Source organism: Bufo bufo, chromosome 3 (genome assembly GCF_905171765.1).
Source record: "Bufo bufo chromosome 3, aBufBuf1.1, whole genome shotgun sequence".
NCBI lineage: Eukaryota > Metazoa > Chordata > Amphibia > Anura > Bufonidae > Bufo > Bufo bufo.
The window spans coordinates 3,449,270-3,521,358 of record NC_053391.1 but is presented as its reverse complement, the minus strand read 5'-3'; the positions used below and the strand labels follow the sequence as shown (position 1 = coordinate 3,521,358).

At 50.8% G+C, this 72,089-nt stretch overlaps 2 protein-coding genes across 2 annotated transcripts in view; both read right to left on the bottom strand.

The window, feature by feature from the left end:
* The window catches only part of PTGFRN (prostaglandin F2 receptor inhibitor), a 26,062-nt gene extending 25,382 nt beyond the window's left edge, over positions 1-680 (bottom strand). The window contains exon 1 of the mRNA XM_040422775.1: positions 523-680. Coding sequence (XP_040278709.1) covers positions 523-580 — 58 coding nt within the window. The 5' untranslated portion in view covers positions 581-680. The remainder of the gene's footprint in view (positions 1-522) is intronic.
* A 16,606-nt stretch (positions 681-17,286) lies between these two features.
* LOC120993162 (immunoglobulin superfamily member 3-like) lies at positions 17,287-58,073 on the bottom strand. Its single transcript, XM_040421729.1, has 4 exons — positions 58,006-58,073; positions 19,333-19,698; positions 17,573-17,983; positions 17,287-17,398 (listed from the first exon to the last, which is right to left on the bottom strand). Exons 1-4 carry the CDS (start codon positions 58,070-58,072, stop codon positions 17,295-17,297), a joined length of 948 nt encoding a protein of 315 aa, XP_040277663.1. The 5' UTR covers position 58,073; the 3' UTR covers positions 17,287-17,294.
* Between the last annotated feature and the right edge of the window lie 14,016 nt (positions 58,074-72,089).

Here is a 72,089-nt window from a genome sequence, read left to right as displayed (position 1 = left end):
TTCCATCTCCAAGTTACTCCGGTACTCTCCCCCATTACTCTGGTACTCCCATCCCTCTCCATGTTACCCCTGTATCCCTTCCATCTCCAAGTTACTCCGGTACTCTCCCCCATTACTCCTGTACTCCCGTCCCTCTCCATGTTACCCCTGTATCCCCTCCGTCTCCATGTTACTCCGGTACTCTCCCCCAGTTACTCCGGTACTCCCGTCCCTCTTCATGTTACCCCTCCTTCTCCATGTTACTCCCGTACCCCCCTCCATTACTCCCGCCCCTCTCCATGTTACCCCTGTATCCCCTCCGTCTCCATGTTACTCCTGTACTCCCGCCCCTCTCCATGTTACCCCTGTATCCCCTCCGTCTCCATGTTACTCCCTTACTCCCGCCCCTCTCCATGTGACCCCTGTAGTTACTCTGGTACTCCCCGCCTCGGTGGCTCCGGAGTTTCTCCTCCGGTCAGGCAGAGTTGGCCCGGGGCTGAGCTGACTGGGACCCGGCGTCACCGGGAGGGGCTGCGCACTCACCGGACAGGAGGAGGAGGAGCAGGGCCGGTAGAGGTGGGCGGCTCCGCGGGGACCTCATGCTGCTCCCGGGCTCCACGGTCCTGAAGAACGCGAGGACAATCTCACACAACCAGGGGAGGAGCTACCGACACCACGCCCACACCACGCCTGTCAGACGAACCGCCCCTATGACGTCATAGCTAGGTGAGCTTTACACCTGCTCCAGAGACGGCCAGTCCCAGTCCTCCCCGGCTTACCTGATCTGCTTTGTTATTGGCTGTCAAGTGAGGAGGGCGGAGTCAAGGCGGAGCTTATACTTCAATCAGGTGAAATCGAGGCGAAGGAATCGCGAATGGAAACTTGGCTTACCGTAATTACCATAAAAAGCGTCCACATCACCGAGCTGCCGTAATCACTGTAGTAGTGGTGCGTTACCAGGCGGGATGTTCACACAGTGGATTGTGCACTCAGAAACCGCACTAAAAACTCTATTGGACCATGACCTCATATCCTCAGCTGTGTATCTAATCCTATCCTGTGTGATACTGTCTGCTGAGCTGTGTATCTAATCCTATCCTGTGTGATACTGTCTGCTGAGCTGTGTATCTAATCCTATCCTGTGTGATATTGTCTGCTGAGCTGTGTATCTAATCCTATCCTGTGTGATACTGTCTGCTGAGCTGTGTATCTAATCCTATCCTGTGTGATACTGTCTGCTGAGCTGTGTATCTAATCCTATCCTGTGTGATACTGTCTGCTGAGCTGTGTATCTAATCCTATCCTGTGTGATACTGTCTGCTGAGCTGTGTATCTAATCCTATGTGATACTGTCTGCTGAGCTGTGTATCTAATCCTATCCTGTGTGATACTGCCTGCTGAGCTGTGTATCTAATCCTATCCTGTGTGATACTGTCTGCTGAGCTGTGTATCTAATCCTATCCTGTGTGATACTGTCTGCTGAGCTGTGTATCTAATCCTATCCTGTGTGATACTGTCTGCTGAGCTGTGTATCTAATCCTATCCTGTGTGATACTGTCTGCTGAGCTGTGTATCTAATCCTATCCTGTGTGATATTGTCTGCTGAGCCGTGTATCTAATCCTATCCTGTGTGATACTGTCTGCTGAGCTGTGTATCTAATCCTATCCTGTGTGATACTGTCTGCTGAGCTGTGTATCTAATCCTGTGTGATACTGTCTGCTGAGCTGTGTATCTAATCCTATCCTGTGTGATACTGTCTGCTGAGCTGTGTATCTAATCCTATCCTGTGTGATACAGTCTGCTGAGCTGTGTATCTAATCCTATCCTGTGTGATACTGTCTGCTAAGCTGTGTATCTAATCCTATCCTGTGTGATACTGTCTGCTGAGCTGTGTATCTAATCCTATCCTGTGTGATACTGCCTGCTGAGCCGTGTATCTAATCCTACAATATGTGATACTGTCTGCTGAGCTGTGTATCTAATCCTATCCTGTGTGATACTGTCTGCTGAGCTGTGTATCTAATCCTATCCTGTGTGATACTGTCTGCTGAGCTGTGTATCTAATCCTATCCTGTGTGATACTGTCTGCTGAGCTGTGTATCTAATCCTATCCTGTGTGATACTGCCTGCTGAGCTGTGTATCTAATCCTATCCTGTGTGATACTGTCTGCTGAGCTGTGTATCTAATCCTATCCTGTGTGATACTGCCTGCTGAGCTGTGTATCTAATCCTATCCTGTGTGATACTGCCTGCTGAGCTGTGTATCTAATCCTATCCTGTGTGATACTGTCTGCTGAGCTGTGTATCTAATCCTATCCTGTGTGATACTGCCTGCTGAGCTGTGTATCTAATCCTATCCTGTGTGATACTGTCTGCTGAGCTGTGTATCTAATCCTATCCTGTGTGATACTGTCTGCTGAGCTGTGTATCTAATCCTATCCTGTGTGATACTGTCTGCTGAGCTGTGTATCTAATCCTATCCTGTGTGATACTGTCTGCTGAGCTGTGTATCTAATCCTATCCTGTGTGATACTGTCTGCTAAGCTGTGTATCTAATCCTATCCTGTGTGATACTGTCTGCTGAGCTGTGTATCTAATCCTATCCTGTGTGATACTGCCTGCTGAGCCGTGTATCTAATCCTACAATATGTGATACTGTCTGCTGAGCTGTGTATCTAATCCTATCCTGTGTGATACTGTCTGCTGAGCTGTGTATCTAATCCTATCCTGTGTGATACTGTCTGCTGAGCTGTGTATCTAATCCTATCCTGTGTGATACTGCCTGCTGAGCTGTGTATCTAATCCTATCCTGTGTGATACTGTCTGCTGAGCTGTGTATCTAATCCTATCCTGTGTGATACTGCCTGCTGAGCTGTGTATCTAATCCTATCCTGTGTGATACTGTCTGCTGAGCTGTGTATCTAATCCTATCCTGTGTGATACTGTCTGCTGAGCTGTGTATCTAATCCTCCCCTGTGTGATACTGCCTGCTGAGCCGTGTATCTAATCCTATCCTGTGTGATACTGCCTGCTGAGCTGTGTATCTAATCCTATCCTGTGTGATACTGCCTGCTGAGCTGTGTATCTAATCCTATCCTGTGTGATACAGTCTGCGGAGCTGTGTATCTAATCCTATCCTGTGTGATACTGTCTGCTGAGCTGTGTATCTAATCCTATCCTGTGTGATACAGCCTGCTGAGCTGTGTATCTAATCCTATCCTGTGTGATACTGTCTGCTGAGCCGTGTATCTAATCCTATCCTGTGTGATACTGCCTGCTGAGCTGTGTATCTAATCCTATCCTGTGTGATACTGCCTGCTGAGCTGTGTATCTAATCCTATCCTGTGTGATACTGTCTGCTGAGCTGTGTATCTAATCCTATCCTGTGTGATACAGTCTGCTGAGCTGTGTATCTAATCCTGTCCTGTGTGATACAGTCTGCTGAGCTGTGTATCTAATCCTATCCTGTGTGATACTGTCTGCTGAGCAGTGTATCTAATCCAATCCTGTGTGATACTGTCTGCTGAGCTGTGTATCTAATCCTATCCTGTGTGATACTGCCTGCTGAGCTGTGTATCTAATCCTATCCTGTGTGATACTGCCTGCTGAGCTGTGTATCTAATCCTATCCTGTGTGATACTGTCTGCTGAGCTGTGTATCTAATCCTATCCTGTGTGATAGTCTGCTGAGCTGTGTATCTAATCCTGTCCTGTGTGATACAGTCTGCTGAGCTGTGTATCTAATCCTATCCTGTGTGATACTGTCTGCTGAGCAGTGTATCTAATCCAATCCTGTGTGATACTGTCTGCTGAGCTGTGTATCTAATCCTATCCTGTGTGATACTGTCTGCTGAGCTGTGTATCTAATCCTATCCTGTGTGATACTGTCTGCTGAGCTGTGTATCTAATCCTATCCTGTGTGATACAGTCTGCTGAGCTGTGTATCTAATCCTATCCTGTGTGATACTGTCTGCTAAGCTGTGTATCTAATCCTATCCTGTGTGATACTGTCTGCTGAGCTGTGTATCTAATCCTATCCTGTGTGATACTGCCTGCTGAGCCGTGTATCTAATCCTACAATATGTGATACTGTCTGCTGAGCTGTGTATCTAATCCTATCCTGTGTGATACTGTCTGCTGAGCTGTGTATCTAATCCTATCCTGTGTGATACTGTCTGCTGAGCTGTGTATCTAATCCTATCGTGTGTGATACAGTCTGCTGAGCTGTGTATCTAATCCTATCCTGTGTGATACTGCCTGCTGAGCTGTGTATCTAATCCTATCCTGTGTGATACTGTCTGCTGAGCTGTGTATCTAATCCTATCCTGTGTGATACTGCCTGCTGAGCTGTGTATCTAATCCTATCCTGTGTGATACTGTCTGCTGAGCTGTGAATCTAATCCTATCCTGTGTGATACAATCTGCTGAGTTGTGTATCTAATCCTATCCTGTGTGATACTGCCTGCTGAGCTGTGTATCTAATCCTATCCTGTGTGATACCGTCTGCTGAGCTGTGTATCTAATCCTATCGTGTGTGATACAGTCTGCTGAGCTGTGTATCTAATCCTATCCTGTGTGATACTGTCTGCTGAGCTGTGTATCTAATCCTATCCTGTGTGATACTGTCTGCTGAGCTGTGTATCTAATCCTATCCTGTGTGATACTGTCTGCTGAGCTGTGTATCTAATCCTATCCTGTGTGATACTGCCTGCTGAGCTGTGTATCTAACCCTATCCTGTGTGATACCGACTGCTGAGCTGTGTATCTAATCCTATCCTGTGTGATACCGTCTGCTGAGCTGTGTATCTAATCCTATCCTGTGTGATACTGTCTGCTGAGCTGTGTATCTAATCCTATCCTGTGTGATACTGTCTGCTGAGCTGTGTATCTAATCCTATCCTGTGTGATACTGTCTGCTGAGCTGTGTATCTAATCCTATCCTGTGTGATACCGTCTGCTGAGCTGTGTATCTAATCCTATCCTGTGTGATACTGTCTGCTGAGCTGTGTATCTAATCCTATCCTGTGTGATACTGTCTGCTGAGCTGTGTATCTAATCCTATCCTGTGTGATACCGTCTGCTAAGCTGTGTATCTAATCCTATCCTGTGTGATACTGTCTGCTGAGCTGTGTATCTAATCCAATCAGGTGTGATACTGTCTGCTGAGCTGTGTATCTAATCCTACCCTGTGTGATACTGTCTGCTGAGCTGTGTATCTAATCCTACCCTGTGTGATACTGTCTGCTGAGCTGTGTATCTAATCCTATGTGATACTGTCTGCTGAGCTGTGTATCTAATCCAATCAGGTGTGATACTGTCTGCTGAGCTGTGTATCTAATCCTACCCTGTGTGATACTGTCTGCTGAGCTGTGTATCTAATCCTATCCTGTGTGATACTGTCTGCTGAGCTGTGTATCTAATCCTACCCTGTGTGATACTGTCTGCTGTGCTGTGTATCTAATCCTATCCTATGTGATACTGTCTGCTGAGCTCTGTTTCTAATCCTATCCTGTGTGATACTGTCTGCTGTGCTGTGTATCTAATTATATCCTGTGTGATACAGTCTGCTGAGCTGTGTATCTAATCCTATGTGGTACTGTCTGCTGAGCTGTGTATCTAATCCCATCATGTGTGATACTGTCTGCTGAGCTGTGTATCTAATCCTATCCTGTGTGATACAGTCTGCTGAGCTGTGTATCTAATCCTATGTGATACTGTCTGCTGAGCTGTGTATCTAATCCTATCCTGTGTGATACTGTCTGCTGAGCTGTGTATCTAATCCTATCCTGTGTGATAGTCTGCTGAGCTGTGTATCTAATCCTATCCTGTGTGATACTGTCTGCTGAGCTGTGTATCTAATCCTATCCTGTGTGATACTGCCTGCTGAGCTGTGTATCTAATCCTATCCTGTGTGATACTGTCTGCTGAGCTGTGTATCTAATCCTATCCTGTGTGATACTGTCTGCTGAGCTGTGTATCTAATCCTGTCCTGTGTGATACTGTCTGCTGAGCTGTGTATCTAATCCTATCCTGTGTGGTACTGTCTGCTGAGCTGTGTATCTAATCCCATCATGTGTGATACTGTCTGCTGAGCTGTGTATCTAATCCTCTCCTCTGTGATACTGTCTGCTGAGCTGTGTATCTAATCCTATCCTGTGTGATACTGTCTGCTGAGCTGTGTATCTAATCCTATCCTGTGTGATACTGTCTGCTGAGCTGTGTATCTAATCCTATACTGTGTGATACTGTCTGCTGAGCCGTGTATCTAACCTCATCCATTCTGGAAGATGATGGGGGTGATGGTTGGGATGAGGTGGGTGCCGCTCGTCGGTGTGATACGGCTCCGCTGGTTGCTAGGATACGGCTATTAGCGGACACGCTTCCCTGGTGATAACGGCTCCCCTGGCCGCCATTGTGCGCCGTGCCATCGCTCTGGAGTTAATAGGATGCGTATTGAGGTGACGGGCCCCGCGGTCCCAGGGACCCAGGAGAAACGTTCCATTAAGTGTAGCTGAATGTAGTATGAGGAGCGGAGGGGGGTGGTAGTAGTCCGGAGCAGCACTTCTCCAATATTCTGTATGTTAGATCAGTCGCTATAGACACTGCGCACGTCATCCAGCGGGAAAGAGCTGCACCTCTGACCAGGACATCACTGACCAGGCGGCTATCCTTCCACATAGAGCTGCACCTCTGACCAGGAGGTCACTGAGCAGGCGGCTATCCTTCCACATAGAGCTGCACCTCTGACCAGGAGGTCACTGAGCAGGCGGCTATCCTTCCACATAGAGCTGCACCTCTGACCAGGACATCACTGAGCAGGCGGCTATCCTTTCACATAGAGCTGCACCTCTGACCAGGACATCACTGAGCAGGCCGCTATCCTTCCACATAGAGCTGCACCTCTGACCAGGAGGTCACTGAGCAGACGGCTATCCTTCCACATAGAGCTGCACCTCTGACCAGGAGGTCACTGAGCAGGCGGCTATCCTTCCACATAGAGCTGCACCTCTGACCAGGACATCACTGAGCAGGCGGCTATCCTTCCACATAGAGCTGCACCTCTGACCAGGAGGTCACTGAGCAGGCGGCTATCCTTCCACATAGAGCTGCACCTCTGACCAGGACATCACTGAGCAGGCGGCTATCCTTCCACATAGAGCTGCACCTCTGACCAGGACATCAATGAACAGGCGGCTATCCTTCCACATAGAGCTGCACCTCTGACCAGGACATCACTGAGCAGGCGGCTATCCTTCCACATAGAGCTGCACCTCTGACCAGGAGATCACTGAGCATGCGACTATCCTTCCACATAGAGCTGCACCTCTGACCAGGACATAACTGAGCAGGCGACTATCCTTCCACATAGAGCTGCACCTCTGACCAGGTTGTCACTGAGCAGGCGGCTGGCTATCCTTCCACATAGAGATGCACCTCTAACCAGGAGGTCACTGAGCAGGCGGCTATCCTTCCTCATAGAGCTGCACCTCTGACCAGGACATCACTGAGCAGGCGGCTATCCTTCCACATAGAGCTGCACCTCTGACCAGGACTTCAATGAACAGGCGGCTATCCTTCCACATAGAGCTGCACCACTGACCAGGACATCACTGAGCAGGCGGCTATCCTTCCACATAGAGCTGCACCTCTGACCAGGACATCACTGAGCAGGCGGCTATCCTTCCACATAGAGCTGCACCTCTGACCAGGAGATCACTGAGCATGCGACTATCCTTCCACATAGAGCTGCACCTCTGACCAGGACATCACTGAACAGGCGGCTATCCTTCCACATAGAGCTGCACCTCTGACCAGGTTGTTACTGAGCAGGCGGCTATCCTTCCACATTGAGCTGCACCTCTGACCAGGACATCACTGAGCAGGCGGCTATCCTTCCACATAGAGCTGCACCTCTGACCAGGAGGTCACTGAGCAGGTGGCTATCCTTCCACATAGAGCTGCACCTCTGACCAGGACATCACTGAACAGGCGGCTATCCTTCCACATAGAGCTGCACCTCTGACCAGGACATCACTGAGCAGGCGGCTATCTTTCCACATAGAGCTGCACCTCTGACCAGGAGATCACTGAGCATGCGACTATCCTTCCACATAGAGCTGCACCTCTGACCAGGAGGTCACTGAGCAGGCGGCTAACCTTCCACATAGAGCTGCACCTCTAACCAGTACATCACTAAGCAGGCGGCTATCCTTCCACATAGAGATGCACCTCTAACCAGGACATCACTGAGCAGGTGGTTATCCTTCCACATAGAGCTGCACCTCTGACCAGGACATCACTAAGCAGGTGGTTATCCTTTCACATAGAGCTGCACCACTGACCAGGACATCACTGAGCAGGCGGCTATCCTTCCACATAGAGCTGCACCTCTGACCAGGACATCACTGAGCACGCGGCTATCCTTCCACATAGAGCTGCACCTCTGACCAGGACATCACTGAGAAGGCGGCTATCCTTCCACATAGAGCTGCACCTCTGACCAGGACATCACTAAGCAGGCGGCTATCCTTCCACATAGAGCTGCACCTCTGACCAGGACATCACTGAGCAGGCGACTATCCTTCCACCTAGAGCTGCACCTCTGACCAGGACATCACTGAGTAGGTGGCTATCCTTCCACATAGAGCTGCACCTCTGACCAGGACATCACTTAGCTGGTGGCTATCCTTCCACATAGAGCTGCACCTCTAACCAGTACATCACTGAGCAGGTGGCTATCCTTCCACATAGAGCTGCACCTCTGACCAGGTTGTCACTGAGCAGGTGGCTATCCTTCCACATAGAGATGCACCTCTAACCAGGAGGTCACTGAGCAGGCGGCTATCCTTCCTCATAGAGCTGCACCTCTGACCAGGACATCACTGAGCAGGCGGCTATCCTTCCACATAGAGCTGCACCTCTGACCTGGAAATCACTGACAAGGCGGCTATCCTACCACATAGAGCTGCACCTCTGACCAGGAGGTCACTGAGCAGGCGGCTATCCTTCCACATAGAGCTGCACCTCTGACCAGGACATCAATGAACAGGCGGCTATCCTTCCACATAGAGCTGCACCACTGACCAGGACATCACTGACCAGGCGGCTATCCTTCCACATAGAGCTGCACCTCTGACCAGGACGTCACTGAGCAGGCGGTTATCCTTCCACATAGAGCTGCACCTCTGACCAGGACATCACTGAGCATTCGGCTACCCTTCCACATAGAGCTGCACCTCTGACCAGGAGATCACTGAGCATGCGGCTATCCTTCCACATAGAGCTGCACCTCTGACCAGGACATCACTGAGCAGGCGGCTATCCTTCCACATAGAGCTGCACCTCTGACCAGGTTGTCACTGAGCAGGCGGTTATCCTTCCACATAGAGCTGCACCTCTGACCAGGACATCACTGAACAGGCGGCTATCCTTCCACATAGAGCTGCACTTTTGACCAGGACATCACTGAGCAGGTGGCTATCCTTCCACATAGAGCTGCACCTCTGACCAGGAGGTCACTGAGCATGCGGCTACCCTTCCACATAGAGCTGCACCTCTGACCAGGACATCACTGAGCAGGCGGCTATCCTTCCACATGTACTGGTTAGAGGTGCAGCTCTGACCACTGAGCAGGCGGCTATCCTGCAAGATCTATTTTTAGGTGAATGGTATCCAAAGCCCCTGTTAATTTTCATCTTTACAATATTCTTGCAATGTCTTTCTGAGGGCGCTAGAGGGGGCATTATAACTATTGGGGCACTAGAGGGGGAATTATAACTATTGGGGCACTAGAGGGGGCATTATAACTATTGGGGCACTAGAGGGGGCATTATAACCATTGGGGCACTAGAGGGGGCATTATAACTATTGAGGCACTAGAGGGGGCCGTATAACTATTGGGGCACTAGAGGGGGCATTATAACTATTGAGGCACTAGAGGGGGCATTATAACTATTGGGGCACTAAAGGGGGCATTATATCTACTGGGGGTACTTGCTTTAACACCTGCTTGACAGTTCCTCAGTCGCTGTTCACTCTGTAGTTGGGTTGTTGACGCACATTCTGCTGATTTCTGCTCCACAGTTCCTCAGTCACTGTTCACACTGTAGTTGGGTTGTTGATGCTCGGTGTGCTGATTTCTGCTCCACAGTTCCTCAGTCACTGTTCACTCTGTAGTTGGTTTGTTGACGCACGTTCTGCTGATTTCTGCTCCACAGTTCCTCAGTCACTGTTTACACTGTACAGTAGTTGGGTTTTTCAGGCTCATTGTGTTGATTTCTGCTCCACAGTTCCTCAGTCGCTGTTCACACTGTAGTTGGTTTGTTGATGCTCGTTGTGCTGATTTCTGCTCCACAGTTCCTCAGTCACTGTTCACACTGTGGTTGGTTTGTTGACGCACGTTCTGCTGATTTCTGCTCCACAGTTCCTCAGTCACTGTTTACACTGTACAGTAGTTGGGTTTTTCAGGCTCATTGTGTTGATTTCTGCTCCACAGTTCCTCAGTCGCTGTTCACACTGTAGTTGGTTTGTTGATGCTCGTTGTGCTGATTTCTGCTCCACAGTTCCTCAGTCACTGTTCACACTGTAGTTGGTTTGTTGATGCTCGTTGTGCTATTTTCTGCTCCACAGTTCCTCAGTCACTGTTCACACTGTAGTTGGGTTGTTGATGCTCGGTGTGCTTTCTGTTCCACAGTTCCTCAGTCACTGTTCACACTGTAGTTGGGTTGTTGATGCTCGGTGTGCTTTCTGTTCCACAGTTCCTCAGTCACTGTTCACACTGTAGTTGGGTTGTTGATGCTCGGTGTGCTTTCTGCTCCACAGTTCCTCAGTCGCTGTTCACACTGTACAGTAGTTGGGTTGTTGATGCTCGGTGTGCTTTCTGCTCCACAGTTCCTCAGTCACTGTTCACACTGTAGTTGGGTTGTTGATGCTCGTTGTGCTGATTTCTGCTCCACAGTTCCTCAGTCGCTGTTCACTCTGTAGTTGGGTTGTTGACGCACGTTCTGCTGATTTCTGCTCCACAGTTCCTCAGTCGCTGTTCACACTGTAGTTGGGTTGTTGATGCTCGTTGTGCTTTCTGCTCCACAGTTCCTCAGTCGCTGTTCACACTGTAGTTGGGTTGTTGATGCTCGGTGTGATTTCTGCTCCACAGTTCCTCAGTCGCTGTTCACACTGTAGTTGGGTTGTTGATGCTTGGTGTGATTTCTGCTCCACAGTTCCTCAGTCACTGTTCACACTGTAGTTGGTTTGTTGATGCTCGTTGTGCTGATTTCTGCTCCACAGTTCCTCAGTCGCTGTTCACACTGTAGTTTGGTTGTTGATGCTCGTTGTGCTTTCTGCTCCACAGTTCCTCAGTCGCTGTTCACTCTGTAGTTGGTTTGTTGATGCTTGTTCTGCTGATTTCTGCTCCACAGTTCCTCAGTCGCTGTTCACACTGTAGTTGGTTTGTTGATGCTCGTTGTGCTGATTTCTGCTCCACAGTTCCTTAGTCGCTGTTCACACTGTAGTTGGTTTGTTGATGCTCGTTGTGCTGATTTCTGCTCCACGGTTCCTCAGTCACTGTTCACACTGTAGTTGGTTTGTTGATGCTCGTTGTGCTATTTTCTGCTCCACAGTTCCTCAGTCGCTGTTCACACTGTGCTGATTCCTACCCCACAGTCTCTTGGTCTTCCTTCCTCCCTCTACAATCTTCTGCTCTGCATCTAACCATTTGTATCTGAAGAAGGAGGCAGATGGCGCCTGAAACACGTCACCCCTGGAGGCTATTGTGTATTACTGTAATAACAGTCATTATCCGTGGCCCTCATATCTACGTCTACACGTGATCTATGGAGCCAGTGAGGGGCACCGCAGTCCACAAGTGTCTCACTGAGCTGTGCCGCTCCATGCTCAGCTCTATCTGGTGAGTGGACCTCACTATGAATGGAGCGCCCCCTGTGTTACTATTTCTCTCATATATACAATCTATGGCATTGTTATGTGGATTCATACGTGGCACTGCTATGTTTACTCGGCACTGCTATGCGAACACTACGTGGTACTTCTACGCGGACACTATGTGGCACTAATATGTGGACTCTACGTGGTACTTCTATGCAGACACTATGTAGCTCTGCTATGTGGATACTACGTGGCACTGCTATCTGGACACTATGTGGCACTGCTATGTTGATACTATGTGGCACTGCTTTGTGGACACTATGTGGCACTGCCATGGAACACTACGTGAACACTACGTGGCATTGCCATGGAACACTACGTGGCACTGCTATGTGGACACTACGTGGCACTGTTGGGAGGTTTTGCTGTGATCGCAATGTGCTGGTGACGTTCTCCGGGTGGTTATGTTGTGGGCTCTGTAGAACTGGCTCATGTTCGTCCTCCTTCCCCTGCCCCACAGGTGGTGTGACCAAGTGCAGAGATCCTGGGGGTGGGGGTCTCATCCTGTAATTGCCCCCCTATCTCATCTGTGTACCCCTCGGTGTACCGCTCCTGGGCTCTGACATCTGCCAGGATCTTCTCTCCTCCAGGCACTGAGCAGCGTTACCTGGAGGAGACCGGATCAGCACCCCCCTCGTCTCCGGATGATGAGCTTCTTATAATCAGCTTTCTCAGCTCAGCTGCCGCATGTCACATGTCTGCGGGAAACTGTGATAGAACCAGGTCACTGACGTGCAGCCTGTTCTCACAGCCGGCCCAACACTAGGGAGGTCTTCTACAGGAACAGACACTGGACCAGAACATCTAATATTGTAGGTTCTACTCTAATAGCTGCAGCTGGGGCCCCTCAGTGTATGATGAGGTCACACTGTATATGATGACATCACAAAGTGTACGATAGGGTCACACTGTACAGGATAGGGTCACACTGTACAGGATAGGGTCACACTGTATAGGATGAGGTCACACTGTACAGGATGAGGTCACACTGTACAGGATGAGGTCACACTGTATAGGATGAGGTCACACTGTACAGGATGAGGTCACACTGTACAGGATGAGGTCACACTGTACAGGATGAGGTCACACTGTACAGGATGAGGTCACACTGTACAGGATGAGGTCACACTGTACAGGATGAGGTCACACTGTACAGGATGAGGTCACACTGTAGAGGATGAGGTCACACTGTAGAGGATGAGGTCACACTGTAGAGGATGAGGTCACACTGTAGAGGATGAGGTCACACTGTAGAGGATGAGGTCACACTGTAGAGGATGAGGTCACTCTGTACAGGATGAGGTCACACTGTACAGGATGAGGTCACACTGTAGAGGATGAGGTCACTCTGTACAGGATGAGGTCACACTGTACAGGATGAGGTCACACTGTATAGGATGAGGTCACTCTGTACAGGATGAGGTCACTCTGTACAGGATGAGGTCACTCTGTACAGGATGAGGTCACACTGTACAGGATGAGGTCACTCTGTACAGGATGAGGTCACACTGTACAGGATGAGGTCACACTATACAGGATGAGGTCACACTGTACAGGATGAGATCACACTATACAGGATGAGGTCACACTGTACAGGATGAGGTCACACTGTACAGGATGAGGTCACTCTGTACAGGATGAGGTCACTCTGTACAGGATGAGGTCACACTGTACAGGATGAGGTCACACTGTAGAGGATGAGGTCACACTGTACAGGATGAGGTCACACTGTAGAGGATGAGGTCACTCTGTACAGGATGAGGTCACACTGTACAGGATGAGGTCACACTGTAGAGGATGAGGTCACTCTGTACAGGATGAGGTCACACTGTACAGGATGAGGTCACACTGTATAGGATGAGGTCACTCTGTACAGGATGAGGTCACTCTGTACAGGATGAGGTCACACTGTACAGGATGAGGTCACTCTGTACAGGATGAGGTCACTCTGTACAGGATGAGGTCACACTGTACAGGATGAGGTCACACTGTATATATTCTACCTAGAAACTTAAGATTATTGTTGTCTGGCATATAATACTCATAATGCATATTTTTTGGTCTCCCTATTGTTAAAGAAACACCCCCTAAGACCAGTCTGCTAAGCAAGACATAGTTTTTTTTTTTGTTTTTTTTTTTGCCTTTTGGAAGGATCCTGGCTTGGTCGTGCTTGCACACTATAAGAAGGCACTGTTCCTTCTGGTGGGTGTGTGTGTAGGCGGGTGCTTTTTCCTATAATGTGCAAGCACAACCACTGCTGCTGGATTGCAGGGTGGTCATAACCATGGAAACGAGAAGTGTATAATGTGATGGAAAAATAAATCAATCCAGCAAAGGAAGCAATATGGAGAATCACAATACATTAGTAAGTGCCTGGTATTAAAGGGTTTTTCCGAGATTTTTTTTAGTGATGACCTATCATCAGGATAGGTCATCAGTATCTGATCGGTGGGGGTCCGACAGCTGTTCGAGAAGGCAACGGTGTTCCTGTGAGTGCCGTGGCCTTGTCTCTGCTTTTCCTAAGCCAACGACGACACGTTCATCGATCACGTGGCCTAGGAGCAGGTCAGCCCTATAGAAGTAAATGGGACTGAGCGCAATACCAAGCACGGCCACTATACAGTGTACGCCGCTGTGCTTTGGGAGAGCGGAAAAGGCCGCAGCCGCCGCTGCCTTGTCACAACAGCTGATTGGCGGAGGTCCCGGGTGTCGGACACCCACCGATCAGATACTGATGGGCTATCCTGAGGCTAGGTCATCAGTAAAAAAAAATCTTGAAAAATCCTTATACCTTTGTCTACATGATAATTGCTATTTGCTGAAGTGAGAGGACCCCTTTAATTCTTTCTGATGCCAGCTGATGTTAGACTTGCTAATTTGGACATATTTTTTCCCAGAAACCAAGAGGAGCCTTGCCTAGACCACAATAGTCATCACACATACTATGTGGTCTCCATAATAGACATAGTACGCAGGAATGGTCCCATCGAGGCCTCTCAGCTAAAAATATTCTGATAATCTGATTTTGCTCCACTAAAAGGTTTTTGTCCTGGAAGGGCTGTTTGCAGATGAGAGGCTGGCTTAGCTATTATTCTACTTATGCTAGGAATTCTGTTTAAAAGTCTATCCTGTAGCTGAAAACATTCTGCTTTTATAGTTCGTTTGGGAAGAAAGCTGAATTGTCCACGTTTTCCAGATCCGGCTGGATTTGCCTACAATGGATTGCAAAATATTTGGGTTTGTTAAAATACAAATGTTTTTCAAAAATTCAGGATGAACTCATCTGTAATATCTATATTGATAGAATCTCCCTGATCAGTTTTCCCTCTTTTTCCCCATTAGGTTTTTGGTGGTAGCCTCAAACTGTTCAGTCGGTGCTGTTTCATAATAAGATCTTTTACCTCTTGCTGCGTTTCTGTCCAACATCATTCTTCTCTGGAAAAGAGACATGTAAGGGTCCATTCACACGTCCGTTTTTTCTTTCCTGATCTGTTCCGTTTTTTGCGGAACAGATCTGGACCCATTCATTTTCAATGGGTCCTGGAAAAAATCGGACAGCACAATGTGTGCTGTCCGTTTCCGTTGTTCCGTTCCGCATGTCCGTTTAAATATAAAACATGTCCTATTCTATTCCGCAAAATTCGGATCCTGGTACAATACAAAGTCAATGGATCCGCAAAAAACGGAAGACATTCGGATGTCATTACGTATGTCATCCGTTTTATGCGGATTCCGTTCCTGGAAATTACATTTACATTTTTTTTTTTTTTTTAAAGAAATCCAAACAACTTTATTTGCTTATTGAAATTTATACATGTTTCTGTTTTTTGCGGATCCGCAAAAAACGGATGACATACGGAAACATTTTCAGGAACAACGGATCCGCAAAAAACGGACCGAAAATCGGGATATAGAAAAATACTGACGTGTGAATGTAGCCTAAGTGAGAGCCCCGCTCTGGGTAACTAGCCTGTAACAAAGCTGAGCATAGAAAACATGTCTGCCTGGCTGAGGGGCCTCGGTTGGGGTACTGGCTTACGATACTCCTCATGCATACTCGGTGCCATCCATCAGTGCCCTCTGATTGAGGAGTATCATAAGCCAGTCACTCTCTCGCTCTCTCTCACACTCACTCGCCCACAGGAAGAATCCAAACTTTTTGGAAAATTCGGTACGAAATGGAAGTGATTTGCTCATCCTGACCGCACGCCCTTTTCTAATTTTCCTGTTCTATGGCCTGGGCACAGTGCTGCCCCTGTGGTGGTGATATCTACATTATTCCACCTGTGTAGTAACTGGAGAGACCGGTGCGGCTGAGAACAAGAATTTATTCACCAGAGAGGACGCGGATAACGGAGGACGTGGACGGCAATACATTCTCTGCTGCCCCCTGCTGTCCTGTGTTGAGCCTGCAGATGTAAGACCAAGGTACGATCCTAGCAGGAGAGGCGGCAGGGCATCCTGGGCCCCTCTAGGGCGTCTCCTAGAACAGGTCTGTAACGGAACGCCTAGCACCCCGACCGGGTACCTCCGTCGATGGATGCTCCTAGTGCTTCCAGAGGACTCCAAGCACTCCACTTGACCCCGTCAGCACTGCAGACCCCACGAACCGCCGAAGCTTGGTGGAGGTCTCGCCGTCTCCTACCCACCCTGGACCTACGACCAGTGGGTGAACCTCTCCTAAATCCAGAGACAGGAACCAGGAACAAGCTCTTACAAGAGCTTATACTCAGGGAAGTATTATGATATAGCAATCCCCAAGAGTGTAGTTATTCCATGAGCCAAACATGAGCCAAGACTTCATGAAGGTATAAAACAGGAACTCTCTTTATTTTAACACACAAGCATTTTATACACATCTTCCAACAAAGTTACCACCCCAGGGTTTTGTAAAAACAGCCAATAACCACGTACAATACACTCAGACACTCCCACACAAAATCCTCCCCTCTGTCCGTGATAGAATTACCTCACACTGGGTTGATGCAATCATCACAGGCAGACGAATACACAATATCCTCTGTCCTGGAGACACCCGAGAAGTAATTCAATTATCTCTCAGGACAAAGGACATCGCCAATACACAGAGAGACAATGGAACAGACCTCCCTACTCAACGTATACAATGTCCCACCCTTTTCAATACACATAGACATTTAACATCCCAAAATGGCACGAATTAGACCAGGGTTCAAGTTAGTCCAAGTCCTTTGTGAACAAATGAGGCCTGGCTGATGAGAGGGCCCATAATCCTGGGGCAAGAGGCTAGTACTCAGGCCCCTCCAAAACCCAGTGGCGAGGTTGGTTTCGCCACAAGGTCTATTGGTGCAATGTCCAGATCATCAGGTGCTGGATCAGTGGGAGGACTGAGAGCCTCAGTAAGCTGCCCAGGCCACCAGGGGGAGCTGTAACATGAGGATGTAGAAGACCTTGGGATGAGTCCCGTCTGCGGTGGAGCTGTGGACGGCCGACATCACATCTGCAATGCAAAGATAACATCGTCATCACTGTCTGGTCATGTGATCAGGAGAAGGCATTTTACAGTCCAATCAGCAGGTGACATCACAGGACATACATGACATCATCCATGGCTCCAGTCCTGGCCGTTTAACCCTGTACAACACCCCGAGGCTGGCTGAGCACTGGCGAGTACCTGCGGCGTGGACGTGGACGGCGGTGCCTCGGCTCCTCTTGCTGCTCAGTGGGTACCAGCTTCTGTCTGGGTCCTGGATCCACTCGGTGGCCTGGCAGTAGTAGTGCCCGTCATCAGTGCCCCGCAGGGCACTCAGGGACAGCTGGTAGCGGGTGGCCGACACCTTCTCCAGCCGCAGCTCGCTGGCCCAGTGCCGGTCCTGGAAGGCGGCTGCCACGGACATGACAGATTGTTCGGAGCAGGTGGCGATGGGCCTGTCGGCCTCCAGTCTGCTCTGGTACCAGGTGATGGAGATGTGGGTGTGCTGGGCAGTGCCAGAGACCACCTCACACGTCAGGGTCACCGAGGACTCCGCATGAAGTGTCAGCTCCTCAGGCGACAGCAACGAGACCTGCAGCAAGTCAGGAATCACTGAGGAGAGCAGGGAGAGGCGGAGTTATACAGAGGGCGGGGTTATATCAACTAGCGGGAGGGATATGCAAATAAGTGGAAGGGATACAATGATGGAAAGGGTTATATGGACTAATAAAAGGAGTTATAAAGAGTAATGGGAGGAGTTATGTAGATTAATGGGAGGATTTATGTAAAGTAATGGGAGGGGTTATATAATGGGAGGAGTTATGTAAATTAATGTAAGAGGTAATATGAAGTAATGGGAGGAGTTATGTAAAGTAATGGGAGGTGTTATATAAAGTAATGGGAGGGGTTATATAGAGTCATAGGAGGGGTTATATAGAGTAATGGGAGGGGTTATATAGAGTAATGGGAGGAGTTATAAAAAGTTATGGGAGGAGTTATATAGAGTAATGGAAGGAGTTATACAGAGTAATGGGAGGAGTTATGTAAATTAATGGTAGGAGTTATGTAAAGTAATGGGAGGAGTTATGTAAAGTAACGGGAGGGGTTATATAGAGTAATGAGAGGAGTTACATAAAGTAATGGGAGGGGTTATAAAAAGTAATGGGAGAAGTTATGTAAAGTAATGGGAGGAGTTATGTAAATTAATATGAGACGTTATATAAAGTAATAGGAGGGGTTATGTAAAGTAATGGGAGGGGTTATATAAAGTAATGGGAGGGGTTATATAGAGTAATGGGAGTAGTTATGTAAAGTAATGGGAGGGGTTATATAGAGTTATGGGAGGAGTTATAAAAAGTTATGGGAGGAGTTATATTGAGTAATGGAAGGAGTTATACAGAGTAATGGGAGGAGTTATGTAAAGTAATAGGAGGAGTTATGTAAATTAATGTGAGAGGTTATATAAAGTAATAGAAGATTTATATAGAGTAATAGTAGGAATTATGTAAAGTAATGGGAGGGGTTATATAGAGTATTGGGAGGGGTTAAATAAAGTAATGGGAGAAGTTATATAAAGTAATGGGAGGAGTTATGTAAAGTAATAAAAGGAGTTATGTAAAGTAATAGGAGGGATTATATTGAGTAATGGGAGGGATTATATAGAGTAAAGGGAGGAGATATGTAAAGTAATGGGAGGGGTTATATAGAGTAATGGGAGGGGTTATATAGAGTAATGGAAGGGGTTATAGGGAGGAGTTATGTGGAGTAATAGGAGGGGTTATATAAAGTAACAGGAGTTATAAAAATTAATGGGAGGGGTTATATAGAGTAATGGGAGGAGTTATATAGAGTAATGGGAGGAGTTATATAAAGTAACGGGAGGTGTTATAAAAAGTAATGGGAGGGGTTATATAGAGTAATAGAGGGGTTACATAGAGTAATGGGAGGAGTTACACGACTACCTGACAGCCTGACGCTTGCGCTGTGACTCCCGTAGTAGTCGTGTCGTAAGCTTGGGGCGTAGCACTCGTAGTCGCCCGCGTCCGTCGCCTGGATGTGGACGAGGTGGAGTCTCGCGGAGTCTTTTCTCACCTTCTCCAGGTAAATCTCTCGCCGGACGTTCAGCCGCTCTCTGTATATAGCGTAGGAAAAGTCGGGGTCCACAGAGCTGACAATCTGCAACCTCTGTCTGGGAGACTGGGCCGGGTGAATGGACCACTCGAAGCCTCTGGCCGGGTAACCGGTGGCGTTACACCAGAGGGCGACCGCGGAGCCCTGCACCCGAAACAAGGGGCCCTGAGGAACCTGGACCTGAGAGAGAACGCCACCTGGTGGAGGACAGGGGGGCAGACAGCAGGGTTACAGGGGCAGATATCGGGGGGCTCCGCTCTAATACTATACAGATACATACAGAGACAGCGCCACCTGGTGGAGGACAGGGAGGCAGACAGGAGGGTTACAGGGGCAGATATCAGGGGGCTCCGCTCTGATACTATACAGGAACATACAGAGACAGCGCCACCTGGTGGAGGACAGGGAGACAGACAGCAGGGTTACAGGGGCAGATATCAGGGGGCTCCGCTCTGATACTATACAGGAACATACAGAGACAGCGCCACCTGGTGGAGGACAGGGGGCAGACAGCAGGGTTACAGGGGCAGATATCAGGGGGCTCCGCTCTGATACTATACAGGAACATACAGAGACAGCGCCACCTGGTGGAGGACAGGGGGCAGACAGCAGGGTTACAGGGGGAGATATCAGGGGGCTCCGCTCTGATACTATACAGGAACATACAGAGACAGCGCCACCTGGTGGAGGACAGGAGGGCAGACAGCAGGGTTACAGGGGCAGATATCAGGGGGCTCCGCTCTGATACTATACAGGAACATACAGAGACAGCGCCACCTGGTGGAGGACAGGGGACAGACAGCAGGGTTACAGGGGGAGATATCAGGGGGCTCCGCTCTGATACTATACAGGAACATACAGAGACAGCGCCACCTGGTGGAGGACAGGGGGGCAGACAGGAGGGTTACAGGGGCAGATATCAGGGGGCTCCGCTCTGATACTATACAGGAACATACAGAGACAGCGCCACCTGGTGGAGGACAGGGAGGCAGACAGCAGGGTTACAGGGGCAGATATCAGGGGGCTCCGCTCTGATACTATACAGGAACATACAGAGACAGCGCCACCTGGTGGAGGACAGGAGGCAGACAGGAGGGTTACAGGGGCAGATATCAGGGGGCTCCGCTCTGATACTATACAGGAACATACAGAGACAGCGCCACCTGGTGGAGGACAGGGGGCAGACAGCAGGGTTACAGGGGGAGATATCAGGGGGCTCCGCTCTGATACTATACAGGAACATACAGAGACAGCGCCACCTGGTGGAGGACAGGGGGGCAGACAGCAGGGTTACAGGGGGAGATATCAGGGGGCTCCGCTCTGATACTATACAGGAACATACAGAGACAGCGCCACCTGGTGGAGGACAGGGGGCAGACAGCAGGGTTACAGGGGGAGATATCAGGGGGCTCCGCTCTGATACTATACAGGAACATACAGAGACAGCGCCACCTGGTGGAGGACACGGGGGCAGACAGCAGGGTTACAGGGGCAGATATCAGGGGGCTCCGCTCTGATACTATACAGGAACATACAGAGACAGCGCCACCTGGTGGAGGACAGGGGGCAGACAGCAGGGTTACAGGGGCAGATATCAGGGGGCTCCGCTCTGATACTATACAGGAACATACAGAGACAGCGCCACCTGGTGGAGGACAGGGAGGCAGACAGCAGGGTTACAGGGGGAGATATCAGGGGGCTCCGCTCTGATACTATACAGGAACATACAGAGACAGCGCCACCTGGTGGAGCACAGGGGGGCAGACAGCAGGGTTACAGGGGCAGATATCAGGGGGCTCCGCTCTGATACTATACAGGAACATACAGAGACAGCGCCACCTGGTGGAGCACAGGGGGGCAGACAGCAGGGTTACAGGGGCAGATATCAGGGGGCTCCGCTCTGATACTATACAGGAACATACAGAGACAGCGCCACCTGGTGGAGGACAGGGGGCAGACAGCAGGGTTACAGGGGCAGATATCAGGGGGCTGCGCTCTGATACTATACAGATACATACAGAGACAGCGCCACCTGGTGGAGGACAGGGGGGCAGACAGCAGGGTTACAGGGGCAGATATCAGGGGGCTCCGCTCTGATACTATACAGGAACATACAGAGACAGCGCCACCTGGTGGAGGACAGGGGGGCAGACAGCAGGGTTACAGGGGCAGATATCAGGGGGCTCCGCTCTGATACTATACAGGAACATACAGAGACAGCGCCACCTGGTGGAGGACAGGGGGCAGACAGCAGGGTTACAGGGGCAGATATCAGGGGGCTCCGCTCTGATACTATACAGGAACATACAGAGACAGCGCCACCTGGTGGAGGACAGGGGGCAGACAGCAGGGTTACAGGGGCAGATATCAGGGGGCTCCGCTCTGATACTATACAGGAACATACAGAGACAGCGCCACCTGGTGGAGGACAGGGGGGCAGACAGGAGGGTTACAGGGGCAGATATCAGGGGGCTCCGCTCTGATACTATACAGGAACATACAGAGACAGCGCCACCTGGTGGAGGACAGGGGGCAGACAGCAGGGTTACAGGGGCAGATATCAGGGGCTCCGCTCTGATACTATACAGGAACATACAGAGACAGCGCCACCTGGTGGAGGACAGGGGGCAGACAGCAGGGTTACAGGGGCAGATATCAGGGGGCTCCGCTCTGATACTATACAGGAACATACAGAGACAGCGCCACCTGGTGGAGGATACGGGGGCAGACAGCAGGGTTACAGGGGCAGATATCAGGGGGCTCCGCTCTGATACTATACAGGAACATACAGAGACAGCGCCACCTGGTGGAGGACAGGGGGCAGACAGCAGGGTTACAGGGGCAGATATCAGGGGGCTCCGCTCTGATACTATATAGGAACATACAGAGACAGCGCCACCTGGTGGAGGACAGGGGGGCAGACAGCAGGGTTACAGGGGCAGATATCAGGGGGCTCTGCTGTGATACTATACAGGAACATACAGAGACAGCGCCACCTGGTGGAGGACAGGGGGCAGACAGCAGGGTTACAGGGGCAGATATCAGGGGGCTCCGCTCTGATACTATACAGGAACATACAGAGACAGCGCCACCTGGTGGAGGACAGGGGGGCAGACAGCAGGGTTACAGGGGCAGATATCAGGGGGCTCCGCTCTGATACTATACAGGAACATACAGAGACAGCGCCACCTGGTGGAGGACAGGGAGGCAGACAGCAGGGTTACAGGGGCAGATATCAGGGGGCTCCGCTCTGATACTATACAGGAACATACAGAGACAGCGCCACCTGGTGGAGGACAGGGGGGCAGACAGCAGGGTTACAGGGTCAGATATCAGGGGGCTCCGCTCTGATACTATACAGGAACATACAGAGACAGCGCCACCTGGTGGAGGACAGGGGGCAGACAGCAGGGTTACAGGGTCAGATATCAGGGGGCTCCGCTCTGATACTATACAGAAACATACAGAGACAGCGCCACCTGGTGGAGGACAGAGGGGCAGACAGCAGGGTTACAGGGGCAGATATCAGGGGGCTCCGCTCTGATACTATACAGAAACATACAGAGACAGCGCCACCTGGTGGAGGACAGGGGGCAGACAGCAGGGTTACAGGGGCAGATATCAGGGGGCTCCGCTCTGATACTATACAGAAACATACAGAGACAGCGCCACCTGGTGGAGGACAGGGGGGCAGACAGCAGGGTTACAGGGGCAGATATCAGGGGGCTCCGCTCTGATACTATACAGGAACATACAGAGACAGCGCCACCTGGTGGAGGACAGGGGGGCAGACAGCAGGGTTACAGGGGCAGATATCAGGGGGCTCCGCTCTGATACTATACAGGAACATACAGAGACAGCGCCACCTGGTGGAGGACAGGGAGGCAGACAGCAGGGTTACAGGGGCAGATATCAGGGGGCTCCGCTCTAATACTATACAGGAACATACAGAGACAGCGCCACCTGGTGGAGGACAGGAAGCAGACAGCAGGGTTACAGGGGCAGATATCAGGGGGCTCCGCTCTGATACTATACAGGAACATACAGAGACAGCGCCCCTGGTGGAGGACAGGGGGGCAGACAGCAGGGTTACAGGGGCAGATATCAGGGGGCTGCGCTCTGATACTATATAGGAACATACAGAGACAGCGCCACCTGGTGGAGGACAGGGGGCAGACAGCAGGGTTACAGGGGCAGATATCAGGGGGCTCCGCTCTAATACTATACAGATACATACAGAGACAGCGCCACCTGGTGGAGGACAGGGGGCAGACAGCAGGGTTACAGGGGCAGATATCAGGGGGCTCCGCTCTGATACTATACAGAAACATACAGAGACAGCGCCACCTGGTGGAGGACAGGGGGGCAGACAGCAGGGTTACAGGGGCAGATATCAGGGGGCTCCGCTCTGATACTATACAGGAACATACAGAGACAGCGCCACCTGGTGGAGGACAGGGGGCAGACAGCAGGGTTACAGGGTCAGATATCAGGGGGCTCCGCTCTGATACTATACAGAAACATACAGAGACAGCGCCACCTGGTGGAGGACAGGGGGGAAGACAGCAGGGTTACAGGGGCAGATATCAGGGGGCTCCGCTCTGATACTATATAGGAACATACAGAGACAGCGCCACCTGGTGGAGGACAGGGGGCAGACAGCAGGGTTACAGGGGCAGATATCAGGGGGCTCCGCTCTAATACTATACAGATACATACAGAGACAGCGCCACCTGGTGGAGGACAGGGGGCAGACAGCAGGGTTACAGGGGCAGATATCAGGGGGCTCCGCTCTGATACTATACAGAAACATACAGAGACAGCGCCACCTGGTGGAGGACAGGGGGGCAGACAGCAGGGTTACAGGGGCAGATATCAGGGGGCTGCGCTCTGATACTATACAGGAACATACAGAGACAGCGCCACCTGGTGGAGGACAGGGGGCAGACAGCAGGGTTACAGGGTCAGATATCAGGGGGCTCCGCTCTGATACTATACAGAAACATACAGAGACAGCGCCACCTGGTGGAGGACAGGGGGGCAGACAGCAGGGTTACAGGGGCAGATATCAGGGGGCTCTGCTCTGATACTATACAGATACATACAGAGACAGCGCCACCTGGTGGAGGACAGGGGGGCAGACAGCAGGGTTACAGGGGCAAATAACAGGGGCTCCGCTCTGATACTATACAGGAACATACAGAGACAGCGCCACCTGGTGGAGGACAGGGAGGCAGACAGGAGGGTTACAGGGGCAGATATCAGGGGGCTCCGCTCTGATACTATACAGGAACATACAGAGACAGCGCCACCTGGTGGAGGACAGGGGGCAGACAGCAGGGTTACAGGGGCAGATATCAGGGGGCTCCGCTCTGATACTATACAGGAACATACAGAGACAGCGCCACCTGGTGGAGGACAGGGGGGCAGACAGCAGGGTTACAGGGGCAGATATCAGGGGGCTCCGCTCTGATACTATACAGGAACATACAGAGACAGCGCCACCTGGTGGAGGACAGGGAGGCAGACAGCAGGGTTACAGGGGCAGATATCAGGGGGCTGCGCTCTGATACTATACAGGAACATACAGAGACAGCGCCACCTGGTGGAGGACAGGGGGGCAGACAGCAGGGTTACAGGGGCAGATATCAGGGGGCTGCGCTCTGATACTATACAGATACATACAGAGACAGCGCCACCTGGTGGAGGACAGGGGGCAGACAGCAGGGTTACAGGGGCAGATAACAGGGGGCTCCGCTCTAATACTATACAGGAACATACAGAGACAGCGCCACCTGGTGGAGGATACGGGGGCAGACAGCAGGGTTACAGGGGCAGATATCAGGGGGCTCCGCTCTGATACTATACAGGAACATACAGAGACAGCGCCACCTGGTGGAGGACAGGGAGGCAGACAGCAGATATCAGGGGGCTCCGCTCTAATACTATACAGGAACATACAGAGACAGCGCCACCTGGTGGAGGACAGGGGGGCAGACAGCAGGGTTACAGGGGCAGATATCAAGGGGCTCCGCTCTGATACTATACAGGAACATACAGAGACAGCGCCACCTGGTGGAGGACAGGGGGGCAGACAGCAGGGTTACAGGGGCAGATATCAGGGGGCTCCGCTCTGATACTATACAGGAACATACAGAGACAGCGCCACCTGGTGGAGGACAGGGGGGCAGACAGCAGGGTTACAGGGGCAGATATCAGGGGGCTCCGCTCTGATACTATACAGATACATACAGAGACAGCGCCACCTGGTGGAGGACAGGGAGGCAGACAGCAGGGTTACAGGGGCAGATATCAGGGGGCTCCGCTCTGATACTATATAGGAACATACAGAGACAGCGCCACCTGGTGGAGGACAGGGGGCAGACAGCAGGGTTACAGGGGCAGATATCAGGGGGCTCCGCTCTAATACTATACAGATACATACAGAGACAGCGCCACCTGGTGGAGGACAGGGGGCAGACAGCAGGGTTACAGGGGCAGATATCAGGGGGCTCCGCTCTGATACTATACAGGAACATACAGAGACAATGCCACCTGGTGGAGGACAGGGGGGCAGACAGCAGGGTTACAGGGGCAGATATCAGGGGGTTCCGCTCTGATACTATACAGATACATACAGAGACAGCGCCATCTGGTGGAGGACAGGGGGCAGACAGCAGGGTTACAGGGGCAGATATCAGGGGGCTCCGCTCTGATACTATACAGGAACATACAGAGACAGCGCCACCTGGTGGAGGACAGGGGGGCAGACAGCAGGGTTACAGGGGCAGATATCAGGGGGCTCCGCTCTGATACTATACAGGAACATACAGAGACAGCGCCACCTGGTGGAGGACAGGGGGCAGACAGCAGGGTTACAGGGGCAGATATCAGGGGGCTCCGCTTTGATACTATACAGGAACATACAGAGACAGCGCCACCTGGTGGAGGACAGGGGGGGGAAGACAGCAGGGTTACAGGGGCAGATATCAAGGGGCTCCGCTCTGATACTATACAGTAACATACAGAGACAGCGCCACCTGGTGGAGGACAGGGGGGCAGACAGCAGGGTTACAGGGGCAGATATCAGGGGGCTCCGCTCTGATACTATACAGGAACATACAGAGACAGCGCCACCTGGTGGAGGACAGGGGGCAGACAGCAGGGTTACAGGGGCAGATAACAGGGGGCTCCGCTCTAATACTATACAGGAACATACAGAGACAGCGCCACCTGGTGGAGGACAGGGGGGCAGACAGCAGGGTTACAGGGGCAGATATCAGGGGGTTCCGCTCTGATACTATACAGGAATATACAGAGACAGCGCCACCTGGTGGAGGATACGGGGGCAGACAGCAGGGTTACAGGGGCAGATATCAGGGGGCTCCGCTCTGATACTATACAGGAACATACAGAGACAGCGCCACCTGGTGGAGGACAGGGGGGCAGACAGCAGGGTTACAGGGGCAGATATCAGGGGGCTCCGCTCTGATACTATACAGGAACATACAGAGACAGCGCCACCTGGTGGAGGACAGGGGGCAGACAGCAGGGTTACAGGGGCAGATATCAGGGGGCTCCGCTCTGATACTATACAGATACATACAGAGACAGCGCCACCTGGTGGAGGACAGGGGGGCAGACAGCAGGGTTACAGGGGCAGATATCAGGGGGCTCCGCTCTGATACTATACAGGAACATACAGAGACAGCGCCACCTGGTGGAGGACAGGGGGCAGACAGCAGGGTTACAGGGGCAGATATCAGGGGGCTCCGCTCTGATACTATACAGGAACATACAGAGACAGCGCCACCTGGTGGAGGATACGGGGGCAGACAGCAGGGTTACAGGGGCAGATATCAGGGGGCTCCGCTCTGATACTATACAGGAACATACAGAGACAGCGCCACCTGGTGGAGGACAGGGGGGCAGACAGGAGGGTTACAGGGGCAGATATCAGGGGGCTCCGCTCTGATACTATACAGGAACATACAGAGACAGCGCCACCTGGTGGAGGACAGGGGGGCAGACAGCAGGGTTACAGGGGCAGATATCAGGGGGCTCCGCTCTGATACTATACAGGAACATACAGAGACAGCGCCACCTGGTGGAGGACAGGGGGGCAGACAGTAGGGTTACAGGGGCAGATATCAGGGGGCTCCGCTCTGATACTATACAGGAACATACAGAGACAGCGCCACCTGGTGGAGGAGAGGGGGCAGACAGCAGGGTTACAGGGGCAGATATCAGGGGGCTCCGCTCTGATACTATACAGATACATACAGAGACAGCGCCACCTGGTGGAGGACAGGGGGGCAGACAGCAGGGTTACAGGGTCAGATATCAGGGGGCTCCGCTCTGATACTATACAGGAACATACAGAGACAGCGCCACCTGGTTGAGGACAGGGGGCAGACAGCAGGGTTACAGGGGCAGATATCAGGGGGCTCCGCTCTGATACTATACAGGAACATACAGAGACAGCGCCACCTGGTGGAGGATACGGGGGCAGACAGCAGGGTTACAGGGGCAGATATCAGGGGGCTCCGCTCTGATACTATACAGGAACATACAGAGACAGCGCCACCTGGTGGAGGACAGGGGGGCAGACAGGAGGGTTACAGGGGCAGATATCAGGGGGCTCCGCTCTGATACTATACAGGAACATACAGAGACAGCGCCACCTGGTGGAGGACAGGGGGGCAGACAGTAGGGTTACAGGGGCAGATATCAGGGGGCTCCGCACTGATACTATACAGGAACATACAGAGACAGCGCCACCTGGTGGAGGACAGGAAGCAGACAGCAGGGTTACAGGGGCAGATATCAGGGGGCTCCGCTCTGATACTATACAGGAACATACAGAGACAGCGCCACCTGGTGGAGGACAGGGGGCAGACAGCAGGGTTACAGGGGCAGATATCAGGGGGCTCCGCTCTGATACTATACAGATACATACAGAGACAGCGCCACCTGGTGGAGGACAGGGGGGCAGACAGGAGGGTTACAGGGGCAGATATCAGGGGGCTCCGCTCTGATACTATACAGATACATACAGAGACAGCGCCACCTGGTGGAGGACAGGGGGCAGACAGCAGGGTTACAGGGGCAGATATCAGGGGGCTCCGCTCTGATACTATACAGGAACATACAGAGACAGCGCCCCTGGTGGAGGACAGGGGGGCAGACAGGAGGGTTACAGGGGCAGATATCAGGGGGCTCCGCTCTGATACTATACAGGAACATACAGAGACAGCGCCACCTGGTGGAGGACAGGAAGCAGACAGCAGGGTTACAGGGGCAGATATCAGGGGGCTCCGCTCTGATACTATACAGGAACATACAGAGACAGCGCCACCTGGTGGAGGACAGGAAGCAGACAGCAGGATTACAGGGGCAGATATCAGGGGGCTCCGCTCTGATACTATACAGATACATACAGAGACAGCGCCACCTGGTGGAGGACAGGGGGCAGACAGCAGGGTTACAGGGGCAGATATCAGGGGGCTCCGCTCTGATACTATACAGGAACATACAGAGACAGCGCCACCTGGTGGAGGACAGGGGGCAGACAGCAGGGTTACAGGGTCAGATATCAGGGGGCTCCGCTCTGATACTATACAGGAACATACAGAGACAGCGCCACCTGGTGGAGGACAGGGGGCAGACAGCAGGGTTACAGGGGCAGATATCAGGGGGCTCCGCTCTGATACTATACAGGAACATACAGAGACAGCGCCACCTGGTGGAGGACAGGGGGGCAGACAGCAGGGTTACAGGGGCAGATATCAGTTGGCTCCGCTCTGATACTATACAGGAACATACAGAGACAGCGCCACCTGGTGGAGGACAGGGGGCAGACAGCAGGGTTACAGGGGCAGATATCAGGGGGCTCCGCTCTGATACTATACAGATACATACAGAGACAGCGCCACCTGGTGGAGGACAGGGGGCAGACAGCAGGGTTACAGGGGCAGATATCAGGGGGCTCCGCACTGATACTGTACAGGAACATACAGAGACAGCGCCACCTGGTGGAGGACAGGGGGCAGACAGCAGGGTTACAGGGGCAGATATCAGGGGGCTCCGCTCTGATACTATACAGATACATACAGAGACAGCGCCACCTGGTGGAGGACAGGGGGGCAGACAGCAGGGTTACAGGGGCAGATATCAGGGGGCTCCGCTCTGATACTATACAGATACATACAGAGACAGCGCCACCTGGTGGAGGACAGGGGGCAGACAGCAGGGTTACAGGGGCAGATATCAGGGGGCTCCGCTCTGATACTATACAGGAACATACAGAGACAGCGCCACCTGGTGGAGGACAGGGGGCAGACAGCAGGGTTACAGGGGCAGATATCAGGGGGCTCCGCTCTGATACTATACAGATACATACAGAGACAGCGCCACCTGGTGGAGGACAGGGGGGCAGACAGCAGGGTTACAGGGGCAGATATCAGGGGGCTCCGCTCTGATACTATACAGGAACATACAGAGACAGCGCCACCTGGTGGAGGACAGGGGGGCAGACAGCAGGGTTACAGGGGCAGATATCAGGGGGCTCCGCTCTGATACTATACAGGAACATACAGAGACAGCGCCACCTGGTGGAGGACAGGGGGCAGACAGCAGGGTTACAGGGGCAGATATCAGGGGGCTCCGCTCTGATACTATACAGGAACATACAGAGAAAGCGCCACCTGGTGGAGGACAGGAAGCAGACAGCAGGGTTACAGGGGCAGATATCAAGGGGCTCCGCTCTGATACTATACAGGAACATACAGAGACAGCGCCACCTGGTGGAGGACAGGGGGCAGACAGCAGGGTTACAGGGGCAGATATCAGGGGGCTCCGCTCTGATACTATACAGGAACATACAGAGACAGCGCCACCTGGTGGAGGACAGGGGGGCAGACAGCAGGGTTACAGGGGCAGATATCAGGGGGCTGCGCTCTGATACTATACAGATACATACAGAGACAGCGCCACCTGGTGGAGGACAGGGGGGCAGACAGCAGGGTTACAGGGGCAGATATCAAGGGGCTCCGCTCTGATACTATACAGGAACATACAGAGACAGCGCCACCTGGTGGAGGACAGGGGGGCAGACAGCAGGGTTACAGGGGCAGATATCAGGGGGCTCCGCTCTGATACTATACAGATACATACAGAGACAGCGCCACCTGGTGGAGGACAGGGGGCAGACAGCAGGGTTACAGGGGCAGATATCAGGGGGCTCCGCTCTGATACTATATAGGAACATACAGAGACAGCGCCACCTGGTGGAGGACAGGAAGCAGACAGCAGGGTTACAGGGGCAGATATCAGGGGGCTCAGCTCTGATACTATACAGATACATACAGAGACAGCGCCACCTGGTGGAGGACAGGGGGCAGACAGCAGGGTTACAGGGGCAGATATCAGGGGGCTCCGCTCTGATACTATACAGGAACATACAGAGACAGCGCCACCTGGTGGAGGACAGGGGGGCAGACAGCAGGGTTACAGGGGCAGATATCAGGGGGCTCCGCTCTGATACTATACAGGAACATACAGAGACAGCGCCACCTGGTGGAGGACAGGGAGGCAGACAGCAGGGTTACAGGGGCAGATATCAGGGGGCGCCGCTCTGATACTATACAGATACATACAGAGACAGCGCCACCTGGTGGAGGACAGGAAGCAGACAGCAGGGTTACAGGGGCAGATATCAGGGGGCTCCGCTCTGATACTATACAGGAACATACAGAGACAGCGCCACCTGGTGGAGGACAGGGGGCAGACAGCAGGGTTACAGGGGCAGATATCAGGGGGCTCCGCTCTGATACTATACAGGAACATACAGAGACAGCGCCACCTGGTGGAGGACAGGAAGCAGACAGCAGGGTTACAGGGGCAGATATCAGGGGGCTCCGCTCTGATACTATACAGGAATATACAGAGACAGCGCCACCTGGTGGAGGACAGGAAGCAGACAGCAGGGTTACAGGGGCAGATATCAGGGGGCTCCGCTCTGATACTATACAGGAACATACAGAGACAGCGCCACCTGGTGGAGGACAGGGGGCAGACAGCAGGGTTACAGGGGCCGATATCAGGGGGCTCTTCTCTGATACTGTACAGGAACATACAGAGACAGCGCCACCTGGTGGAGGACAGGGGGGCAGACAGCAGGGTTACAGGGGCAGATATCAGGGGGCTCCGCTCTGATACTATACAGGAACATACAGAGACAGCGCCACCTGGTGGAGGACAGGGGGCAGACAGCAGGGTTAAAGGGGCAGATATCAGGGGGCTCCGCTCTGATACTATACAGGAACATACAGAGACAGCGCCACCTGGTGGAGGACACGGGGGCAGACAGCAGGGTTACAGGGGCAGATATCAGGGGGCTCCGCTCTGATACTATACAGATACATACAGAGACAGCGCCACCTGGTGGAGGACAGGGGGGCAGACAGCAGGGTTACAGGGGCAGATATCAGGGGGCTCCGCTCTGATACTATACAGGAACATACAGAGACAGCGCCACCTGGTGGAGGACAGGGGGGCAGACAGCAGGGTTACAGGGGCAGATATCAGGGGGCTCCGCTCTGATACTATACAGGAACATACAGAGACAGCGCCACCTGGTGGAGGACAGGGGGGCAGACAGCAGGGTTACAGGGGCAGATATCAGGGGGCTCCGCTCTGATACTATACAGGAACATACAGAGACAGCGCCACCTGGTGGAGGACAGGGGGCAGACAGCAGGGTTACAGGGGCAGATATCAGGGGGCTCCGCTCTAATACTATACAGGAACATACAGAGACAGCGACACCTGGTGGAGGACAGGGGGGCAGACAGCAGGGTTACAGGGGCAGATATCAGGGGGCTCTGCTCTGATACTATACAGGAACATACAGAGACAGCGCCACCTGGTGGAGGACAGGGGGGCAGACAGCAGGGTTACAGGGGCAGATATCAGGGGGCTCCGCTCTGATACTATACAGGAACATACAGAGACAGCGCCACCTGGTGGAGGACAGGGGGGCAAACAGGAGGGTTACAGGGGCAGATATCAGGGGGCTCCGCTCTGATACTGTACAGGAACATACAGAGACAGCGCCACCTGGTGGAGGACAGGGGGCAGACAGCAGGGTTACAGGGGCAGATATCAGGGGGCTCTGCTCTGATACTATACAGGAACATACAGAGACAGCGCCACCTGGTGGAGGACAGGGGGGCAGACAGGAGGGTTACAGGGGCAGATATCAGGGGGCTCCGCTCTGATACTATATAGGAACATACAGAGACAGCGCCGCCTGGTGGAGGACAGGGGGGCAGACAGCAGGGTTACAGGGGCAGATATCAGGGGGCTCCGCTCTGATACTATACAGGAACATACAGAGACAGCGCCACCTGGTGGAGGACAGGGGGCAGACAGCAGGGTTACAGGGGCAGATATCAGGGGGCTCCGCTCTGATACTATACAGGAACATACAGAGACAGCGCCACCTGGAGGAAGACAGGGGGCAGACAGCAGGGTTACAGGGGCAGATATCAGGGGGCTGCGCTCTGATACTATACAGGAACATACAGAGACAGCGCCACCTGGTGGAGGACAGGGGGGCAGACAGCAGGGTTACAGGGGCAGATATCAGGGGGCTCCGCTCTAATACTATACAGGAACATACAGAGACAGCGCCACCTGGTGGAGGACAGGGGGCAGACAGCAGGGTTACAGGGGCAGATATCAGGGGGCTCCGCTCTGATACTATACAGATACATACAGAGACAGCGCCACCTGGTGGAGGACAGGGGGCAGACAGCAGGGTTACAGGGGCAGATATCAGGGGGCTCCGCTCTGATACTATACAGGAACATACAGAGACAGCGCCACCTGGTGGAGGACTGGGGGCAGACAGCAGGGTTACAGGGGCAGATATTAGGGGCTCCGCTCTGATACTATACAGATACATACAGAGACAGTGCCACCTGGTGGAAGACAGGGGGGCAGACAGCAGGGTTACAGGGGCAGATATCAGGGGGCTCAGCTCTGATACTATACAGGAACATACAGAGACAGCGCCACCTGGTGGAGGACAGGGGGCAGACAGCAGGGTTACAGGGGCAGATAACAGGGGGCTCCGCTCTGATACTATACAGATACATACACAGACAGCGCCACCTGGTGGAGGACAGGGAGGCAGACAGCAGGGTTACAGGGGCAGATATCAAGGAGCTCCGCTCTGATACTATACAGGAACATACAGAGACAGCGCCACCTGGTGGAGGACAGGGGGCAGACATCAGGGTTACAGGGGCAGATAACAGGGGGCTCTGCTCTGATACTATACAGGAACATACAGAGACAGCGCCACCTGGTGGAGGACACGGGGGCAGACAGCAGGGTTACAGGGGCAGATATCAGGGGGCTCCGCTCTGATACTATACAGGAACATACAGAGACAGCGCCACCTGGTGGAGGACAGGGGGCAGACAGCAGGGTAACAGGGGCAGATATCAGGGGACTCCGCTCTGATACTATACAGGAACATACAGAGACAGCGCCACCTGGTGGAGGACAGGGGGCAGACAGCAGGGTTACAGGGGCAGATATCAGGGGGCTCCGCTCTGATACTATACAGTAACATACAGAGACAGCGCCACCTGGTGGAGGATACGGGGGCAGACAGCAGGGTTACAGGGGCAGATATCAGGGGGCTCCGCTCTGATACTATATAGGAACATACAGAGACAGCGCCACCTGGTGGAGGACAGGGGGGCAGACAGCAGGGTTACAGGGGCAGATATCAGGGGGCTCCGCTCTGATACTATATTATATAGGAACATAAAGAGACAGCGCCACCTGGTGGAGGACAGGGGGGCAGACAGGAGGGTTACAGGGGCAGATATCAGGGGGCTCCGCTCTGATACCATACAGAAACACACAGAGACAGCGCCACCTGGTGGAGGACAGGGGGGCAGACATCAGGGTTACAGGGGCAGATAACAGGGGGCTCCGCTCTGATACTATACAGGAACATACAGAGACAGCGCCACCTGGTGGAGGACAGGGGGCAGACAGCAGGGTTACTGGGGCAGATATCAGGGGGCTCCGCTCTGATACTGTACAGGAACATACAGAGACAGCGCCATCTGGTGGAGGGACAGGGGGCAGACAGCAGGGTTACAGGGGCAGATATCAGGGGGCTCCGCTCTGATACTATACAGGAACATACAGAGACAGCGCCACCTGGTGGAGGACAGGGGGGCAGACAGCAGGGTTACAGGGGCAGATATCAGGGGGCTCCGCTCTGATACTATACAGATACATACAGAGACAGCGCCACCTGGTGGAGGACAGGGGGGCAGACAGCAGGGTTACAGGGGCAGATATCAGGGGGCTGCGCTCTGATACTATACAGATACATACAGAGACAGCGCCACCTGGTGGAGGACAGGGGGGCAGACAGCAGGGTTACAGGGGCAGATATCAGGGGGCTCCGCTCTGATACTATACAGGAACATACAGAGACAGCGCCACCTGGTGGAGGACAGGGGGGCAGACAGCAGGGTTACAGGGGCAGATATCAGGGGGCTCCGCTCTGATACTATATAGGAACATACAGAGACAGCGCCGCCTGGTGGAGGACAGGGGGGCAGACAGCAGGGTTACAGGGGCAGATATCAGGGGGCTCCGCTCTGATACTATACAGGAACATACAGAGACAGCGCCACCTGGTGGAGGACAGGGGGCAGACAGCAGGGTTACAGGGGCAGATATCAGGGGGCTCCGCTCTGATACTATACAGGAACATACAGAGACAGCGCCACCTGGAGGAAGACAGGGGGCAGACAGCAGGGTTACAGGGGCAGATATCAGGGGGCTGCGCTCTGATACTATACAGGAACATACAGAGACAGCGCCACCTGGTGGAGGACAGGGGGGCAGACAGCAGGGTTACAGGGGCAGATATCAGGGGGCTCCGCTCTAATACTATACAGGAACATACAGAGACAGCGCCGCCTGGTGGAGGACAGGGGGCAGACAGCAGGGTTACAGGGGCAGATATCAGGGGGCTCCGCTCTGATACTATACAGATACATACAGAGACAGCGCCACCTGGTGGAGGACAGGGGGCAGACAGCAGGGTTACAGGGGCAGATATCAGGGGGCTCCGCTCTGATACTATACAGGAACATACAGAGACAGCGCCACCTGGTGGAGGACTGGGGGCAGACAGCAGGGTTACAGGGGCAGATATTAGGGGCTCCGCTCTGATACTATACAGATACATACAGAGACAGTGCCACCTGGTGGAAGACAGGGGGGCAGACAGCAGGGTTACAGGGGCAGATATCAGGGGGCTCAGCTCTGATACTATACAGGAACATACAGAGACAGCGCCACCTGGTGGAGGACAGGGGGCAGACAGCAGGGTTACAGGGGCAGATATTAGGGGCTCCGCTCTGATACTATACAGATACATACAGAGACAGTGCCACCTGGTGGAAGACAGGGGGGCAGACAGCAGGGTTACAGGGGCAGATATCAGGGGGCTCAGCTCTGATACTATACAGGAACATACAGAGACAGCGCCACCTGGTGGAGGACAGGGGGCAGACAGCAGGGTTACAGAGGCAGATATTAGGGGCTCCGCTCTGATACTATACAGGAACATACAGAGACAGCGCCACCTGGTGGAGGACAGGGGGCAGACAGCAGGGTTACAGGGGCAGATAACAGGGGGCTCCGCTCTGATACTATACAGATACATACACAGACAGCGCCACCTGGTGGAGGACAGGGAGGCAGACAGCAGGGTTACAGGGGCAGATAACAGGGGGCTCTGCTCTGATACTATACAGGAACATACAGAGACAGCGCCACCTGGTGGAGGACAGGGGGCAGACATCAGGGTTACAGGGGCAGATAACAGGGGGCTCTGCTCTGATACTATACAGGAACATACAGAGACAGCGCCACCTGGTGGAGGACACGGGGGCAGACAGCAGGGTTACAGGGGCAGATATCAGGGGGCTCCGCTCTGATACTATATAGGAACATACAGAGACAGCGCCGCCTGGTGGAGGACAGGAAGCAGACAGCAGGGTTACAGGGGCAGATATCAGGGGACTCCGCTCTGATACTATACAGGAACATACAGAGACAGCGCCACCTGGTGGAGGACAGGGGGCAGACAGCAGGGTAACAGGGGCAGATATCAGGGGACTCCGCTCTGATACTATACAGGAACATACAGAGACAGCGCCACCTGGTGGAGGACAGGGGGCAGACAGCAGGGTTACAGGGGCAGATATCAGGGGGCTCCGCTCTGATACTATACAGTAACATACAGAGACAGCGCCACCTGGTGGAGGACAGGGGGGCAGACAGCAGGGTTACAGGGGCAGATATCAGGGGGCTCCGCTCTGATACTATATAGGAACATACAGAGACAGCGCCACCTGGTGGAGGACAGGGGGGCAGACAGCAGGGTTACAGGGGCAGATATCAGGGGGCTCCGCTCTGATACTATATTATATAGGAACATAAAGAGACAGCGCCACCTGGTGGAGGACAGGGGGGCAGACAGGAGGGTTACAGGGGCAGATATCAGGGGGCTCCGCTCTGATACCATACAGAAACACACAGAGACAGCGCCACCTGGTGGAGGACAGGGGGGCAGACATCAGGGTTACAGGGGCAGATAACAGGGGGCTCCGCTCTGATACTATACAGGAACATACAGAGACAGCGCCACCTGGTGGAGGACAGGGGGCAGACAGCAGGGTTACTGGGGCAGATATCAGGGGGCTCCGCTCTGATACTGTACAGGAACATACAGAGACAGCGCCATCTGGTGGAGGGACAGGGGGCAGACAGCAGGGTTACAGGGGCAGATATCAGGGGGCTCCGCTCTGATACTATACAGGAACATACAGAGACAGCGCCACCTGGTGGAGGACAGGGGGGCAGACAGCAGGGTTACAGGGGCAGATATCAGGGGGCTGCGCTCTGATACTATACAGATACATACAGAGACAGCGCCACCTGGTGGAGGACAGGGGGGCAGACAGGAGGGTTACAGGGGCAGATATCAGGGGGCTCCGCTCTGATACTATACAGGAACATACAGAGACAGCGCCACCTGGTGGAGGACAGGGGGGCAGACAGCAGGGTTACAGGGGCAGATATCAGGGGGCTCCGCTCTGATACTATACAGATACATACAGAGACAGCGCCACCTGGTGGAGGACAGGGGGCAGACAGCAGGGTTACAGGGGCAGATATCAGGGGGCTCCGCTCTGATACTATACAGGAACATACAGAGACAGCGCCACCTGGTGGAGGACAGGGGGCAGACAGCAGGGTTACAGGGGCAGATATCAGGGGGCTCCGCTCTGATACTATACAGGAACATACAGAGACAGCGCCACCTGGTGGAGGACAGGGGGGCAGACAGCAGGGTTACAGGGGCAGATATCAGGGGGCTCCGCTCTGATACTGTACAGGAACATACAGAGACAGCGCCACCTGGTGGAGGACAGGGGGGCAGACAGCAGGGTTACAGGGGCAGATATCAAGGGGCTCCGCTCTGATACTGTACAGGAACATACACAGACAGCGCCATCTGGTGGAGGACAGGGGGCAGACAGCAGGGTTACAGAGGCAGATATCAGGGGGCTCCGCTCTGATACTATACAGGAACATACAGAGACAGCGACACCTGGTGGAGGACAGGGGGGCAGACAGCAGGGTTACAGGGCAGATATCAGGGGGCTCCGCTCTGATACTATACAGGAACATACAGAGACAGCGCCACCTGGTGGAGGACAGGGGGGGGAAGACAGCAGGGTTACAGGGGCAGATATCAGGGGGCTGCGCTCTGATACTATACAGGAACATACAGAGACAGCGCCACCTGGTGGAAGACAGGGGGGCAGACAGCAGGGTTACAGGGGCAGATAGGAGGGGCAGTGATGTTGGGGTCGCTGTGCTGTGGTGTCAGGGTTGTGTTGGTTTGGTGTTTGTCGTTATGGGGGTGAACTGTGATGAATATTTATAGGACTGTGGCATCAGTAACGTGGCGGCGAGGTGTGAACTGTGTCACGCGTGAGGCGGAGCTGTCAGGGGACATGTGTGACAGAACATGAGTGGATGTGTGACATACGGATATAAGGAAATCCTGACACGTCACACTGTAACGACACCTCAGCACGGCCGGGGCAGCCTCCTGAACTCACAGCTACATTGCTATTTAAGTACAAGTTTTGATTTGAGTCCTCAAAATTTTCAAGATCTCTGCTTGCTTGACTAAGAATATTCATGTACTGAATTACTCCTGCTTACACAGCTGAGGACTTGTTACAGTGTGTCAGTGCAGACAAGTCGCTGTGTGAAAAACAAAGCAGCAGCACAAATCTATAGACTCCATTCTAAGAACTCCAACCTACACCGATACATTGTCACAACCCCTCAGAAGTATTAGGTCGTAAGAAATTCCCTTTTTGTTTTTATAGCAAACGGTTCAAGAAGTATGGGGTCACCTGTATATAAGAGCAGTGCAGTGTGGATATGGGGGTCACCTGTATATAAGAGCAGTGCAGTGTGGGGTGCAGTGTGGATATGGGGGTCACCTGTATATAAGAGCAGTGCAGTGTGGGGTGCAGTGTGGATATGGGGGTCACCTGTATATAAGAGCAGTGCAGTTGTGGGGTGCAGTGTGGATATGGGGGTCACCTGTATATAAGAGCAGTGCAGTGTGGGGTGCAGTGTGGATATGGGGGTCACCTGTATATAAGAGCAGTGCAGTTGTGGGGTGCAGTGTGGATATGGGGGTCACCTGTATATAAGAGCAGTGCAGTGTGGGGTGCAGTGTGGATATGGGGGTCACCTGTATATAAGAGCAGTGCAGTTGTGGGGTGCAGTGTGGATATGGGGGTCACCTGTATATAAGAGCAGTGCAGTGTGGGGTGCAATGTGGATATGGGGGTCACCTGTATATACGAGCAGTGCAGTTGTGGGGTGTAGTGTGGATATGGGGGTCACCTGTATATAAGAGCAGTGCAGTGTGGGGTGCAGTGTGGATATGGGGGTCACCTGTATATAAGAGCAGTGCAGTTGTGGGGTGCAGTGTGGATATGGGGGTCACCTGTATATAAGAGCAGTGCAGTTGTGGGGTGCAGGGTGGATATGGGGGTCACCTGTATATAAGAGCAGTGCAGTTGTGGGGTGCAGTGTGGATATGGGGGACACCTATGTATAAGAGCAGTGCAGTGTGGGGTGCAGTGTGGATATGGGGGTCACCTGTATATAAGAGCAGTGCAGTGTGGATATGGGGGTCACCTATATATAAGAGCAGTGCAGTGTGGGGTGCAGTGTGGATATGGGGGTCACCTGTATATAAGAGCAGTGCAGTGTGGGGTGCAGTGTGGATATGGGGGTCACCTGTATAGAAGAGCAGTGCAGTGGGGGGTGCAGTGTGGATATGGGGGGGTCACCTGTATATAAGAGCAGTGCAGTGTGGATACGGGGGTCACCTGTATATAAGAGCAGTGCAGTTGTGGGGGGCAGTGTGGATATGGGGGTCACCTGTATATAAGAGCAGTGCAGTTGTGGGGTGCAGTGTGGATTTGGGGGTCATCTGTATATAAGAGAAGTGCAGTTGTGGGGTGCAGTGTGGGTATTGGGGTCACCTGTATATAAGAGCAGTGCAGTTGTGGGGTGCAGTGTGGATATGGGGGTCACCTGTATATAAGAGCAGTGCAGTTGTGGGGGGCAGTGTGGATATGGGGGTCACCTGTATATAAGAGCAGTGCAGTTGTGGGGTGCAGTGTGGATATAGGGGTCACCTGTATATAAGAGCAGTGCAGTTGTGGGGTACAGTGTGGATATGGGGGTCACCTGTATATAAGAGCAGTGCAGTTGTGGGGTGCAGTGTGGATATGGGGGACACCTGTGTATTAGAGCAGTTCAGTTGTGGGGTGCAGTGTGGATATGGGGGTCACCTGTATATAAGAGCAGTGCAGTGTGGGGTGCAGTGTGGATATGGGGGTCACCTGTATATAAGAGCAGTGCAGTTGTGGGGTGCAGTGTGGATATGGGGGTCACCTGTATATAAGAGCAGTGCAGTTGTGGGGTGCAGTGTGGATATGGGGGGTCACCTGTATATAAGAGCAGTGCAGTGTGGGGTGCAGTGTGGATATGTGGGTCACCTGTATATAAGAGCAGTGCAGTTGTGGGGTGCAGTGTGGATATGGGGGACACCTGTGTATAAGAGCAGTTCAGTTGTGGGGTGCAGTGTGGATATGGGGGTCACCTGTATATAAGAGCAGTGCAGTGTGGGGTGCAGTGTGGATATGGGGGTCACCTGTATATAAGAGCAGTGCAGTGTGTGGTGCAGTGTGGATATGGGGGGTCACCTGTATATAAGAGCAGTGCAGTTGTGGGGTGCAGTGTGGATATGGGGGTTACCTGTATATAAGAGCAGTGCAGTTGTGGGGTGCAGTGTGGATATGGGGGACACCTGTGTATAAGAGCAGTTCAGTTGTGGGGTGCAGTGTGGATATGGGGGTCACCTGTATATAAGAGCAGTGCAGTGTGGGGTGCAGTGTGGATATGGGGGTCACCTGTATATAAGAGCAGTGCAGTTGTGGGGTGCAGTGTGGATATGGGGGTCACCTGTATATAAGAGCAGTGCAGTTGTGGGGTGCAGTGTGGATATGGGGGTCACCTGTATATAAGAGCAGTGCAGTTGTGGGGTGCAATGTGGATATGGGGGACACCTGTGTATAAGAGCAGTTCAGTTGTGGGGTGCAGTGTGGATATGGGGGTCACCTGTATATAAGAGCAGTGCAGTGTGGGGCGCAGTGTGGATATGGGGGTCACCTGTATATAAGAGCAGTGCAGTTGTGGGGTGCAGTGTGGATATGGGGGTCACCTGTATATAAGAGCAGTGCAGTTGTGGGGTGCAGTGTGGATATGGGGGTCACCTGTATATAAGAGCAGTGCAGTTGTGGGGTGCAGTGTGAATATGGGGGACACCTATGTATAAGAGCAGTGCAATGTGGGGTGCAGTGTGGATATGGGGGTCACCTGTATATAAGAGCAGTGCAGTGTAGATATGGGGGTCACCTATATATAAGAGCAGTGCAGTGTGGGGTGCAGTGTGGATATGGGGGTCACCTGTATATAAGAGCAGTGCAGTGTGGGGTGCAGTGTGGATATGGGGGTCACCTGTATATAAGAGCAGTGCAGTGTGGGGTGCAGTGTGGATATGGGGGGGTCACCAGTATATAAGAGCAGTGCAGTGTGGATACGGGGGTCACCTGTATATAAGAGCAGTGCAGTTGTGGGGGGCAATGTGGATATGGGGGTCACCTGTATATAAGAGCAGTGCAGTTGTGGGGTGCAGTGTGGATATGGGGGTCACCTGTATATAAGAGCAGTGCAGTTGTGGGGTGCAGTGTGGATATGGGGGACACCTGTGTATAAGAGCAGTTCAGTTGTGGGGTGCAGTGTGGATATGGGGGTCACCTGTATATAAGAGCAGTGCAGTGTGGGGTGCAGTGTGGATATGGGGGTCACCTGTATATAAGAGCAGTGCAGTTGTGGGGTGCAGTGTGGAAATGGGGGTCACCTGTATATAAGAGCAGTGCAGTTGTGGGGTGCAGTGTGGATATGGGGGTCACCTGTATATAAGAGCAGTGCAGTTGTGGGGTGCAGTGTGAATATGGGGGACACCTATGTATAAGAGCAGTGCAGTGTGGGGTGCAGTGTGGATATGGGGGTCACCTGTATATAAGAGCAGTGCAGTGTGGATATGGGGGTCACCTATATATAAGAGCAGTGCAGTGTGGGGTGCAGTGTGGATATGGGGGTCACCTGTATATAAGAGCAGTGCAGTTGTGGGGGGCAGTGTGGATATGGTGGTCACCTGTATATAAGAGCAGTGCAGTTGTGGGGTGCAGTGTGGATATAGGGGTCACCTGTATATAAGAGCAGTGCAGTTGTGGGGTGCAGTGTGGATATAGGGGTCACCTGTATATAAGAGCAGTGCAGTTGTGGGGTGCAGTGTGGATATGGGGGACACCTGTGTATAAGAGCAGTTCAGTTGTGGGGTGCAGTGTGGATATGGGGGTCACCTGTATATAAGAGCAGTGCAGTTGTGGGGTGCAGTGTGGATATGGGGGTCACCTGTATATAAGAGCAGTGAAGTTGTGGGGTGCAGTGTGGATATGGGGGTCACCTGTATATAAGAGCAGTGCAGTTGTGGGGTGCAGTGTGGATATGGGGGGGTCACCTGTATATAAGAGCAGTGCAGTTGTGGGGTGCAGTGTGGATATGGGGGTCACCTGTATATAAGAGCAGTGCAGTTGTGGGGTGCAGTGTGGATATGGGGGTCACCTGTATATAAGAGCAGTGCAGTTGTGGGGTGCAGTGTGGATATGGGGGTCACCTGTGTATAAGAGCAGTGCAGTTGTGGGGTGCAGTGTGGATATGGAGGACACCTGTGTATAAGAGCAGTGCAGTGTGGGGTGCAGTGTGGATATGGGGGTCACCTGTATATAAGAGCAGTGCAGTGTGGGGTGCAGTGTGGATATGGGGGTCACCTGTGTATAAGAGCAGTGCAGTGTGGGGTGCAGTGTGGATATGGGGGTCACCTGTATATAAGAGCAGTGCAGTTGTGGGGTGCAGTGTGGATATGGGGGTCACCTGTATATAAGAGCAGTGCAGTTGTGGGGTGCAGTGTGGATATGGCGGTCACCTGTATATAAGAGCAGTGCAGTTGTGGGGTGCAGTGTGGATATGGGGGGGTCACCTGTATATAAGAGCAGTGCAGTTGTGGGGTGCAGTGTGGATATGGGGGTCACCTGTATATAAGAGCAGTGCAGTTGTGGGGTGCAGTGTGGATATGGGGGGGTCACCTGTATATAAGAGCAGTGCAGTTGTGGGGTGCAGTGTGGATATGGGGGTCACCTGTATATAAGAGCAGTGCAGTTGTGGGGTGCAGTGTGGATATGGGGGTCACCTGTATATAAGAGCAGTGCAGTTGTGGGGTGCAGTGTGGATATGGGGGGGTCACCTGTATATAAGAGCAGTGCAGTTGTGGGGTGCAGTGTGGATATGGGGGTCACCTGTATATAAGAGCAGTGCAGTTGTGGGGTGCAGTGTGGATATGGGGGTCACCTGTATATAAGAGCAGTGCAGTTGTGGGGTGCAGTGTGGATATGGGGGGGTCACCTGTATATAAGAGCAGTGCAGTTGTGGGGTGCAGTGTGGATATGGGGGTCACCTGTATATAAGAGCAGTGCAGTTGTGGGGTGCAGTGTGGATATGGGGGTCACCTGTATATAAGAGCAGTGCAGTTGTGGGGTGCAGTGTGGATATGGGGGTCACCTGTGTATAAGAGCAGTGCAGTTGTGGGGTGCAGTGTGGATATGGGGGTCACCTGTATATAAGAGCAGTGCAGTTGTGGGGTGCAGTGTGGATATGGGGGTCACCTGTATATAAGAGCAGTGCAGTTGTGGGGTGCAGTGTGGATATGGGGCTCACCTGTATATAAGAGCAGTGCAGTTGTGGCGGGCAGTGTGGATATGGGGGTCACCGGTATATAAGAGCAGTGCAGTTGTGGATTGCAGTATGGATATGGGGGGGGTCACCTGTATATAAGAGAATTGCAGTTGTAGGGGGCAGTGTGGATATGGAGACACCTGTGTATAAGAGCAGTGCAGGTGTGGGGTGCAGTGTGGATATGGGGTTCACCTGTATATAAGAGCAGTGCAGTTGTGGGGGGCAGTGTGGATATGGGGGTCACCTGTGTATAAGAGCAGTGCAGTTGTGGGGTGCAGTGTGGATATGGGGGTCACCTGTATATAAGAGCAGTGCAGTTGTGGGGTGCAGTGTGAATATGGGGGTTACCTGTATATCAGAGGAGTGCAGTGTGGGGTGCAGTGTGGATATGGGGGTCACCTGTATATAAGAGCAGTGCAGTTGTGGGGTGCAGTGTGGATATGGGGGTCACCTGTGTATAAGAGCAGTCCAGTTGTGGGGTGCAGTGTGCATATGGGGGTCACCTGTATATAAGAGCAGTGCAGTGATGGGGGTCACCTGTATATAAGAGCAGTGCAGTTGTGGGGTGCAGTGTGGATATAAGGGTCACCTGTATATAAGAGCAGTGCAGTTGTGGGGTGCAGTGTGGATATGGGGGTCACCTGTATATAAGAGCAGTGCAGTTGTGGGGGCAGTGTGGATATGGGGGTCACCTGTATATAAGAGCAGTGCAGTTGTGGGGTGCAGTGTGGATATGGGGGACACCTGTGTATAAGAGCAGTTCAGTTGTGGGGTGCAGTGTGGATATGGGGGTCACCTGTATATAAGAGCAGTGCAGTGTGGGGTGCAGTGTGGATATGGGGGTCACCTGTATATAAGAGCAGTGCAGTTGTGGGGTGCAGTGTGGATATGGGGGTCACCTGTATATAAGAGCAGTGCAGTTGTGGGGTGCAGTGTGGATATGGGGGTCACCTGTATATAAGAGCAGTGCAGTTGTGGATTGCAGTGTGGATATGGGGGGGTCACCTGTATATAAGAGAATTGCAGTTGTAGGGGGCAGTGTGGATATGGAGACACCTGTGTATAAGAGCAGTGCAGGTGTGGGGTGCAGTGTGGATATGGGGTTCACCTGTATATAAGAGCAGTGCAGTTGTGGGGGGCAGTGTGGATATGGGGGTCACCTGTGTATAATAGCAGTGCAGTTGTGGGGTGCAGTGTGGATATGGGGGTCACCTGTATATAAGAGCAGTGCAGTTGTGGGGTGCAGTGTGAATATGGGGGTTACCTGTATATCAGAGGAGTGCAGTGTGGGGTGCAGTGTGGATATGGGGGTCACCTGTATATAAGAGCAGTGCAGTTGTGGGGTGCAGTGTGGATATGGGGGTCACCTGTGTATAAGAGCAGTCCAGTTGTGGGGTGCAGTGTGCATATGGGGGTCACCTGTATATAAGAGCAGTGCAGTGATGGGGGTCACCTGTATATAAGAGCAGTGCAGTTGTGGGGTGCAGTGTGGATATGGGGGTCACCTGTATATAAGAGCAGTGCAGTTGTGGGGTGCAGTGTGGATATGGGGGTCACCTGTATATAAGAGCAGTGCAGTTGTGGGGGCAGTGTGGATATGGGGGTCACCTGTATATAAGAGCAGTGCAGTTGTGGGGTGCAGTGTGAATATGGGGGTTACCTGTATATCAGAGGAGTGCAGTGCGGGGTGCAGTGTGGATATGGGGGTCACCTGTATATAAGAGCAGTGCAGTGATGGGGGTCACCTGTATATAAGAGCAGTGCAGTTGTGGGGCGCAGTGTGGATATGGGGGTCACCTGTATATAAGAGCAGTGCAGTTGTGGGGTGCAGTGTGGATATGGGGGACACCTGTGTATAAGAGTAGTGCAGTGTGTGGTGCAGTGTGGATATGGGGGTCACCTGTATATAAGAGCAGTGCAGTTGTGGGGTGCAGTGTGGATATGGGGGTCACCTGTATATAAGAGCAGTGCAGTTGTGGGGTTCAGTCTTGATATGGGGGTCACCTGTATATAAGAGCAGTGCAGTGATGGGGGTCACCTGTATATAAGAGCAGTGCAGTGATGGGGGTCACCTGTATATAAGAGCAGTGCAGTGATGGGGGTCACCTGTATATAAGAGCAGTGCAGTTGTGGGGTGCAGTGTGGATATGGGGGTCACCTGTATATAAGAGCAGTGCAGTTGTGGGGTGCAGTGTGGATATGGGGGACACCTGTGTATAAGAGCAGTGCAGTGTGGGGTGCAGTGTGGATATGGGGGTCACCTGTATATAAGAGCAGTGCAGTTGTGGGGTGCAGTGTGGATATGGGGGGTCACCTGTATATAAGAGCAGTGCATTGATGGGGGTCACCTGTATATAAGAGCAGTGCAGTGTGGGGTGCAGTGTGGATATGGGGGTCACCTGTATATAAGAGCAGTGCAGTGTGTGGTGCAGTGTGGATATGGGGGGTCACCTGTATATAAGAGCAGTGCAGTTGTGGGGTGCAGTGTGGATATGGGGGTTACCTGTATATAAGAGCAGTGCAGTTGTGGGGTGCAGTGTGGATATGGGGGACACCTGTGTATAAGAGCAGTTCAGTTGTGGGGTGCAGTGTGGATATGGGGGTCACCTGTATATAAGAGCAGTGCAGTGTGGGGTGCAGTGTGGATATGGGGGTCACATGTATATAAGAGCAGTGCAGTTGTGGGGTGCAGTGTGGATATGGGGGTCACCTGTATATAAGAGCAGTGCAGTTGTGGGGTGCAGTGTGGATATGGGGGTCACCTGTATATAAGAGCAGTGCAGTTGTGGGGTGCAGTGTGGATATGGGGGACACCTGTGTATAAGAGCAGTTCAGTTGTGGGGTGCAGTGTGGATATGGGGGTCACCTGTATATAAGAGCAGTGCAGTGTGGGGTGCAGTGTGGATATGGGGGTCACCTGTATATAAGAGCAGTGCAGTTGTGGGGTGCAGTGTGGATATGGGGGTCACCTGTATATAAGAGCAGTGCAGTTGTGGGGTGCAGTGTGGATATGGGGGTCACCTGTATATAAGAGCAGTGCAGTTGTGGGGTGCAGTGTGAATATGGGGGACACCTATGTATAAGAGCAGTGCAGTGTGGGGTGCAGTGTGGATATGGGGGTCACCTGTATATAAGAGCAGTGCAGTGTAGATATGGGGGTCACCTATATATAAGAGCAGTGCAGTGTGGGGTGCAGTGTGGATATGGGGTCACCTGTATATAAGAGCAGTGCAGTGTGGGGTGCAGTGTGGATATGGGGGTCACCTGTATATAAGAGCAGTGCAGTGTGGGGTGCAGTGTGGATATGGGGGGGGGGGGTCACCAGTATATAAGAGCAGTGCAGTGTGGATACGGGGGTCACCTGTATATAAGAGCAGTGCAGTTGTGGGGGGCAATATGGATATGGGGGTCACCTGTATATAAGAGCAGTGCAGTTGTGGGGTGCAGTGTGGATATGGGGGTCACCTGTATATAAGAGCAGTTCAGTTGTGGGGTGCAGTGTGGATATGGGGGACACCTGTGTATAAGAGCAGTTCAGTTGTGGGGTGCAGTGTGGATATGGGGGTCACCTGTATATAAGAGCAGTGCAGTGTGGGGTGCAGTGTGGATATGGGGGTCACCTGTATATAAGAGCAGTGCAGTTGTGGGGTGCAGTGTGGATATGGGGGTCACCTGTATATAAGAGCAGTGCAGTTGTGGGGTGCAGTGTGGATATGGGGGTCACCTGTATATAAGAGCAGTGCAGTTGTGGGGTGCAGTGTGAATATGGGGGACACCTATGTATAAGAGCAGTGCAGTGTGGGGTGCAGTGTGGATATGGGGGTCACCTGTATATAAGAGCAGTGCAGTGTAGATATGGGGGTCACCTATATATAAGAGCAGTGCAGTGTGGGGTGCAGTGTGGATATGGGGTCACCTGTATATAAGAGCAGTGCAGTGTGGGGTGCAGTGTGGATATGGGGGTCACCTGTATATAAGAGCAGTGCAGTGTGGGGTGCAGTGTGGATATGGGGGGGGGGTCACCAGTATATAAGAGCAGTGCAGTGTGGATACGGGGGTCACCTGTATATAAGAGCAGTGCAGTTGTGGGGGGCAATATGGATATGGGGGTCACCTGTATATAAGAGCAGTGCAGTTGTGGGGTGCAGTGTGGATATGGGGGTCACCTGTATATAAGAGCAGTGCAGTTGTGGGGTGCAGTGTGGATATGGGGGACACCTGTGTATAAGAGCAGTTCAGTTGTGGGGTGCAGTGTGGATATGGGGGTCACCTGTATATAAGAGCAGTGCAGTGTGGGGTGCAGTGTGGATATGGGGGTCACCTGTATATAAGAGCAGTGCAGTTGTGGGGTGCAGTGTGGATATGGGGGTCACCTGTATATAAGAGCAGTGCAGTTGTGGGGTGCAGTGTGGATATGGGGGTCACCTGTATATAAGAGCAGTGCAGTTGTGGGGTGCAGTGTGAATATGGGGGACACCTATGTATAAGAGCAGTGCAGTGTGGGGTGCAGTGTGGATATGGGGGTCACCTGTATATAAGAGCAGTGCAGTGTGGATATGGGGGTCACCTATATATAAGAGCAGTGCAGTGTGGGGTGCAGTGTGGATATGGGGGTCACCTGTATATAAGAGCAGTGCAGTGTGGGGTGCAGTGTGGATATGGGGGTCACCTGTATATAAGAGCAGTGCAGTGTGGGGTGCAGTGTGGATATGGGGGGGTCACCAGTATATAAGAGCAGTGCAGTGTGGATACGGGGGTCACCTGTATATAAGAGCAGTGCAGTTGTGGGGGGCAATGTGGATATGGGGGTCACCTGTATATAAGAGCAGTGCAGTTGTGGGGGGCAGTGTGGATATGGGGGTCACCTGTATATAAGAGCAGTGCAGTTGTGGGGTGCAGTGTGGATATGGGGGTCATCTGTATATAAGAGAAGTGCAAATGGGGGGTGCAGTGTGGATATGGGGGTCACCTGTATATAAGAGCAGTGCAGTTGTGGGGGGCAGTGTGGATATGGTGGTCACCTGTATATAAGAGCAGTGCAGTTGTGGGGTGCAGTGTGGATATAGGGGTCACCTGTATATAAGAGCAGTGCAGTTGTGGGGTGCAGTGTGGATATGAAGGCCACGTGTGTATAAGAGCAGTGCAGTTGTGGGGTGCAGTGTGGATATGGGGGACACCTGTGTATAAGAGCAGTTCAGTTGTGGGGTGCAGTGTGGATATGGGGGTCACCTGTATATAAGAGCAGTGCAGTTGTGGGGTGCAGTGTGGATATGGGGGTCACCTGTATATAAGAGCAGTGCATTTGTGGGGTGCAGTGTGGATATGGGGGTCACCTGTATATAAGAGCAGTGCAGTTGTGGGGTGCAGTGTGGATATGGGGGGGTCACCTGTATATAAGAGCAGTGCAGTTGTGGGGTGCAGTGTGGATATGGGGGTCACCTGTATATAAGAGCAGTGCAGTTGTGGGGTGCAGTGTGGATATGGGGGTCACCTGTATATAAGAGCAGTGCAGTTGTGGGGTGCAGTGTGGATATGGGGGTCACCTGTGTATAAGAGCAGTGCAGTTGTGGGGTGCAGTGTGGATATGGAGGACACCTGTGTATAAGAGCAGTGCAGTGTGGGGTGCAGTGTGGATATGGGGGGTCACCTGTATATAAGAGCAGTGCAGTGTGGGGTGCAGTGTGGATATGGGGGTCACCTGTGTATAAGAGCAGTGCAGTGTGGGGTGCAGTGTGGATATGGGGGTCACCTGTATATAAGAGCAGTGCAGTTGTGGGGTGCAGTGTGGATATGGGGGTCACCTGTATATAAGAGCAGTGCAGTTGTGGGGTGCAGTGTGGATATGGGGGTCACCTGTATATAAGAGCAGTGCAGTTGTGGGGTGCAGTGTGGATATGGGGGGGTCACCTGTATATAAGAGCAGTGCAGTTGTGGGGTGCAGTGTGGATATGGGGGTCCCCTGTATATAAGAGCAGTGCAGTTGTGGGGTGCAGTGTGGATATGGGGGTCACCTGTATATAAGAGCAGTGCAGTTGTGGGGTGCAGTGTGGATATGGGGGGGTCACCTGTATATAAGAGCAGTGCAGTTGTGGGGTGCAGTGTGGATATGGGGGTCACCTGTATATAAGAGCAGTGCAGTTGTGGGGTGCAGTGTGGATATGGGGGTCACCTGTATATAAGAGCAGTGCAGTTGTGGGGTGCAGTGTGGATATGGGGGTCACCTGTGTATAAGAGCAGTGCAGTTGTGGGGTGCAGTGTGGATATGGAGGACACCTGTGTATAAGAGCAGTGCAGTGTGGGGTGCAGTGTGGATATGGGGGTCACCTGTATATAAGAACAGTCCAGTTGTGGGGTGCAGTGTGGATATGGTGGTCACCTGTATATAAGAGCAGTGCAGTTGTGGCGGGCAGTGTGGATATGGGGGTCACCTGTATATAAGAGCAGTGCAGTTGTGGGGTGCAGTGTGGATATGGGGGTCACCTGTATATAAGAGCACTGCAGTTGTGGCGGGCAGTGTGGAAATGGGGGTCACCTGTATATAAGAGCAGTGCAGTTGTGGGGTGCAGTGTGGATATGGGGGTCACCTGTGTATAAGAGCAGTGCAGTTGTGGGGTGCAGTGTGGATATGGGGGACACCTGTGTATAAGAGCAGTGCAGTGTGGGGTGCAGTGTGGATATGGGGGTCACCTGTATATAAGAGCAGTGCAGTTGTGGGGTGCAGTGTGGATATGGGGGTCACCTGTATATAAGAGCAGTGCAGTTGTGGGGTGCAGTGTGGATATGGGGGTCACCTGTGTATAAGAGCAGTGCAGTTGTGGGGTGCAGTGTGGATATGGGGGTCACCTGTATATAAGAGCAGTGCAGTTGTGGGGTGCAGTGTGGATATGGGGGTCACCTGTATATAAGAGCAGTGCAGTTGTGGGGTGCAGTGTGGATATGGGGCTCACCTGTATATAAGAGCAGTGCAGTTGTGGCGGGCAGTGTGGATATGGGGGTCACCTGTATATAAGAGCAGTGCAGTTGTGGGGTGCAGTGTGGATATGGGGGTCACCTGTATATAAGAGCAGTGCAGTTGTGGGGTGCAGTGTGGATATGGGGGTCACCTGTATATAAGAGCAGTGCAGTTGTGGGGTGCAGTGTGGATATGGGGGGGTCACCTGTATATAAGAGCAGTGCAGTTGTGGGGTGCAGTGTGGATATGGGGGTCACCTGTATATAAGAGCAGTGCAGTTGTGGGGTGCAGTGTGGATATGGGGGTCACCTGTATATAAGAGCAGTGCAGTTGTGGGGTGCAGTGTGGATATGGGGGGGTCACCTGTATATAAGAGCAGTGCAGTTGTGGGGTGCAGTGTGGATATGGGGGTCACCTGTATATAAGAGCAGTGCAGTTGTGGGGTGCAGTGTGGATATGGGGGTCACCTGTATATAAGAGCAGTGGAGTTGTGGGGTGCAGTGTGGATATGGGGGTCACCTGTGTATAAGAGCAGTGCAGTTGTGGGGTGCAGTGTGGATATGGAGGACACCTGTGTATAAGAGCAGTGCAGTGTGGGGTGCAGTGTGGATATGGGGGTCACCTGTATATAAGAACAGTGCAGTTGTGGGGTGCAGTGTGGATATGGTGGTCACCTGTATATAAGAGCAGTGCAGTTGTGGCGGGCAGTGTGGATATGGGGGTCACCTGTATATATGAGCAGTGCAGTTGTGGGGTGCAGTGTGGATATGGGGGTCACCTGTATATAAGAGCACTGCAGTTGTGGGGTGCAGTGTGGATATGGGGGTCACCTGTGTATAAGAGCAGTGCAGTTGTGGGGTGCAGTGTGGATATGGGGGACACCTGTGTATAAGAGCAGTGCAGTGTGGGGTGCAGTGTGGATATGGGGGTCACCTGTATATAAGAGCAGTGCAGTTGTGGGGTGCAGTGTGGATATGGGGGTCACCTGTATATAAGAGCAGTGCAGTTGTGGGGTGCAGTGTGGATATGGGGGTCACCTGTGTATAAGAGCAGTGCAGTTGTGGGGTGCAGTGTGGATATGGGGGTCACCTGTATATAAGAGCAGTGCAGTTGTGGGGTGCAGTGTGGATATGGGGGTCACCTGTATATAAGAGCAGTGCAGTTGTGGGGTGCAGTGTGGATATGGGGCTCACCTGTATATAAGAGCAATGCAGTTGTGGCGGGCAGTGTGGATATGGGGGTCACCGGTATATAAGAGCAGTGCAGTTGTGGGGTGCAGTGTGGATATGGGGGTCACCTGTATATAAGAGCAGTGCAGTTGTGGATTGCAGTGTGGATATGGGGGGGTCACCTGTATATAAGAGAATTGCAGTTGTAGGGGGCAGTGTGGATATGGAGACACCTGTGTATAAGAGCAGTGCAGGTGTGGGGTGCAGTGTGGATATGGGGTTCACCTGTATATAAGAGCAGTGCAGTTGTGGGGGGCAGTGTGGATATGGGGGTCACCTGTGTATAAGAGCAGTGCAGTTGTGGGGTGCAGTGTGGATATGGGGGTCACCTGTATATAAGAGCAGTGCAGTTGTGGGGTGCAGTGTGAATATGGGGGTTACCTGTATATCAGAGGAGTGCAGTGTGGGGTGCAATGTGGATATGGGGGTCACCTGTATATAAGAGCAGTGCAGTTGTGGGGTGCAGTGTGGATATGGGGGTCACCTGTGTATAAGAGCAGTCCCGTTGTGGGGTGCAGTGTGCATATGGGGGTCACCTGTATATAAGAGCAGTGCAGTGATGGGGGTCACCTGTATATAAGAGCAGTGCAGTTGTGGGGTGCAGTGTGGATATGGGGGTCACCTGTATATAAGAGCAGTGCAGTTGTGGGGTGCAGTGTGGATATGGGGGTCACCTGTATATAAGAGCAGTGCAGTTGTGGGGGCAGTGTGGATATGGGGGTCACCTGTATATAAGAGCAGTGCAGTTGTGGGGTGCAGTGTGAATATGGGGGTTACCTGTATATCAGAGGAGTGCAGTGCGGGGTGCAGTGTGGATATGGGGGGTCACCTGTATATAAGAGCAGTGCAGTGATGGGGGTCACCTGTATATAAGAGCAGTGCAGTTGTGGGGCGCAGTGTGGATATGGGGGTCACCTGTATATAAGAGCAGTGCAGTTGTGGGGTGCAGTGTGGATATGGGGGACACCTGTGTATAAGAGCAGTGCAGTGTGTGGTGCAGTGTGGATATGGGGGTCACCTGTATATAAGAGCAGTGCAGTTGTGGGGTGCAGTGTGGATATGGGGGTCACCTGTATATAAGAGCAGTGCAGTTGTGGGCTTCAGTCTTGATATGGGGGTCACCTGTATATAAGAGCAGTGCAGTGATGGGGGTCACCTGTATATAAGAGCAGTGCAGTGATGGGGGTCACCTGTATATAAGAGCAGTGCAGTGATGGGGGTCACCTGTATATAAGAGCAGTGCAGTTGTGGGGTGCAGTGTGGATATGGGGGTCACCTGTATATAAGAGCAGTGCAGTTGTGGGGTGCAGTGTGGATATGGGGGACACCTGTGTATAAGAGCAGTGCAGTGTGGGGTGCAGTGTGGATATGGGGGTCACCTGTATATAAGAGCAGTGCAGTTGTGGGGTGCAGTGTGGATATGGGGGGTCACCTGTATATTTGAGCAGTGCAGTTGTGGGGTGCAGTGTGGATATGGGGGACACCTGTATATAAGAGCAGTGCAGTGTGGGGTGCAGTGTGGATATGGGGGTCACCTGTATATAAGAGCAGTGCAGTTGTGGGGTGCAGTGTGGATATGGGGGTCACCTGTATATAAGAGCAGTGCAGTTGTGGGGTGCAGTGTGGATATGGGGGACACCTGTGTATAAGAGCAGTGCAGTGTGTGGTGCAGTGTGGATATGGGGGTCACCTGTATATAAGAGCAGTGCAGTTGTGGGGTGCAGTGTGGATATGGGGGTCACCTGTATATAAGAGCAGTGCAGTTGTGGGGTGCAGTGTGGATATGGTGGTCACCTGTATATAAGAGCAGTGCAGTTGTGGGGTGCAGTGTGGATATGGGGGTCACCTGTATATAAGAGCAGTGCAGTTGTGGGGTGCAGTGTGGATATGGGGGACACCTGTGTATAAGAGCAGTGCAGTGTGTGGTGCAGTGTGGATATGGGGGTCACCTGTATATAAGAGCAGTGCAGTTGTGGGGTGCAGTGTGGATATGGGGGTCACCTGTGTATAAGAGCAGTGCAGTTGTGTGGTGCAGTGTGGATATGGGGGTCACCTGTATATAAGAGCAGTGCAGTTGTGGGGTGCATTGTGGATATGGTGGTCACCTGTATATAAGAGCAGTGCAGTTGTGGGGTGCAGTGTGGATATGGGGGTCACCTGTGTATAAGAGCAGTGCAGTTGTGGGGTGCAGTGTGGATATGGGGGTCACCTGTATATAAGAGCAGTGCAGTTGTGGGGTGCAGTGTGGATATGGGGGTCACCTGTATATAAGAGCAGTGCAGTTGTGGGGTGCAGTATGGATATGGGGGTCACCTGTGTATAAGAGCAGTGCAGTTGTGGGGTGCAGTGTGGATATGGGGGTCACCTGTATATAAGAGCAGTGCAGTGTGGGGTGCAGTGTGGATATGGGGGTCACCTTTATATAAGAGCAGTGCAGTTGTGGGGTGCAGTGTGGATATGGGGGTCACCTGTATATAAGAGCAGTGCAGTTGTGGGGTGCAGTGTGGATATGGGGGACACCTGTGTATAAGAGCAGTGCAGTGTGGGGTGCAGTGTGGATATGGGGGTCACCTGTATATAAGAGCAGTGCAGTGTGGGACTGGGGGGGGTTGGAGGAGTTGGTCTTCCCCTATCAGACACCTTCTCTTACAGCCCAGCTCCACTGCCACCCTCCATTACGCTCACCTCATTTGAAGTACACTCTGTTCGCATCTACTCTCCCTCCAACCTTCAAGTAGCCGTCATTTACCGCCCCCCAGGCCAAGCCACCATCTTTCTTGACCACTTTAACACCTGGCTACTACACTTTCTGCCGACATCCCCTGTCATCATGGGTGACTTCATCATCCCCATTGACACCTGCCACTCGGCCGCCTCTAAACTCCTATCGCTCTCTTCCTCCTTTGACCTCTCACAGTGGTCGTCAGCTCCCACCCACAGAGATGGTCACACTCTGGATCTGATCTTCACCCGCCTCTGCCCCCTATGTAGTAACCTTTCTGATTCGCCTCTCCCCCTCTCCGACCACAGCCTACTCACCTTCTCTTCACTGGTCTCTTCTGCTGCTCCCCCGGTCCACACACCAGTACACCCCCGCAGGAACCTCAAACATCTCGACTTTCGCTTGCTCTCTGACTCTCTTCTGCCACTCTCTACCATCTGTTCCCTCCAAGACCCAGATGCTGCCACCACCCTGCATAATGCTCCATTCAGACATCCGTAACAATGTGCATTCCGCAATTGAGGACAAGAATAGGACATGTTCTATTTTTTTTGGGAAAGGAATTGCAGACCCGGAAGTGCGGGTCCGCAATTCAGTATCTGGGCAGCACATTGTGCTGCCCCATAGAAATGAATGGGTCCGCAATTCCATTCCACAAAATGCGGAACAGAATTGCGGACGTGTGAATGGACCCTAACACCACAATAAGTACAGCTCTGGACACTGCTGCTCCCAACAAATACACAACAAATCCTGAAAAACCAACAGACAACCCTGGAACACCAACCTGACCAAAAATCTCAGACTAGCTTCCAGGGCTGCTGATCGGCGATGGAAGAAATCCCACCCTAAAGATCACTTCACCGCATACAAACAATCCCTCCTCATGTTCAAGTCCTCACTCGCTGATGGGAAGCAGGCGACTTCTCATCTCTCATATCTTCTCTGGCCCACAGCCCTAAAAAACTTTTTAACACTTAACTATCTTCTCCGTCCCCCAGCGCCCCCACCCTCTACTCTCTTCTCAGCTGAGGACTTTGCCAAATACTTCAAACAAAAAATAGTCAACATCAGAGAAAGCTTCACTACACAGTCCCCACAGACCCTCTACACAACTGCTCAGTCCTCTTCTCCCAAAAGCTGCTTCTCCACCATTACAGAAGAAAAACTCTCCACTCTACTCTCCAGATCACATCTCACCACCTGTGCACTTGACCCAATCCCATCCCACCTCATCCCTAACCTCACCACAGTGTTTATCCCAGCCCTATCTCATCTCTTCAACCTATCACTAACCTCTGGTGTCTTCCCCTCTGCTTTTAAACATGCTACCATTACACCCATCCTCAAAAAGCCTTCACTTGACCCATCTTCTTTGTCCAGTTATCGCCCCATATCACTTCTTCCATATGCCTCAAAGCTACTTGAGCAACATGTCCATTCTGAACTGTCCTCCCACCTCTCCTCCTGCTCCCTCTTTGACCGGCTACAACCTGGTTTCCGACCCCACCACTCGACTGAGACTGCCCTCACCAAAGTCACCAATGACCTACTGACAGCCAAAACCAAGAAACAATACTCTGTCCTCCTTCTTGACCTGTCCTCTGCCTTCTCCATTACTCTGTCCTCCTTCTCCTTGACCTGTCCTCTGCCTTCGACACTGTCGACCACTCCCTTCTGTTACAAACTCTCTCATCTCTTGGCATCACTGACCTGGGCCTCTCCTGGATCACACCATACCTCACAGACCGGACGTTTAGGGTCTCCCACTCCCGCACCACCTCCTCATCTCATTCCCTCTCTGTTGGTGTCCCGCAAGGCTCTGTCCTAGGACCCCTGCTCTTCTCTATCTACACTTTTGGCCTGGGACATCTCATAGAGTCCCATGGCTTTCAGTATCACTCCTACGCTGACGACACCACAACTCTACCTCTCTGGTCCAGACATCACCACCTTACTATCAAGAATCCCACAATGTCTATCTTCTATATCTTTCTTCATCTTTCTCTTTCTAAAACTTAACATGGATAAAACAGAATTCATCATCTTTCCCTCATCTTGCTCAACCCCCCCAACAGACCTATCTATCACGATCAATGGCTGCACACTCTCCCCGGTCAACCAAGTCCGCTGCCTTGGAGTGACCTTGGATTCTGCCCTCTCCTTCCGACCGCACATCCAAGCCCTTTCCACCACCTGCCACCTCCAACTCAAAAACATCTCCCACATCCGCGCTTTCCTCAACTTTGAATCTGCAAAAATTCTTGTACATGCCCTCATCATCTCCCGCCTAGACTACTGCAACACTCTCCTCTGTGGCCTTCCATCTAGCACTCTCGCACCCCTCCAATCTATCCTCAACTCTGCTGCCCGACTAATCCACCTCTCACCCTGTTACTCCTCTGCCTCTCCCCTCTGCCAATCCCTTTACTGGCTCCCCATTGCCCAACGAATTCACTTCAAAGTACTAACAAATACATACAAGGCGTCCATAACCTGTCCCCTCCCTACATCTCTGAGCTACTTTCCCGATACACCCCCACACGCACTCTCCGATCCTCACAAGACCTCCTCCTCTCCTCTCCTCTTATTGCCTCTTCCCACAATCTCCTCCAGGATTTCTCCTGTGCATCCCCCACACTCTGGAACTCGCTGCCCCAACATATCAGACTCTCACCTACAGTGGAATCCTTCAAAAGAAACCTGAAAACCACCTCTTCAGACAAGCCGACAACCAGTGACCCTGCTGCCTCTATACCGCCATGACTTGCTTCACCCTCACCTACTGTGTCCTTCTCCCATACCATGTAGATTGTAAGCCTCGCGGGCAGGGCCCTCTCTCCTTCTGTACCAGTCTGTAACTCGTCTTGTTTATGATTAGTGCAATTGTCTGTATTATGTATGTGCACCGCTTATCATATGTACAGCGCTATGGAATGAATGGCGCTTTAATAATAAATAATAATAATAATATGGGGGTCACCTGTATATAAGAGCAGTGCAGTGCGGATATGGGGGGATATGGACTCACCTGTGTAGAGTAGCAGAGCGGCTGTGAGCAGACATTGCAGTGCGGTGCTGTGAGGTGTGAGGTACATGATGCCTCCTTGGTCCTGTGTCCACTGCTGGGCTCTTTATATTCTGGATGTTGTTGATAGGATTAGGGAGGGGACACAGCGCAGGGGCCCGGGCATTGTGCGGTAATAGCTCTGCTGCATCTACAACCAATCAATGTCTGATTAATGGTGTAGCTTCATGTACAGATGTATCTAATCCTGTACTGTGTGATACTGTCTGCTGAGCTGTGTATCTAATCCGGTCCTGTGTGATACTGTCTGCTGAGCTGTGTATCTAATCCTGTCCTGTGAGATACTGTCTGCAGAGCTGTGTATCTAATCCTATCCTGTGTGATACTGTCTGCTGAGCTGTATCTAATCCTATCCTGTGTGATACTGCCTGCTGAGCTGTGTATCTAATCCTATCCTGCGTGATACTGTCTGCTGAGCTGTGTATCTAATCCTATCCTGTGTGATACTGTCTGCTGAGTTGTGTATCTAATTCTATCCTGTGTGATATTGTCTGCTGAGCTGTGTATCTAATCATATCCTGTGTGATACTGTCTGCTGAGCTTTGTATCTAATTCTATCCTGTGTGATACTGTCTGCTGAGCTGTGTATCTAATCCTATCCTGTGTGATACTGTCTGCTGAGCTGTGTATCTAATCCTATCCTGTGTGATACAGTCTGCTGAGCTGTGTATCTAATCCTATCCTGTGTGATACTGTCTGCTGAGCTTTGTATCTAATCCTATCCTGTGTGATACAGTCTGCTGAGCTGTGTATCTAATCCTATCCTGTGTGATACTGACTGCTGAGCTGTGTATCTAATCCTATCCTGTGTGATACTGACTGCTGAGCTGTGTATCTAATCCTGTCCTGTGTGATACTGTCTGCTGAGCTGTGTATCTAATCCTATCCTGTGTGATACAGTCTGCTGAGCTGTGTATCTAATCCTGTCCTGTGTGATACTGTCTGCTGAGCTGTGTATCTAATCCTATCCTGTGTGATACTGCCTGCTGAGCTGTGTATCTAATCCTATCCTGTGTGATACTGTCTGCTGAGCTGTGTATCTAATCCTATCCTGTGTGATACTGACCGCTGAGCTGTGTATCTAATCCTATCCTGTGTGATACTGTCTGCTGAGCTGTGTATCTAATCCTATCCTGTGTGATACTGTCTGCTGAGCTGTGTATCTAATCCTGTCCTGTGTGATACTGTCTGCTGAGCTGTGTATCTAATCCTATCCTGTGTGATACTGCCTGCTGAGTTGTGTATCTAATCCTATCCTGTGTGATACAGTCTGCTGAGCTGTGTATCTAATCCTGTCCTGTGTGATACTGTCTGCTGAGCTGTGTATCTAATCCTATCCTGTGTGATACTGACTGCTGAGCTGTGTATCTAATCCTGTCCTGTGTGATACTGTCTGCTGAGCTGTGTATCTAATCCTATCCTGTGTGATACTGTCTGCTGAGCTGTATATCTAATCCTATCCTGTGTGATACTGTCTGCTGAGCTGTGTATCTAATCCTATCCTGTGTGATACTGCCTGCTGAGCTGTGTATCTAATCCTGTCCTGTGTGATACTGTCTGCTGAGCTGTGTATCTAATCCTGTGTGATACTGTCTGCTGAGCCGTGTATCTAATCCTATCCTGTGTGATACTACCTGCTGAGCCGTGTATCTAATCCTATCCTGTGTGATACTGTCTGCTGAGCTGCGTATCTAATCCTACCCTGTGTGATACAGTCTGCTGAGCTGTGTATCTAATCCTATCCTGTGTGATACAGTCTGCTGAGCTGTGTATCTAATCCTATCCTGTGTGATACTGTCTGCTGAGCTGCGTATCTAATCCTACCCTGTGTGATACAGTCTGCTGAGCTGTGTATCTAATCCTATCCTGTGTGATACAGTCTGCTGAGCTGTGTATCTAATCCTGTCCTGTGTGATACTGTCTGCTGAGCTGTGTATCTAATCCTATCCTGTGTGATACTGTCTGCTGAGCTGTGTATCTAATCCTGTCCTGTGTGATACTGTCTGCTGAGCTGTGTATCTAATCCTGTCCTGTGTGATACTGTCTGCTGAGCTGTGTATCTAATCCTATACTGTGTGATACTGTCTGCTGAGCTGTGTATCTAATCCTATTCTGTGTGATACTGTCTGCTAAACTGTGTATCTAATCCTATCCTGTGTGATACTGTCTGCTTAGCTGTGTATCTAATCCTATCATGTGTGATACTGTCTGCTGAGCTGTGTATCTAATCCTATCCTGTGTGATACTGTCTGCTGAGCTGTGTATCTAATCCTATCCTGTGTGATACTGTCTGCTGAGCTGTGTATCTAATCCTATCATGTGTGATACTGTCTGCTGAGCTGTGTATCTAATACTGTCCTGTGTGATACTGTCTGCTGAGCTGTGTATCTAATCCTGTCCTGTGTGATACTGTCTGCTGAGCTGTGTATCTAATCCTATCCTGTGTGATACTGTCTGCTTAGCTGTGTATCTAATCCTATCATGTGTGATACTGTCTGCTGAGCTGTGTATCTAATCCTATCCTGTGTGATACTGTCTGCTGAGCTGTGTATCTAATCCTATCCTGTGTGATACTGTCTGCTGAGCTGTGTATCTAATCCTATCATGTGTGATACTGTCTACTGAGCTGTGTATCTAATACTGTCCTGTGTGATACAGTCTGCTGAGCTGTGTATCTAATCCTAACCTGTGTGATACTGTCTGCTGAGCTGTGTATCTAATCCTATCCTGTGTGATACAGTTTGCTGAGCTGTGTATCTAATACTGTCCTGTGTGATACTGTCTGCTGAGCTGTGTATCTAATCCTATCCTGTGTGATACTGTCTGCTGAGCTGTGTATCTAATCCTATCCTGTGTGATACTCCCTGCTGAGCAGTGTATCTAATCCTATCCTGTGTGATACTGTCTGCTGAGCTGTGTATCTAAACCTATCCTGTGTGATGCTGACTGCTGAGCTGTGTATCTAATCCTATCCTGTGTGATACTGTCTGCTGAGCTGTGTATCTAATCCTATCCTGTGTGATACTCCCTGCTGAGCAGTGTATCTAATCCTATCCTGTGTGATACTGTCTGCTGAGCTGTGTATCTAAACCTATCCTGTGTGATGCTGACTGCTGAGATGTGTATCTAATCCTATCCTGTGTGATACTGTCTGCTGAGCTGTGTATCTAATCCTATCCTGTGTGATACTGTCTGCTGAGCTGTGTATCTAATCCTATCCTGTGTGATACTGTCTGCTGAGCGGTGTATCTAATCCTATCCTGTGTGATACTGTCTGCTGAGCTGTGTATCTAATCCTATCCTGTGTGATACAGTCTGCTGAGATGTGTATCTAATCCTATCCTGTGTGATACAGTCTGCTGAGCTGTGTATCTAATCCTATCCTGTGTGATACTGTCTGCTGAGCTGTGTATCTAATCCTATCCTGTGTGATACTGTCTGCTGAGCTGTGTATCTAATCCTGTCCTGTGTGATACCCTCTGCTGAGCTGTGTATCTAATCCTATCCTGTGTGATACTGTCTGCTGAGCTGTGTATCTAATCCTATCCTGTGTGATACTGTCTGCTGAGCTATGTATCTAATCCTATCCTGTGTGATACAGTCTGCTGAGCTGTGTATCTAATCCTATCCTGTGTGATAGTCTGCTGAGCTGTGTATCTAATCCTGTCCTGTGTGATACTGTCTGCTGAGCTGTGTATCTAATCCTATCCTGTGTGATACAGTCTGCTGAGCTGTGTATCTAATCCTATCCTGTGTGATACTGTCTGCTGAGCTGTGTATCTAATCCTATCCTGTGTGATACTGTCTGCTGAGCTGTGTATCTAATCCTATCCTGTGTGATACTGTCTGCTGAGCTGTGTATCTAATCCTATCCTGTGTGATAAGGTCTGCTGAGCTGTGTATCTAATCCTATCCTGTGTGATACAGTCTGCTGAGCTGTGTATCTAATCCTGTCCTGTGTGATACTGTCTGCTGAGCTGTGTATCTAATCCTATCCTGTGTGATACTGACTGCTGAGCTGTGTATCTAATCCTATCCTGTGTGATACAGTCTGCTGAGCTGTGTATCTAATCCTATCCTGTGTGATACTGACTGCTGAGCCGTGTATCTAATCCTATCATGTGTGATACTGTCTGCTGAGCTGTGTATCTAATCCTATCCTGTGTGATACTGTCTGCTGAGCTGTGTATCTAATCCTATCCTGTGTGATAGAGTCTGCTGAGCTGTGTATCTAATCCTGTCCTGTGTGATACTGTCTGCTGAGCTGTGTATCTAATCCTATCCTGTGTGATACTGTCTGCTGTGCTGTGTATCTAATCCTATCCTGTGTGATACTGTCTTCTGAGCTGTGTATCTAATCCTATCCTGTGTGATACTGACTGCTGAGCCGTGTATCTAATCCTATCATGTGTGATACTGTCTGCTGAGCTGTGTATCTAATCCTATCCTGTGTGATAGAGTCTGCTGAGATGTGTATCTAATCCTATCCTGTGTGATACTGTCTGCTGAGCTGTGTATCTAATCCTATCCTGTGTGATACTGTCTGCTGAGCTATGTATCTAATCCTATCCTGTGTGATACTGTCTGCTGTGCTGTGTATCTAATCCTATCCTGTGTGATACTGTCTGCTGAGCTGTGTATCTAATCCTATCCTGTGTGATACTGTCTGCTGAGCTGTGTATCTAATCCTATCCTATGTGATACTGTCTGCTGAGCTGTGTATCTAATCCTACCCTGTGTGATACTGTCTGCTGAGCTGTGTATCTAATCCTATCCTGTGTGATACTGTCTGCTGAGCTGTGTATCTAATCCTATCCTGTGTGATTCTGACTGCTGAGCTGTGTATCTAATCCTATCCTGTGTGATACTGTCTGCTGAGCTGTGTATCTCATCCTATCCTGTGTGATACTGTCTGCTGAGCTGTGTATCTAATCCTGTGTGATACTGTCTGCTGAGTTGTGTATCTAATCCTATCCTGTGTGATTCTGACTGCTGAGCTGTGTATCTAATCCTATCCTGTGTGATACAGTCTGCTGAGTTGTGTATCTAATCCTACCCTGTGTGATACTGTCTTCTGAGCTGTGTATCTAATCCTATCCTGTGTGATACTGACTGCTGAGCCGTGTATCTAATCCTATCATGTGTGATACTGTCTGCTGAGCTGTGTATCTAATCCTATCCTGTGTGATAGAGTCTGCTGAGATGTGTATCTAATCCTATCCTGTGTGATACTGTCTGCTGAGCTGTGTATCTAATCCTATCCTGTGTGATACTGTCTGCTGAGCTATGTATCTAATCCTATCCTGTGTGATACTGTCTGCTGTGCTGTGTATCTAATCCTATCCTGTGTGATACTGTCTGCTGAGCTGTGTATCTAATCCTATCCTGTGTGATACTGTCTGCTGAGCTGTGTATCTAATCCTATCCTATGTGATACTGTCTGCTGAGCTGTGTATCTAATCCTACCCTGTGTGATACTGTCTGCTGAGCTGTGTATCTAATCCTGTGTGATACTGTCTGCTGAGCTGTGTATCTCATCCTGTCCTGTGTGATACTGTCTGCTGAGTTGTGTATCTAATCCTATCCTGTGTGATACTGTCTGCTGAGCTGTGTATCTAATCCTGTGTGATACTGTCTGCTGAGTTGTGTATCTAATCCTATCCTGTGTGATTCTGACTGCTGAGCTGTGTATCTAATCCTATCCTGTGTGATACAGTCTGCTGAGTTGTGTATCTAATCCTACCCTGTGTGATACTGACTGCTGAGCTGTGTATCTAATCCTGTCCTGTGTGATACTGCCGGCTGAGCTGTGTATCTAATCCTATCCTGTGTGATACTGTCTGCTGAGCTGTGTATCTAATCCTATCATGTGTGATACTGTCTGCTGAGCTGTGTATCTAATCCTATCCTGTGTGATACTGTCTGCTGAGCTGTGTATCTAATCCTACAATGTGTGATACTGTCTGCTGAGCTGTGTATCTAATCCTATCCTGTGTGATACTACCTGCTGAGCTGTGTATCTAATCCTATCCTGTGTGATACTACCTGCTGAGCTGTGTATCTAATCCTATCCTGTGTGATACTGTCTGCTGAGCTGTGTATCTAATCCTGTCCTGTGTGATACTACCTGCTGAGCTGTGTATCTAATCCTATCCTGTGTGATACTGTCTGCTGAGCTGTGTATCTAATCCTATCCTGTGTGATACTGTCTGCTGAGCTGTGTATCTAATCCTATCCTGTGTGATACTGTCTGCTGAGCTGTGTATCTAATCCTATCCAGTGTGATACTGTCTGCTGAGCTGTGTATCTAATCCTGTCCTGTGTGATACTGTCTGCTGAGCTGTGTATCTAATCCTACCCTGTGTGATACTGTCTGCTGAGCTGTGTATCTAATCCTATCCTGTGTGATACTGTCTGCTGAGCTGTGTATCTAATCCTATCCTGTGTGATACTGTCTGCTGAGCTGTGTATCTAATCCTATCCTGTGTAATACTGTCTGCTGAGCTGTGTATCTAATCCTGTCCTGTGTGATACTGACTGCTGAGCTGTGTATCTAATCCTACACTGTGTGATACTGTCTGCTGAGCTGTGTATCTAATCCTGTCCTGTGTGATACTGTCTGCTGAGTTGTGTATCTAATCCTACCCTGTGTGATACTGTCTGCTGAGTTGTGTATCTAATCCTATCCTGTGTGATACTGACTGCTGAGCTGTGTATCTAATCCTATCCTGTGTGATAGTGTCTGCTGAGCTGTGTATCTAATCCTATCCTGTGTGATACAGTCTGCTGAGCTGTGTATCTAATCCTCTCCTGTGTGATACAGTCTGCTGAGTTGTGTATCTAATCCTATCCTGTGTGATACTGACTGCTGAGCTGTGTATCTAATCCTATCCTGTGTGATACAATCTGCTGAGTTGTGTATCTAATCCTATCCTGTGTGATACTGACTGCTGAGCTGTGTATCTAATCATATCCTGTGTGATACTGTCTGCTGAGTTGTGTATCTAATCCTATCCTGTGTGATACTGCCTGCTGAGCTGTGTATCTAATCCTATCCTGTGTGATACTGTCTGCTGAGCTGTGTATCTGATCCTATCCTGTGTGATACTGTCTGCTGAGTTGTGTATCTAATCCTATCCTGTGTGATACTGCCTGCTGAGCTGTGTATCTAATCCTCTCCTGTGTGATACTGTCTGCTGAGCTGTGTATCTAATCCTACCCTGTGTGATACTGTCTGCTGAGCTGTGTATCTAATCCTGTGTGATACTGTCTGCTGAGCTCTTTATCTAATCCTATCCTGTGTGATACAGTCTGCTGAGCTGTGTATCTAATCCTGTGTGATACTGTCTGCTGAGTTGTGTATCTAATCCTATCCTGTGTGATACTGACTGCTGAGCTGTGTATCTAATCCTATCCTGTGTGATACAGTCTGCTGAGTTGTGTATCTAATCCTACCCTGTGTGATACTGACTGCTGAGCTGTGTATCTAATCCTGTCATGTGTGATACTGTCTGCTGAGCTGTGTATCTAATCCTGTCCTGTGTGATACTGTCTGCTGAGCTGTGTATCTAATCCTATCATGTGTGATACTGTCTGCTGAGCTGTGTATCTAATCCTATCCTGTGTGATACTGTCTGCTGAGCTGTGTATCTAATCCTATCCTGTGTGATACAGTCTGCTGAGCTGTGTATCTAATCCTATCCTGTGTGATACAGTCTGCTGAGCTGTGTATCTAATCCTATCCTGTGTGATACTGTCTGCTGAGCTGTGTATCTAATCCTATCATGTGTGATACTGTCTGCTGAGCTGTGTATCTAATCCTATCCTGTGTGATACTGTCTGCTGAGCTGTGTATCTAATCCTATCCTGTGTGATACTACCTGCTGAGCTGTGTATCTAATCCTATCCTGTGTGATACTACCTGCTGAGCTGTGTATCTAATCCTATCCTGTGTGATACTGTCTGCTGAGCTGTGTATCTAATCCTGTCCTGTGTGATACTACCTGCTGAGCTGTGTATCTAATCCTATCCTGTGTGATACTGTCTGCTGAGCTGTGTATCTAATCCTATCCTGTGTGATACTGTCTGCTGAGCTGTGTATCTAATCCTATCCTGTGTGATACTGTCTGCTGAGCTGTGTATCTAATCCTATCCTGTGTGATACTGTCTGCTGAGCTGTGTATCTAATCCTGTCCTGTGTGATACTGACTGCTGAGCTGTGTATCTAATCCTATCCTGTGTGATACAGTCTGCTGAGCTGTGTATCTAATCCTCTCCTGTGTGATACAGTCTGCTGAGTTGTGTATCTAATCCTATCCTGTGTGATACTGACTGCTGAGCTGTGTATCTAATCCTATCCTGTGTGATACAATCTGCTGAGTTGTGTATCTAATCCTATCCTGTGTGATACTGACTGCTGAGCTGTGTATCTAATCCTATCCTGTGTGATACTGTCTGCTGAGTTGTGTATCTAATCCTATCCTGTGTGATACTGCCTGCTGAGCTGTGTATCTAATCCTATCCTGTGTGATACTGACTGCTGAGCTGTGTATCTAATCCTATCCTGTGTGATACTGTCTGCTGAGCTGTGTATCTAATCCTATCCTGTGTGATACTGTCTGCTGACCTGTGTATCTAATCCTATCCTGTGTGATACTGTCTGCTGAGCTGTGTATCTAATCCTATCCTGTGTGATACTGACTGCTGAGCTGTGTATCTAATCCTGTCCTGTGTGATACTGTCTGCTGAGCTTTGTATCTAATCCTGTCCTGTGTGATACTGTCTGCTGAGCTGTGTCTCTAATCCTATGTGATACTGACTGCTGAGCTGTGTATTTAATCCTATCCTGTGTGATACTGTCTGCTGAGCTGTGTATCCAATCCTATCCTGTGTGATACAGTCTGCTGACCCGTGTATCTAATCCTATCCTGTGTGATACTGTCTGCTGAGCTGTGTATCTAATCCTATCCTGTGTGATACAGTCTGCTGAGCTGTGTATCTAATCCTATCCTGTGTGATACTGTCTGCTGAGCTGTGTATCTAATCCTGTCCTGTGTGATACTGTCTGCTGAGCTGTGTATCTAATCCTATCCTGTGTGATACTGTCTGCTGAGCTGTGTATCTAATCCTATCCTGTGTGATACTGTCTGCTGAGCTGTGTATCTTATCCTATCCTGTGTGATACTGTCTGCTGAGCTGTGTATCTAATCCTATCCTGTGTGATACTATCTGCGGAGCTGTGTATCTAATCCTATCCTGTGTGATACTGACTGCTGAGCTGTGTATCTAATCCCATCCTGTGTGATACTGCCTGCTGAGCTGTGTATCTAATCCTATCCTGTGTGATACTATCTGCGGAGCTGTGTATCTAATCCTATCCTGTGTGATACTGTCTGCTGAGCTGTGTATCTAATCCTATCCTGTGTGATACTATATGCGGAGCTGTGTATCTAATCTTATCCTGTGTGATACTGACTGCTGAGCTGTGTATCTAATCCTCTCCTGTGTGACACTGTCTGCTGAGCTGTATATCTAATCCCATCCTGTGTGATACTGCCTGCTGAACTGTGTATCTAATCCTATCCTGTGTGATACAGTCTGCTGAGCTGTGTATCTAATCCTATCCTGTGTGATACTGACCGCTGAGCTGTGTATCTAATCCCATCCTGTGTGATACTGCCTGCTGAGCTGTGTATCTTATCCTATCCTGTGTGATACTGTCTGCTGAGCTGTGTATCTAATCCTATCCTGTGTGATACTGACTGCTGAGCTGTGTATCTAATCCTATCCTGTGTGATACTGCCTGCTGAGCTGTGTATCTAATCCTATCCTGTGTGATACTGTCTGCTGAGCTGTGTATCTAATCCTACCCTGTGTGATACTGTCTGCTGAGCTGTGTATCTAATCCTATCCTGTATGATACTGTCTGCTGAGCTGTGTATCTAATCCTATCCTGTGTGATACTGTCTGCTGAGCTGTGTATCTAATCCTCTCCTGTGTGATACAGTCTGCTGAGCTGTGTATCTAATCCTCTCCTGTGTGATACAGTCTTCTGAGCTATGTATCTAATCCTATCGTGTGTGATACTGTCTGCTGAGCTATGTATCTAATCCTATCCTGTGTGATACAGTCTTCTGAGCTATGTATCTAATCCTATCCTGTGTGATACTGTCTGCTGAGCTGTGTATCTAATCCTCTCCTGTGTGATACAGTCTTCTGAGCTATGTATCTAATCCTATCCTGTGTGATACTGTCTGCTGAGCTATGTATCTAATCCTATTCTGTGTGATACTGTCTGCTGAGCTGTGTATCTAATCCTATCCTGTGTGATACTGACTGCTGAGCTGTGTATCTAATCCTACCCTGTGTAATACTGTCTGCTGAGTTGTGTATCTAATCCTATCCTGTGTGATACTGTCTGCTGAGCTGTGTATCTAATCCTATCCTGTGTGATACTGCCTGCTGAGCTGTGTATCTAATCCTATCCTGTGTGATACTGTCTGCTGACCTGTGTATCTAATCCTATCCTGTGTGATACAGTCTGCTGAGTTGTGTATCTAATCCTATGTGATACAGTCTGCTGAGCTGTGTATCTAATCCTACCCTGTGTGATACTGTCTGCTGAGCTGTGTATCTAATCCTATCCTGTATGATACTGTCTGCTGAGCTGTGTATCTAATCCTATCCTGTGTGATACTGTCTGCTGAGCTGTGTATCTAATCCTATCCTGTGTGATACTGTCTGCTGAGCTGTGTATCTAATCCTACCCTGTGTGATACTGTCTGCTGAGGGGTGTATCTAAACCCATCCTGTGTGATACTGTCTGCTGAGCTGTGTATCTAATCCTATCCTGTGTGATACTGCCTGCTGAGCTGTGTATCTATTCCTATCCTGTGTAATACTGTCTGCTGAGTTGTGTATCTAATCCTATCCTGTGTGATACTGTCTGCTGAGCTGTGTATCTAATCCTATCCTGTGTGATACTGCCTGCTGAGCTGTGTATCTAATCCTATCCTGTGTGATACTGTCTGCTGACCTGTGTATCTAATCCTATCCTGTGTGATACAGTCTGCTGAGTTGTGTATCTAATCCTATGTGATACAGTCTGCTGAGCTGTGTATCTAATCCTATCCTGTGTGATACTGCCTGCTGAGCTGTGTATCTAATCCTATCCTGTGTGATACAGTCTGCTGAGCTGTGTATCTAATCCTGTCCTGTGTGATACTGCCTGCTGAGCTGTGTATCTAATCCTATCCTGTGTGACACTGTCTGATGAGCTGTGTATCTAATCCCATCCTGTGTGATACTGCCTGCTGAGCTGTGTATCTAATCCTATCCTGTGTGACACTATCTGCGGAGCTGTGTATCTAATCCTATCCTGTGTGATACTGTCTGCTGAGATGTGTATCTAATCCTATCCTGTGTGATACTGTCTGCTGACCTGTGTATCTAATCCTATCCTGTGTGATACTGTCTGCTGAGCTGTGTATCTAATCCTATCCTGTGTGATACTGACTGCTGAGCTGTGTATCTAATCCTGTCCTGTGTGATACTGTCTGCTGAGCTTTGTATCTAATCCTGTCCTGTGTGATACTGTCTGCTGAGCTGTGTCTCTAATCCTATGTGATACTGACTGCTGAGCTGTGTATTTAATCCTATCCTGTGTGATACTGTCTGCTGAGCTGTGTATCCAATCCTATCCTGTGTGATACAGTCTGCTGACCCGTGTATCTAATCCTATCCTGTGTGATACTGTCTGCTGAGCTGTGTATCTAATCCTATCCTGTGTGATACAGTCTGCTGAGCTGTGTATCTAATCCTATCCTGTGTGATACTGTCTGCTGAGCTGTGTATCTAATCCTGTCCTGTGTGATACTGTCTGCTGAGCTGTGTATCTAATCCTATCCTGTGTGATACTGTCTGCTGAGCTGTGTATCTAATCCTATCCTGTGTGATACTGTCTGCTGAGCTGTGTATCTTATCCTATCCTGTGTGATACTGTCTGCTGAGCTGTGTATCTAATCCTATCCTGTGTGATACTATCTGCGGAGCTGTGTATCTAATCCTATCCTGTGTGATACTGACTGCTGAGCTGTGTATCTAATCCCATCCTGTGTGATACTGCCTGCTGAGCTGTGTATCTAATCCTATCCTGTGTGATACTATCTGCGGAGCTGTGTATCTAATCCTATCCTGTGTGATACTGTCTGCTGAGCTGTGTATCTAATCCTATCCTGTGTGATACTATATGCGGAGCTGTGTATCTAATCTTATCCTGTGTGATACTGACTGCTGAGCTGTGTATCTAATCCTCTCCTGTGTGACACTGTCTGCTGAGCTGTATATCTAATCCCATCCTGTGTGATACAGTCTGCTGAGCTGTGTATCTAATCCTATCCTGTGTGATACTGTCTGCTGAGCTGTGTATCTAATCCTATCCTGTGTGATACTGTCTGCTGAGCTGTATATCTAATCCCATCCTGTGTGATACAGTCTGCTGAGCTGTGTATCTAATCCTATCCTGTGTGATACTGACTGCTGAGCTGTGTATCTAATCCTCTCCTGTGTGACACTGTCTGCTGAGCTGTATATCTAATCCCATCCTGTGTGATACAGTCTGCTGAGCTGTGTATCTAATCCTATCCTGTGTGATACTGTCTGCTGAGCTGTGTATCTAATCCTATCCTGTGTGATACTCCCTGCTGAGCTGTGTATCTAATTCTATCCTGTGTGATACTGCCTGCTGAACTGTGTATCTAATCCTATCCTGTGTGATACAGTCTGCTGAGCTGTGTATCTAATCCTATCCTGTGTGATACTGACCGCTGAGCTGTGTATCTAATCCCATCCTGTGTGATACTGCCTGCTGAGCTGTGTATCTTATCCTATCCTGTGTGATACTGTCTGCTGAGCTGTGTATCTAATCCTATCCTGTGTGATACTGACTGCTGAGCTGTGTATCTAATCCTATCCTGTGTGATACTGCCTGCTGAGCTGTGTATCTAATCCTATCCTGTGTGATACTGTCTGCTGAGCTGTGTATCTAATCCTACCCTGTGTGATACTGTCTGCTGAGCTGTGTATCTAATCCTATCCTGTATGATACTGTCTGCTGAGCTGTGTATCTAATCCTATCCTGTGTGATACTGTCTGCTGAGCTGTGTATCTAATCCTCTCCTGTGTGATACAGTCTGCTGAGCTGTGTATCTAATCCTCTCCTGTGTGATACAGTCTTCTGAGCTATGTATCTAATCCTATCGTGTGTGATACTGTCTGCTGAGCTATGTATCTAATCCTATCCTGTGTGATACAGTCTTCTGAGCTATGTATCTAATCCTATCCTGTGTGATACTGTCTGCTGAGCTGTGTATCTAATCCTCTCCTGTGTGATACAGTCTTCTGAGCTATGTATCTAATCCTATCCTGTGTGATACTGTCTGCTGAGCTGTGTATCTAATCCTATCCTGTGTGATACTGACTGCTGAGCTGTGTATCTAATCCTACCCTGTGTAATACTGTCTGCTGAGTTGTGTATCTAATCCTATCCTGTGTGATACTGTCTGCTGAGCTGTGTATCTAATCCTATCCTGTGTGATACTGCCTGCTGAGCTGTGTATCTAATCCTATCCTGTGTGATACTGTCTGCTGACCTGTGTATCTAATCCTATCCTGTGTGATACAGTCTGCTGAGTTGTGTATCTAATCCTATGTGATACAGTCTGCTGAGCTGTGTATCTAATCCTACCCTGTGTGATACTGTCTGCTGAGCTGTGTATCTAATCCTATCCTGTATGATACTGTCTGCTGAGCTGTGTATCTAATCCTATCCTGTGTGATACTGTCTGCTGAGCTGTGTATCTAATCCTACCCTGTGTAATACTGTCTGCTGAGTTGTGTATCTAATCCTATCCTGTGTGATACTGTCTGCTGAGCTGTGTATCTAATCCTATCCTGTGTGATACTGCCTGCTGAGCTGTGTATCTAATCCTATCCTGTGTGATACTGTCTGCTGACCTGTGTATCTAATC

Excerpts from the sequence above, each read along its gene's own strand:
- LOC120993162 (XM_040421729.1), bottom strand. The coding sequence starts at position 58,072 with ATGTACCTCACACCTCACAGCACCGCACTGCAATGTCTGCTCACAGCC. Across the intron at positions 19,699-58,005 it reads CGCTCTGCTACTCTACACAG|GTGGCGTTCTCTCTCAGGTC; the intron begins GTGAGTCCATAT and ends GTCCTCCACCAG. Across the intron at positions 17,984-19,332 it reads CGCAAGCGTCAGGCTGTCAG|TGATTCCTGACTTGCTGCAG; the intron begins GTAGTCGTGTAA and ends TGCTCTCCTCAG.